This window comes from Gossypium hirsutum, chromosome A10 (assembly GCF_007990345.1).
Source record: "Gossypium hirsutum isolate 1008001.06 chromosome A10, Gossypium_hirsutum_v2.1, whole genome shotgun sequence".
NCBI lineage: Eukaryota > Viridiplantae > Streptophyta > Magnoliopsida > Malvales > Malvaceae > Gossypium > Gossypium hirsutum.
Genome location: NC_053433.1, coordinates 95,640,002 through 95,712,090, shown reverse-complemented (window position 1 = coordinate 95,712,090; position 72,089 = coordinate 95,640,002). Strand labels below are relative to the sequence as shown.

Genomic DNA, 72,089 nt, shown 5'->3' with positions numbered 1-72,089 from the left:
CCCACGCCGGGACGGAGTACAAGGCATTACCTAACCTGATCTCATGCATTCGAATAACCTAAAGTCACCGAGACTTTAAACTTCTTGAATTTCTACTTTAAACTTCTTATTATGGGCCTACGAGCCCCAAATCGACCATTAAAAACTATTTGGAACCATTCAGGGTCCTTAAACCAACCTTAGAAATTTTGCTTATAAAACAGGGCACGCGCCCGTGTGGAAAGGTAACACGCCCGTGTGACCTTTTTGACATGGTCGTACTAATGGCCCATGTGGTTCACACGGCCTAAGTACCCTGGGACACGCCCGTGTCCCTAACCCGTGTAGAATTAATTTCTAATCCACACCTACAAGGGTTTTCACACGGCCATACACACCCCCGTGTCAATGGCCCGTGTCCCTCATACGGCCATACACACGCCCGTGTCAATGGCCCGTGTCCCTCACACGGCCACGACATGCCCGTGTTCTAGCCTGTGTCTAAAAACCTTGACATTCTATTTCTGACGTTAGTAGCCCCAAAATGTCACACGGCCATGGCACACACCCGTATGCTAGGCCGTGTCCCCCACACGGTTGAGACATACGGCCGTGTCTCTGCCCGTGTGGTTACTACCATACATACTGATTTGAAATTTTTACGTGCAGGGGACACACGGCTGGACTACACGCCCATGGGGCTGACCGTGTGTCACGCCCATGTGTCTACCCATGTGGACAATATAAGGCTATTTACCAAGCCTCATTACCATCCTTGAATACCTATTTTCATGCAAAAACCATCCAATACCAAAACAAGCATAATTTCCAAAATCAAATTAGTCACCATAGATGATCATTCAACCATGAAATGCAACTTTTATAAACTCAAAATAAATATTAGCCATTTTTCATGGCTTAGTACTAAGTGTGGGATTTATCCAAGCCAACACATTTGGCCAATTCTCAAAGACTCAAAATAATTAGTTCTAACCCTATACATGTCATATTCAAAAATATAAATCCAACTATACCAATGTTTCGGCTGATATTGTGATCGATATCTCTGACTTCAGGTGATCCTTGATGCTAATTAGGCGGCACTGGAAGAAAAGGGAAAGGAAAGGGAGTAAGCATAAAGCTTAGTAAGTCGCATCTAAATAAGTATACCACAACATTTATTCATAATCAACATGATCATATCACCAAAGTAGGCATAAATGTAACTTACTCACTACCATCCATACAAGTCACATTATATATATATGGAGCTCATATCTCATACGTACCAATTAGGTACCTGTACCATTCACAACACGGTTATACTTTTCTCATTAACTCTAGAACATAACACTCACCGTTGAACCATTCGAAAAGCTATCAGATATTCACTAAGCCTCAAACATAGGGTATAATACCGATGCCATGTCCCAGACATAGTCTTACACTAGCTCATTCATCAAGTCGATGCCATGTCCCAGACATGTTTTACACTAACTATCGAAATTGAGGACGACGCCATGTCCCAGACATGGTCTTACACTAGCTCTCACATGTCCATGCCGATGCCATGTCCCAGATATGGTCTTACACTGACACATCTCATAGCCGATGCATGTCCCAAACATGTCTCACTCTGGCTTACATCTCGAGGCCGATGCATGTCCCAGACATGTCTTACACTAGAACTCGTCTCAATGCCGATGCCATGTCCCAAACATGGTCATACACTGGCTCTCATAATGTGGTCGATGCATGTCCCAAACATGTCTTACACTAGCTCACACAAGTGACCCAAATGTCATGGCCTGAAAATCTGGTTTATTTCCAAAGGTTCCACGGGATTTCCACTATCACAATTTCTATTTATGCATTCTCAATTCACAATCAACCAGTTCATGATATATCAATTCAATGACAATTCAAACACATATAGTAACAATGTAGTTGTACTATTTATATACGACTTACCTCGGGTTACAAAATGTAGACGACTCGTCAATTAATCTACTTGCTTAGCCTTCCCCCAGTCTAGGGTCGAATTTGGTAAATCTTGATCTATATTAGAAAAATACACTCATTTAGTCACTGAATAAAATCAGGTAATCCAAAATTCACGCATTTGGTAAAATGACCATTTTACCCCTAAACCTTGACAAAATGACCATTTTGCCCCAATGCTCAGAAATCAATTTTTATCGAATTTCTTCATATTTCAAGCCTAGAAAAACTCTTTTTACTCTTATAGAAACCTTAAAATCCCACTATTTCACACACTTATTACCTATTTTGCAACTTATGCAAAATAGTCCCTTTAGGTGTTTTCATGTTAACACCTCTCACAAAAGTTGTTTATAACACAACTAGGACTCATATTCTTCCATAAAAACTCAGAAAATATCAAAAATCCATTCATGTAAAAACCCCAAACTCTTAATCATTTTGCAAAAATAGACCCCTCATTTGGAAGCTTATGCTTCAAGGAGTCCAAAAATGTAAAAATCATTAAGAGAAACTATCAAAATCACTTACTTGAGAGGGCTCAAAGTTGCTAAAAATTTTGAATCTCTTAAACCCAACAATGGCTGATATTTTCGGTGTTGTATGGGTGAAGAAAAGAAAAGATGACAACTTTTCTTTATTTTACTCAATTTGTTCATGTCATCAATACCTAACACTTTGACTACTTGATTTTCCTTGTCCCATGGCCAGCTATGCTTACTTTTGAGGGTCTAATTTCCTTTTAAAACCCCTAATTTAGGTTCTCTAGTTATTTAACACCTTCAACTATCAATTTGGGACTTTTACACTTTATGCGATTTAGACCTTTTTCGCAATTGGGCTCACAAACTTCAAAATTAACTTACCAAATTTTCCATGCACTAATATATTAATGCTAGAAAATAAAAATAATAATAAAATAATCTCTTAGACTTCAGATTTGTGGTCCCAAAACCACTGTTCTGACTAGGCCTTAAACCGGGCTATTACAACAAAACACCAAAAATCTCAATTTGGATGAGAGAAACTGATGTGGGAGTGAAAGGGAAATGTGAGAGGAAGTAGAGGACATGAACAAGGATTTTAGGAGTATCTTTCCCAAAAATCAAAAATAAAATAATAATAATAACCAATTTAATAACACACTAACCTATCAAAATTTCCAGAATTGGCAAAAACAAAAACAAAACAATTCCCACTTAGCGTACACAAAGGACTTGAACTTGAGATCTAAGAGAAAACAACTAAAGCTTAACCACTAAACCACTAAACCTATCATTATCTCTCACATGCAAAAGAAAACATAAAAGTCTACCAACAACCAATGACTCACTTGCAAACCTTAATTCTTTCAAGCCAAAATTTGGGGTGTGACAAAATTTCCAAGAATTTTGGAAGAAATAGTGGGATTTCATGACAAGGGACCAAATTGTATAAAAAGTGGTGTGAACTATATATATAAAAGATGAAGAAGTTTATTCGTTACTCCTTTAAAATATCTCAATTAATTAATTTATTAACAATAAAATATTATGAAAAAATCTATTCATCAAAATTTTAATCTAATGGCCATAATTTCTTCTTACTTTTGAATTTAATCTGATGGTCCATATTTTCCCACAACAATGATATTTTCTCATAGTTATCTTATTTAAGAAATGATTGTCTTGTCATTGTATTTTATCTACAATTTCACCCTTTCCATGAGATCTTCTTAGTAAAATTTATAATTTAGTCCTTCTTATTCCTCTATTTATTCAATTAAATCCTTACTTATTAGATTTATTTTACACTTTGGTCCCATCCCCCTTTTGGGTATTTTCACTTTTGGCCCCTCAAATTTTCTATATTTATATTTTGCCCTCATAAATTTTTAAATAATTACATTAAGGCCACAACACTCTTTATATTTTTACGATTTAGTGCCTACCTTACATCATCTCATACTTCTTAATTCAACTTCCATTGGCATCCAACACCTTCCTTTAATCGATCTTATGTCTTAATTTTCTTTACTAAGAAATCCACTACACACGGTTTCAACTTATTGCCACTTTTATGGCCTAGCAACTTTTGGGGTGTTACATGTGACACATCAAATTTTAAAAATAATAAAACTTAACGAATTTAATAGTTATTTTTTTAAGACTAAAATTTTCAAATTCTAAAACTACAAGGACTAAAAATGACCAAATTAAAGTACATATACTAAATCTACAACTAACGCAAAGGACAGGGTCTAATAGCAAATTTTCCTTTTATATTTTGTAGTATATTCAAGAAGGCCAAATTTGTTGTGTTTTTTTTTTCAAAACTCAATCGACCAATGCTTGCTAAAAATGTATGCAATCAAAGTAGTCAATACAGTATCGATGAGTGTATCGTTTTTTCCTTAGTACTGATATGTAATGGTATCGACATATTTTGGTGTACCATTTTAGGTTTATCGGTGTTTTTAAATATTTTTCACATATATATTTATAGTCTCATATGTTATTGTTTTGATAAATTATATATATATTTAAATATTTTTCATAGATCTTTATTGTTTAATTTTTGTAGTTTCTTAATAAATTATATATTATTTTGATAAAACAAATTGTGGGGTGTGCCTTGCATTTATCGGACACGTTGCAAATAACTTAGACAAGAATCCACGAGTGACGAAAGAAGACTAGAAATAGCGCCAATGTCGAGATGAGGAGGTCCCCAACATTGTGATGATGTGATGGACGACGTCGTGACGATGTGAATGGGACGTTGCGACGTCATGATGTGTTCTTTTATTTGGCAGTCGTGTTTTAGACTTCAAGCAGGACTTCTTCTCCCAGTTGGATTATTTCTAATCTAACTCTATTTAAAGGGGTCATTGTATCCCTATTTTGACAAGCCAATCAGTAAGGGCTTTTCTTGAAGGCGACAAGATCTAATCGCATATGACTTTTGGTGAGAGTTTCATGATAATTATGGAGAGTATTTTGTACCCCTTTTGTGAGTGTCCTATGAGATTTAGGATTTTGTTTACTTATTTGCTCTTTGGGATTTTGAGCTTTTATTTAGGGTTTTGGGTAATGTAGAGATTTTACATTTAGGTTTGTTTTCTCCATATTGTACGATTGTTTGTTTACTCAAAAGTGGAAGCCTCATTTGCCCGTGGTTTTCCCTCTTTGAGGGTTTTCCACATAAAAAATATGTGTTTTTTATTCTCTACTTTTACTATTTCGTTGTCTATACGAGTAGATCCCCAACACAAATATATTATTATTATATATACATGCAAATATATCTCAATTTTTATTTTTTATTTCTAATAATTGGGGAGGGGAACGAGATTGCTTGGGATCGAACCCAAACTGTTATGCCTACAATATAATACTCTTAAGATATGTCTCAATTACATCCATATAAATATACTTATATGTAAATAAAAGTTTTAAAATTATTGATTAAGTTCAATAACTAGATTTAATAGCTTTTAACTTTAAATATAATTATAGAAAAATTAAAATGGTTAATATAAAAATTTAAAAATTTGTTTAAAATATCAAAATTTTATACCAACCGATATGGGCTTGTACGCACTGGTACAAGACGATATTAACCAAATGAGCCGAAACACACCGAAATTTTGATCGAAATGGAACATAGACTACTTTGTACCAATTTGATATCGAAACGGTACATACCAGCTGATACAATTGATACCAATATCGTACCGACTATCATGCATGCAATTCAAATTAAAAAAAGGAAAATATTTTTTTACCAAAATACTCTTACTCCCATTGGTGACGCCAAAAAATAAAAATAAAATTACATCCTCATTTTCTATTACAACTTTCGGCCACAACCTTTTTCTTTTATAATTTTCAAAGTTGTCCTAACATTGACTCTTTCAAAACCCACAAATGAGCTCTCCCATCCAAATCCAAAACCCTTTATGTTTTAATATTCTTTTCAATTTTTTTTTAGAATAATAATAAACTCAGATTATTCTTTAAATAAATGATCAGATTAACAAGAAGGTTTAATCAACAAGAGTGACAGGCTAAACACAAAATGTGTTTAAACAACATAGCATATTTAATAATTTACATGACATTCGTATTTATACAATTAATACGAATAAAAAGTTGAAAATATAAAGGAATGGTAATTTCCACTCTATGAATAGATTACCTACGATTTCAACACAAGTCATGAGTATTGAAGCACCAAAGAAGTATAAAGCTCTCAACTAACCCTTTGTTTATTGTAACTTTAGAATATTGAATCAGTTAAAAAGTCATGGTTCAGCCGACCAAAACAAAATTCTTAAATAACCTTGTGGCTTTCTTTCTTTCTTTCTTTTATGACAAAACAGCTTCCGTAAAAGTATCATAGAAAAGTATCATAGAGATTCACATATTAAGAGTCAAATTGTATTTTGTTCATTCTATTGAAAAAATGAGTAACTTAATCCCTGTACATGACTAAAGGCAAATTGGTCCTTTCTATTAAAAATTTTATCCATTTTTATTGTTAAAAACTGGTGTAGATGACAAAATAACTAAACAGTTATACGTGTCATGCCACATGTAATTCATGTTGACGTACAATAATCAATTTTTAATGGTAAAAATGGATGAAATTTTTAAAAGGACTAGTTTGCTCTTTGATCTAAAGTATAGGAACTAATTTGTCCATTTTTAGTGTAGAGAGGATCAAATGCAATCTGACTCCTAATACAAGAACCCCCATGGTACTTTTATCGAAGAGCTTCATCACCACAATGTAGATAATATCGTATACAATACACAAAAAAAAATGCATAACATGATAAAAAATATATATGGCATGAACATATGAATATCCTTACATCAAATTTATAGAAATATAAATACGACCTACAACAAAACAGGCCTATCGCGACACTTTTTTTTTTTACTTTAGATGAATCAAAAAGGTTGGCATAGGTCATCCCGACGCTTCTAAAAACATTGTCTATAATGTAGTTGGCATAAGTTCTGTGACGCTTTTGAAAAAGTGTCGGCATAATTCAACAAAAGCCGACCTTTATTAAAGGGTTGGCAAAAATCTAGTCAATACCGACATTTAAACTCATCTAAGGCAACCTTAAAAAGGTTGGGAAAGACCCGTCTAAGACAACTTTAAAAAGGTTGGGATAGACCATGTCTAAGGCAACCTTTAAAAAAAGTTGAGATAGACTCGTAAGGCAACATTAAAAAAGTTGAGATAAACCTTGTCTAAGGCAACCTTTAAAAAAGGTTGGGATAGACCCTTCTAAGGCAACCTTAAAAAAGTTGGGATAGACACGTCTAAGGTAATTTTTTTTCTATTTTTTATTATTTCAATATTGATATATTTTCATAAACATTTACACTGAATAATGATAGAAATTGTGCTTTAAATACGACTAAAAAATATAAAATTAAAATTAAAATAAAGCTTGAATATTTATTACAAAAATTGATCTAACAATCAAAATACACTAACACATGACTTAGCTAAAAAAGCCACAGACATTGTAAAAAGAATTTACAAAAAAAAAATAATTGTTAAAGCCACAGACATTGTAAAAAGAATTTACAAAAAAAAAGGAAAATAAAATAATTGTTCTAACAGCAAACAAGCCAAAACAAGTTCATTTTTGGTCCAAAATTAAATCTGATGAACCACCTGCACAACCACACCCCATCAAAACCTCCTTCCTCCTTCGTGATATTAAATTTTTTTCAAATGCACATTGGAAGACTACAGTCTTTTGAATCTCCTGAAATCATAAGACTCTCTTAGTTAGAAAGGCAATCAAACATATTTAATAACATATATGGGAAGAAAGTGCTTGGTCAAGAAATAACAAGGAAAAGAAACATCCAAGTGCACAGTAACATCCATTAAGTAGTTCCCCTTACTGTGATTCTGAAATTCCTCCCAGCAAGCATTTGAGAATTAAATACCCATAAATAAGCATTCCAAACAAACAAATTCGTTCAAGAATGAAAACAGAATAGGCTTCCCCCATGCCAGTTTAATTGAGGTACATAGAGAATATAGCAGAGCTAAACAAATTATAAGGGTAAAAAAAGGTCAACATAAAATAAAAGTTTAAGCCTAGTTTGTCACTGTGATTGCAGTTGAAAATTCTAGTGCAAAAGACTATAACTGAACGCAAACACACTGCAATCACAAAAGCTTGATCTTGCTTCCACTACGGAGAGTAAAAGAAATCAAGATATTTACCATAAATTTAATCTTCTTTGACATTGCATACTGTATATTTAATTAAACAAAAACAGCTAAGACATGAGTAATGCCAACAAAGATATAACAATGAGGCGAAATGCTTTAAATTGAAATTAAGCACTTCAACTAGCATCAGATGCTTATCTCAATAATAATGATGGATGTAAATAAGATATTTACCTGCATAGTTGCAATTGTTGATACAAGTTCTTGAGAGTGGTCAGGTAATCTCATTTGAACTTATATTTCGAAGTTCTCCCATCAAAGAGTTGACGCCTGCAATCTTTCAACCAAAAAATAAATTTAAAAAATAGATAAAAGCATGAAATGATCAACGAAATTTGATAAAAATAAAGGGAAAATGGATAAAAACCAAAATTATCATCAAAGGAAGTGAGCTAATTTAATATATCAGTAGTAAGAGTTCCTATGTTAGTGGTAAGTTCCATTGTCATCCTCAACCCAAAGCAAGATGCAATTTGATGTGTCATTTTTTATTACTTACAGAATTTATTGAAAAAACAAGCTACTGAAACTAGCATCAAATCAATTTGATCAATGGCTATAGTTACAGTCTTAACTTATGACCATCCAATTGACTCGAAAGATCAAGCGAGCTCTAAGGCTTATGCTTATAACATGATCAATATTTCACATTGTGGCACTCTATTAACTTCTTAAGACTGGTTACATGCATTTCTAACAATTCAAATTAGTTTCTAGTTCTTTTAGTCAGGTAAGAAAATATTCTGAGTAAAAACAGGACAACAAAAGAAAAGACAAGTGCTGGTTTATTTGTTGATGAAGGTTATATCATATGTACAAAAACAAGTAAAAACTTACCAGTAATCTGATAATGTTAGTTGTATTATGGATGCTTATTCAAACTACATTGGGTTGATGAAAATAATACCACCCATGGTATAACCTCATCATTCAAAAAGATTAGGAAGCAAACTAAGGCCAGAAGACTTAAACCTATACCTTTATACAAACGCAGATTCATGAGATGATCATATTTCTATCCATTTTAAATACAGGGCATAATACCCAATGAAAAAACAAATTTGTAGAGGAAAGAACTAAGAAGTACTCAACCTTCATGTTTCTGTCAAAGAAATAAGACCATGAGATCATTATGTTTCACGTTTCTGTCAAAGAAATGCAGCTCATTAATCACACAAATATCAAAACTAAGAAGCAAAGCAGTTAAGCATACAACAGCAGCATATAAAATAACATAAACATACAAAATTGGAAAGAATTAGGGTTTAAAACTCACTCAGCAGGAAATTCCCTAACGAGGCTATGAGGATAAAGCTGGAGATCGGAAAGGTAGGGGAAGAGTTCGGCGGTGGAAGAAGAATCGAGAGAGGAAAGAATGTCCTTGGCCTATTTAAGAGACGAAAGCTTCACCGCCAAATTAGAGTGGTTGAGCATGACAGTGAGCAGAGAAAGGGATTAGGGCGAGTTTGGATGGGCAGTGCGTTTACCTGCGATTAGTGTAAAAACAGTGGTGGCGGTGAGATTAGATACTGTAGCGTGAGACAAAAAGTAAGCTAAACGCACTGCACCACCCCCAATCGTCCATCCAAACTAAGCCTTGGTCCATAGAATCTGCAACGTTCATGGCTATCAGCTTTCCTCATGAGATTTTTTATTGATTTTTGGGTCAAAATTGTAAGAAAGGGGATAGGAAAAATAGAGAAAAAAAAAAGAAGAGATGAAGTTTCAGGGATTTGATTTTGGCGGGTTTAGGAAGGGTAAAATCTAGAACGACATAGTTCAAAAAGGTTGAGATAAATCACAAATGCAACACAAAAAAAGTTGGGTTGAATAAAATATTTGCCGACACATAAAAAAAAGTTGGGATAGGTTATATTTTCCCAAATTTTTCTAAAAAGTCGGGATATAATTAGATTTTGCCAATACCTAAAAATTTGCTTAAAGATACAAATTTAAATAACCTAAAAAAGGATCGATGTAATCCAAAAAGAGTCATCTTAGGCTTTTCATATGACAACACTTTTATGTAGTTGGGAAAGGTATAACAAATGCCGGCATAGTGTTGGGAAAAATCGACACTTTTTTAAGCGTTGCCTTAGACATGGATATCCCGACCTTTACACAAAGTTGGCCAAAGCGTATATAGACAAGTCTATCCCCACACTTAAGAAAGTGTCAAAAAAAGTGTTGTGGTAGGCCTATTTTGTTGTAATGCGAGAAGAATATAACATGTTTACAAAGTATTTAGAGTTAATGTAACAACCTATTTTTCAGTGGTATCAGAAACGATGGTTTTAGGACCACAACTCCGACCAATGAGTTAGTAAATATTATTTATTATTTACGAGTATATTAAAGTGTCATGCTAAGATTTGGTTTAGTAATTTTGATGTTTGGTTGGTTAATTAGGTAAAAAGGATTAAATCGTAAAAGTCGTACAAGTCAATTAGTAATGTTTTTTTATTAACTAAAGTACTTGGTAAATGAATGTTTAAGGACTATTAGGAAAATTTATCCCTTTTAATAGTAAGTGGATAGTTAAGTGCTTAATTTCTTTAAAATAATGTTAAATTATAATTTATTTTTTTAATGATTAAAATGTAAAAAGAAACAAATGTTATCATCTTTTACTTTTGTTTCTTCCACCACTGAAAATAAACAAGTTGAAGGGGAAAAGCTATTGCATGGTATGAATTTCAAAGCCGTTTTTCGTAAATTTTATGTTTTTGAGATCGTTGTAGCTTAATCTAGCTAACCTAGGGACTATTTTGTAAAACTGTTAAAGGTTTAGAAAACTTTCCATTAATGGTTTTAGATTTTCATGAGTTTAAATGATAGATTTATGAGTTTGGTTGTTAAATAAGACTATTTTGTAAAGAAATTTTAGTTAGTTTTAAGTTTAGGGACTAAGTTGATAAAGTATGGAATTTAGCCATGAATTTTTTTAAAAATTTAGTTACTTAAGAGCTGTTAAAGGAGTATATTGAATTTGGCACTAATTTTTTTGGTTGAATTGTGCAAAACATGTATGTTTCAGTTTCAAGGACTAAATTGAATAAAAGATAAAAAATTAAGGTAATAATGAAAAATATTTTTAAAGGGTCATGTACATGTAATTAGACATTATAGCGTATTTGATGTTGATAATTGAATTAAATTATATTATAAATCAAGAAACAGATCAACAGATAGATAAACGCGGAAAAGAAAAATTGCTAAGTAGTTCTTGGTTTTGTAGTTGCTTTTGATTCGGTTTAGGTAAATTTGTATAGTGTATAAACCGATTTAAATTGTTTCCTTCTGTGATTTAATATGTTTTTGTATGTTTGTGATTGAATTTCCTTATAGAATAATCTTAAACATGGAATGGGTCAGAATGTAAAGATATTATAATTGAGGCTTGTGAAATGAAATGGAAATATTATAGTTGAATTCATGTGAATGTGATAACATTTGAATAAATAAATGATGTGATTATAAATTGAGGCGCGTATGAACTTAGTGAACGGCTAGGATACAAATGACATGTTATTAGGGTTATCATTTTTTCAAGCGTTGGTCTTGGATGTCCTACCAATGGCTAAGATCCTACATTTGTTGGGGATTCTTCACAGCTTGTGTGAGCAGCATCGTATAGTATTATCATCTCGAACGATAGCTCGTGTGAGCATGCCCATTTTCACAACTCGTGTGAGCATTATATTCACAACCCGTGCATTATTGTCCCGCATATCTAATGTTATTTCACTGTGGTTCATCAAGTGGAAAATGGATATATGAAATGGAAAATGTTTATTTGAATTTGATATGATAATATAATTTGCTAAATGTGAATGGTGATATATGAACCATGTTTATTTGAATATAATTCATATTTATGTTTGTGTTGTGAAGGAACTAACCTTGTTGGTTTGTGGTTTGAATAGGCCATCAATGATAACCATGTTACTTAAATTTATAAATTCTATGTTCAATGCATATGTTATATTAGACAAGGGTAAGCTATGTTAAGTTTATGTACAAACTTATTGAGCACTGTGTTGCTTACATTTGCTCTGTTTGATTTCTGGTAGATTATCAGAAATTTTACAATCAGTTGGAATTCAAGTTGGAGCTCACACTATCCGTTTAATGACTCGGTAGATTTTTTTATCATTTTGTGATAGGTTATAAGTGGCATGTAAATAGTTGTAACAACACATTTTTCAGTGAGATCGGAACAGTGGTTTTGGGACCACAAATCCGACCCAAAAATAAGGTTTATTTTTATTTCATTATATGGTCCATATTATAATAGGCATGTTGTGTGAAAATGTTGATACGGAAATTTTATCGATTAAATGTCTAATTACGAGAAGGATTAAATCGTATAAAATGTAAAAGTTGAATTCTAGTAGCTATAAGGATCAAATAGCAATGGGAATCAAAACTAAAGGTCCTTATATGGTAAACTCATCCATGGAATTATAGAAATAGGGCAAGGACGAAATTGGAAATAACAAAATACTTAATTAATTAAAAGATGAAAAGAAAATATATCATCTTATTTTCATCATCTTCAACCTTAAAACACATGGAAACCCTAGGAGAGAGAAAAGAAACTTTCAAGGCCTAATTGGGTAAGTTTTCTTGTCCTTTTTTTGTAATTTTGGTATTTTTGAAACCGGGATAGCTTAATCTCTCTATTTGAGGGATTAATTTGACAAGTTATCAAGGTATGAAAAATGGGTCATGGATGTATATGCTAGAAATTAGAAATTTATGGTAGAAAATGAAATATTATTGATAGATAAACAACTTTTACAAAGTGATCTTTGATGAAAACATGATTTAGGGACTAAAATGAAAAGTTGTAAAATTTAATGAAAAATTCTAAAATGTTATGAATACTTGTGCTGTAAAATTTGTAATGGGGTTTTGGTTAGGCTTGAAATAGGGAGTGATTTGCACAAATTTCATTTTCTGGGCCTAAGGAAAAAATTAGAATTTATGGAAAAATTAGGGGTAAAATGGTAATTTTTCTTAGGACGTAAATTGAGTCCATTTGAATATGAAATATGTGAAATTGATGGTTAAACTCATTTATATAGATCTGGACAACACTAATTCGAGGTTAGATCGAGGAAAAGAAAAGGTTTCGGATTAGTAGATTTCTAACGCGAACAAGTGTCGAGGTAAGTTTGTGTAACTTAATCGAGCATGTAATTATGTTAATTGCATGTTTTGTTTGTATGTAATGTTATTTATATTGATGTGCTTTACTTGTATACCAGGATGGAAAATTTGATACAATGCTTGAAATTGAGAGGGTTAAGTCTCAATTGAATGTTGAATTCCGATGATTATATGCGCTTTCTCGAAACTAATAAGGTCCTGCATTTGTTGCGGACAGGATTTAGCTCGGACGAGTAATCCTATTAACCATGTTATAGAAAGGATTTAGCCCGGACGGGTAATCCTGATATAATACCTCTCGAGCATACGATATGATTAGGGTTTAGCCTGGACTGGTAATCCTAATCGAGCTCCTCTGAGCATACGTTATATAAAGGATTTAACCTGGACTGGTAATCCTGTTATAGGATATGTGGCTCGAAAGAGTGTTTCTTAGTTAAGTGCCTTAATGGGTACCCTTGAATAAGAAATTGACGGATTATTGAATCGTACACTTCTAGCGTACTACTTGAGCCTCCATCGGAATTCAATGATTCAACAGACATATAACTCTAGACATGGCATGAAAATTATGAAATGAAATGATAATGTCTTGGAAGTGTATTGCATGATGAGCTCATCTATGCTTACTTGATGTATATGTAAACCTTGTGACTAACATGTTTGATTGGATGTATGTGTTAGGCAATTTAGCCAAATGGATGGAAAACTTGTTATTGCATGTTAGATTTAATAAACAGGATTGGTAAGTTTAGTTTTCGTTATACAAACTTACTAAACATGTAATGCTTACTCCGTTTATTTTTCCCTTGTTTTATAGTGCTCGAAAGCTCGCGAGGGTTGGAGATCACGAGAGCATCGTCACACTATCAACTAGTTACTTTGGGTATAATTAGTAAAAATTATTTTGGTATAATGACATGTATAGGACAACTTGGCCAATAGTGGTTTGAAATGTTATTTTGTAACCTAGCTATTGGATTGGCTAGTAATGGTTCATTTGGTTATGACTAAGTAGATTATTATGATATATATACACGTGTTATGCTAAGAATATGTGATCAATGTTATGAATGCCTAATTTAAGCTAAGGTAAGGTTGTGATCATGTATGCTGGTAATGATTTGCCTTGTTGAATGAAGAAGCTTGTTTAGTTTGAATGCTTGAATAGCTTATATTGGTTGTGTGCTTCAAGTGCAGGTCTTAGGTGAAGTTTTGAGTGAGAAAGGAAACTAGGAATGGCTTCATTTTTTCCACACGGGAAGACACACGGGCGTGTGTCTAGACCGTGTGTGACACACGGCTTGGTAACATGGGCATGTGGTTAGGCCGTGTGTCTCCTGCACCTAAATTTTGAAAAACAGAATGCTCAGAATTAGGCACACAGGCAGAGACACGGGCGTGTGTCTCAATCGTGTGCCACCTGCACCTATTTTCGAATTCAATTAATTAACCACACGACCTAGCACACAGGCGTGTGGCATGGCCGTGTGTGCAAGTCAGAGAGTTACACGGGGTCGAACACGACCTCTAGCACGGGCATGTTCCAGGGTCACACGGGCGTGTCCTTTGGACCACACGGGCATGTGAGCCCTGCACATTGAAAAATTTTGTAATTTCGCGAAAAATTCTTAAAGGTCCCAATTAAGTCCCGACTCAATTTTAATGATCGTATTGGACTTCGAGGGCCCAAACAAGGGACGTTACAAATGATCTCGGTAAATAAATAGTAATTTACACAATTTGTTTAAAAATGTTCTGAAAGTTTTGGTAACGCTTCGTAACCCTATTCTGACGACAGACATGGGTTAGGGGTGTTACAATAGTTGTTTTGGTTTCATATGTAAATATGCAAGTTGTGGTTTCAAATGGTTATAATAATGATAATATAGTATTTTGGTTAAGTTGGTAATCTTATAGATCTGGATTTTTTTTAATGCTTTGATCATGCTCTATAGGTTAAGTTTTAAAGTAACATGGAAACGTAGATATATGTTGGTGTAATTGATGTGTGTGTTTGATCATGTAGATTACTTGGATAAGGTAGATTTTTAATTTGGTAGAGTTTAGTCTATTTGATCTTTATGGTAAGTTTAATGGAATTACTTGAAAATGTTATATTTGGTACATGGAATGTTGGTTATATGGTAATGTTTAGGTGATTGAAATTATGAATGAATGAATGTTAGATGATAAATGTTTGAATTGTGGTGTCAATTGTGGTATATTAGTTAGACACTTAGGGTTAATGAGATAAGTGTTGTTTTGGGTATGTTTTGATGATTTTTGAACATGTTTGAATGATGGTACAATGTTGCTTGTGGATTAAGTGAGCCTAGGTCACTTTGCTTGTTTGGTAAGGTTCTTTTAGGTACACACGGGCTGATACATGACCTGACACACAGCCGTGTGCTATACACAAGTATATGGCATGGCCATGTGATCTGTGTGATTTAGGTTTCAATAAGTATACACAACATCAATGAGTTACACGGCCCAGCCACACAGCCATGTTAAAGTTTACATAGTTTTACAATTTCGTCCATGACAGCCACAATCAGTTACATGGCTTGAAGACAAGGATTACAAGGTATCAGTTTGTAGCATGATCTAGGGACACAGCTATGTGGTTCTGCTCCACACAACCACAACCTGTCACACGGCCATGTGACCCATGTTTTGTATTTTTACCTCTTTTTTCTAAAATGTTTTAAATGAGTCCTTGCTTTGTTTTAAATTATTTTAGAGCTTCCATAAGCTCGACTTAACCCTGATAATATATTAATAACATGTTTTTTATTATATGCTTGATGATTAACAATTGTTTAGAGAAATTTTACATTTATATAGCATGGTTGTGTTCTGTTATGAGTGATAGCATCTCGTAACCCTGATCTAGCGACGGAGACAGGTGAGGGATGAGGGGTTTTACAGTTAATTTTGAGTGTTTTGTACATGCAACTACCTTGATATAGGTTTTATTCTACTTTTGGTTACTAATGTAATAATATGAGAAAAATTTTATTTAACACATGTTCTAAAGTAGTTAATTATAAAATAAAGAATAATTAGTACAAATTTAAACATACAATTAGAAAGATGTGTAAAAACTGTTGTAAAAAATAAGGCATCTTCAAAATAAGAGAAAAGCTTTCCTTCTCTTTTGCCATAAACAAAAATATGAGAGAATAAAGATTACCAATTGTAATTAGTTTAAAGCTAACCAATGAGTAAGATATATGAAAAATAATAATACTCTTTAAGTAAACGTGACTTTAGAGTTTAAATTCCAAAAACTGCATCTTTAGTATATAAAAAGAAATTGAAAATAGTTTGATGAATATGACATTTTTAAACTCATATTATATAACTTATGCAAAACATTTAAGATATCCTCGGTGTTAATTTTTTTCCTTTCACAATATTCGAATTTGATTAGGGGTGAAATTAAAAATTGTCTTGAGAACATTAATTTAAATTTTAAATTTTTAGAGGGAGCTAAAGCTGAAATTTTTGTCTTTAACTAAATTATTATTTTTTGGAGGGAAAAAATATATTTTTTTCATGTAATTAAAGGGTTAAAGGAGATTAAATTTAATTATTAATTTTTAGAGGGAGTTAAAAGATGAATATACCACTTAGCCAAAGAAGGTTAAGGCTTGCTTAAAGAGATGTCCAACCTTTTTCTCTTGACCCAATTGGTATTTAAATATATACAAATCATTATCTTGTCAACCGTTAACAGAATAAAAGAACTCACAAATAGATCTAATAAATAGAATAGATAAATCATATGGAAAATATATTAACATATAGGCTATACTTAAATTATACTTTCTCTCTCTCAAGTTGATTTCAACGGTTACTCAAATGATGTAATTAATTTTATGAATTAAAAATAATTTATTTGATCGAATCGATCTAATAAAAAATTGATAGACTAACCAATTTAATCATTAGTCTAAATTTAAAAACTTTGATAAAAATCATTAAAAAATCTAAAATGAAAAAAAATGAAATATATATATAAAGTGAAACTTTTTTTTTACCATATGATAAATTTTAATTAGTTATTTTGTTTTTAAAATAAACTTAATGATTTGATTGATGGAGATATCAAACTCAGAAAAAAAAATATCATTTATGACAACAAAAAGTTTTAGATATCAAAATAAAAAAAATATAATTTAAATATAGATTAAGGCTAACATGTATAACAAAAACTCAGCTAAAACTGAGGAGAAAAAATACTAAGATGTCTTGTGTCATCCAGTTGGTCCATGCCTTGGCGTTGTGGATAGGATCAACAGCAGCAGTTTTTCTCTTCTCCATCACCTTCTTTATATAAAACAGCTCAAAATTGAAGGAAATGAGTGTGACTACTGAACGTAGGTTTAAATGCAACCCCCCCATGCTATGAAGGAATGGGCTTCTTCCACTCTCCCATAACTCGAACTCTGAAACAGAATATTCAAGTTTAAAAATTAAATAAAGAAATGCTTTTATTGTGGGCTTTTCTCTGCAACTGCAGCAGACGTATGTTTATAAAGCTCTTATCCACCACACAAGTTTATTATTGCATGTAAACTTAAGACTAGGTCTGGTCCAACAGCATTTTCGGCCACATGTTTTACTTTTGGAACTATATGTTCCCCACCTTGACTTAAATGTTTGGGATTTTCATGCATGCATTCATCACTGCTATTTCAATTTCTCTTGGAAATCTAATTACTATTTTCGGCCATAGTTTTTCAGTCTTAATCTCAGACACGTGGTTTTATTGGAGTGACATGTCCATTTTGGGTTTTCTTTAAACATGTAGCTTAACCACGTTGATGGTAAGCAATTGAACCCAAAGTGAACCTTTTTCCTTCCTTTCTGTTCTGTCCTGTCCTGTCCTGTCCTGTCCTGTCCTGTCCTGTCCTGTCCTGTCCTGTCCTGCGCTGCTCTGTTTTTTTTTTCTTTTTAATGTATCTCAGTCTCACCCTAAACAACAAACTTGTAACCCACATTTCCTCGTATAAAATATTGGTTTCAAAGCCAATCTTGCATGATAGCCGCTAACGCAAGGTTCCTTCTCCGACTCCATATCATTCATAATTTGATCTTCAAATCCAACCTTTCCTTTTCCTAATCACTTATTTGATAATTGTTCACCTCCTCTTATAATTATGAGAATAGAGATTTGATCTCCGCCTATGAAAATAAAGTATATTTTTTAATTAACCGTTTATCTCTTTAAAAAATACTTAAATTAAGAAGATTGTCACTATTACCAACCATAAATACCTTGATTTCTGCCAAAAAAAATATAGTTTTCTTTTTTATTAACAAGCTTTCATTATTTAATTTCAAGCTTACCATGCATTAAATATCAAACTAAAAACTTTAACAAGATGCATTGACCGTAAACATAGCACACAAGGGAACATCCATTTTCATCGTGATCACAATACTAATTTTCAGAAAGGATGACAAAAGCAATTCAGTCACCAACCAAACAATCTTCCTTAAACCCTAATCCCCACAAGCTTTTCTCCCTTCAACACCCCCCCTCCACACGTATATATAAAAGCCATTTTACAAACAAATACCCATATCTCAAAATATTAAAATAAATCCATATCACATACAAAAAAAAAGAAGAAGAAGAAGAAGAAGAAGAAATCACCAAGACGTCCAAATTAGCTCCTCTAAACTATACAACTACACATCCCTAACTTCAAACACGTTGCGGTTTTTAACGACGATGTCGTACATGTGAATCGACTTGAACTTATTAAAATCTTTTGGGAGAGAGATCAAATGGACAGTTGATCGCTTATGGAATTGAAGAAGACTAGGGTCCTCGTAATATCGTTCCCACCCAAGAGACCATAGCTTATGTTCGAGAACTGCATAAGAAGTGATCACTTCATTAGAAGGAGTGTGCACAAGCACTTTGCGTCGAGTGTTCGAACTCTGTCGGCCTCCGTCTAATGACTCAGCCGCTGGATTCTCAACCAAGCGAACCACACCATTCTTGAAAACCCAAACACCAGACATTGTTTTGTTTGATCTAAGAAGAAAATTTGAAAGTAATGGATGGATCGGAAGAGAAGACTATAGTCCTAGGGTATAGCAAAGCTCTTGGGGATGGGATACATGGAGTGATGGGATTGTAGGGCATATAAATAGGGTGACTAGAGGGATTGTATGGAGGATGGTTGGGTAGGCCCAGAGTGGGAGGAGTAAAAGTAGAATACGGATTTAAATTACGGCCTAGTTGGCATTAAATATTTACATACAAAAAATAAAGCACAAAACAAGTTGTTCCATCAATGTGGGCATAAGAGGATTGAAGGGAATCACGTTTCTTTTTGGCAAGTCTTTAAAACAAACCCCACAATGGGAATCTTTGTCTTTGTAAAATGTACTTAGAATTGTGTGAGACTAGTTCTAGAGAAACCTAAACCAAAATGACTTTATATTATGTACATGTATTATTATATTAAACAAGTGTGTAATAATATATAGGTGTATTTTTGTGGGCGTAACTATCGCAAAAACTATACACATGACTACGTATCATCGAGTTAAATGCTGTCGATATTCCATTTGGAATCAAATATCCTTTGGTTTTAATATGCAACATGAATAAATGCTGTCTCACTATTTAAAGTAAATTAGGAATATATCTCTATATCAATATATATGTCTTCCTTATACAACAATGTGTGTTTAATCTCCAATGAATATCCATTTTATCTATTAAATGTACAATATATACATGATTTTTTGAAACATCTCAATGTAATTTTTTTTTACAAGAATAAGAATCGAGTTAACCCTTTTGAATTTCATGTTTATTTTATTATGTATATAAGAAATTGTTTTTAGATAGTTAAGAATCCTATGAAAACACATAAAATTTAGACTATTTGGGTGAAAGTAAATTAAATAATTGCAACTCACATTATTTACTTGGTCTCTTTAAAAAAATTAATCTTTTGCATGCAAACTATGAACATATATTGCTATGTTTTATTTTGTGTGTGTATTTAACAATGTTTATATGAATGGTTTTTGTGTAAAAATGTAAGGAGTGAAGGTGGGACCAAAATGAAAAAAATTCTAAATTTTATGATTGGTTAGGAAAGGGGAGAAGTTCTTTTGCATTGGAACTTCACCATTGTGGGGTTTTCCTAACTTTGGCCTAACTGTTGTTGACTATTGTTGCCTCTAAAATATTTTTTTTATCAATTATTATTCCAAACTTCAATTATAGGATAAAAAAATTGAATATAACGGCTAATGTTTTGAAAAAATAAAACTAAAAGTTAAATGGTGAAAATTTATGATTATAAATCAGTGGAAGTCAAAAAGTTTAATAAAAATAATATTAAATAAGTGTTAAATATCAATGAATTAAATGTGTACATAAAATAATTTTTAAAAAAAATTTAAAATAATTCTTAAGAAGGGTGAGAATCGAGATAATTACACATGTAATTATAAATAATTACATCCAAATTCAATCATTCTTATATTTTTATACAACAATAATAGTATTTTAATTTTAGGACATATATTTTATTTTTTAAATTATATATATTAGGACATATAATTATATATTATTTTAATAGCCTCATTTAAATAATATGAAAATTTTATTGACATGATATAATTTCTCATACATTTTAACCTTACTAAATATTTAACTAAATTATATAGTGTTATTTATACTAATTTAGTTAAATTATATACTATTTATTACAGATGATTATTACTTGGCTAACCATCAATGAATGGTGACAAGAAGTATATATGTTTAATGTTAGAGTGAATGATTAGGCCAACAAATATAGAATGCTAGAATAATTAGATAAAATTACATATTATGTTTATTTTCTTAATTTTATTAGTAATTACAATATTTTCTTCAACTAACATATTATATATGATGAGTTGATCAAGTTCTATTACTTGGTTGGGTAATTTTCAAATTCTTGACAATTTTTATAAAAATTCAAATTTTTTAGAATTTAAAATTATGTAATTGTATAATTATAATTTATACTATTAAACATAACATAAAATTTTATGATATCCTACCCTTTCATCTAATTATGGTATCTCGATAGACCCTAAAAATTTAATTATCTTGAAAAATATTGCCTACTAAGAATAAGTTATCATGTATCAAAATTTTTAGGAAGAAAAAACTAACCCAAATCTTTCTCAACCACAAAGACTGCATACACTTTTAATTAATTTACGTATTTCAAATTTCAGTCATGATAACACAAAAGCTGAAATCCGTAGAATATCTATATTGAAGAAGCCAGCAACAAGCTGAATATATATATATATATATATATATATATATAAAAGCAAAAACCCTAACACATGACGCATGGCCTTGCAAGCCTTTTCCGCACATCATCTTCCTTTTCCCACCTTCACGGTCTCCCAGCAAACGTAGTCATGTATATATCCAGTTTTGATAAATCGAAATAGACAATACTTTGCGAGTTAATGTTTCTTCGCAACTCCATAATCTTCGTTCTCATCCACGACGCTGTTCTAATTCGGACCAAAGCCGACATTGCCATTCACACTTCACATGACCAAGATCTCCTGGTCTTTTTTCCCTGTTCTTTTTTTCTTTCTTTCTTTTTTAAGGTTTTGAATGTAACTTAATTTGTCATCTTCCTCTAAAAATTCCCTCTCAATTGGCTGCTGGACCACCCTTCATCCAATCCACTTGTTTCCTTAGAGAATTTAAGCTTCTTTACTTTTTTCAATTTCCCTACCAATCACCATAGTTTCGGGTGCTCCTTTCCTGACCATTGCTTTCATATTTTTTTTTCTATCAATCCTAAAAAGAAATGCATCCAACTTTCGAAATATTATGATTTCAAATCTTTTATATATTTTTTATAGATTCTCAGTAAATTTCGTCCATTGTGATAATTGAAGTCTGTTGTAGGATTTCTTCTTGTATATAGTAAGAGTAAGATTACCGGCATATATGATCTCAATTTATAGTTATTAGAAATCCTATCATTAGTGTATATGTCTGAAAATCACAAATTTATCATATAAATAAGTGTTTAAAAATAACAAACAATAAATAGTGAAACGTACGGTTTGAAACTAATTAATAATAACACATGAAATATGTACGAAATAAAATTGAAAAAATTAGATTAAAATTATTTATCATGGTGTTACCATCAATCTTGAGTCATGTCGAGTTAACTTGTGACATTGACTCGGTCAAATACATTAATATATATATACAATCGATGGAGGTAATAAAGTGTGCATAAATTGAAATGTATAAGAATCTTATAATAAAACTTTAGCGGAGTGTTAAATTAAGGTAGCATTTGGTATAATTGAAAGTAGATCACTTTCCTAAAAATTTAATTAATTGGAAAATGATTTCAACGTCAATGTGATTTCCATGATAAAAGGTGGGAAACTTACTTTCCACTGTAGATTGAAAAGGTAAAAAAAAATTTATTAAGATAAAATTAACTCTAATTTATATTGGTTTAACGCATTAGTATATTAATAAACGTAAAAAAAAAATAAAGTTATTGCCTCATTCCTCCTTCCTACTACTTGATTTTCTCTTTTACTTTGACGGATTCTTTACAAGTAAGTTATTTTTCTAGCTATAAATTTGATTTAGCACTTATATTTGTATGAAATGTTTATTATTTTTTTGTAGAATATGGGTATAATTGTTCCATTTAAGCTGTGTAAGAATTGTAAGTTAGACCACTTATCGTTTTACATTCCTTTGATTTATTTTTTTGTAGTTTTACTTAGAGCAATACCTAGAGTCAAGTATTTTTTTTTAATATTTCTATAGTTAACCTTTAGCTAAAACAAAATGTAATTTCAAGATTTTATTTTTTTTTAAATTTATCCCAAAACAAGTTTTATATGTACATGATTTTATAAATACATTATTATATTTAAAAAATATATGCAAGACAAATTTGAAACAATTTTACTTTCAATTAAAATTATAAATTAAAAAAATAATTTAAGAATTATCAATTAAATTTTATTATTACATATTTAATCCAAATATTTGTTAAGAATAAAGTTTATTATAAAATATAAATAAATAAATATTATCTTTTATTCAATAAGAGTAAATTTGTAAATTATCATTACATTTTTAAGAAAGTACTTAGTGAACCAAAAATGAAAATTTAATTTTCTTGAATTTTAATCAAATTCCTTCTAATGTATACCAGACATTATAAAATAATTTTCCCAGCAATCACCTTCCTGGCAATCACATTCTATTAGAATCATAATATGAGAAAATACCACGCTACTTAAAGGTTTTATTAATGCAATGGGTTTGAGTTCAAATTCAACCATACCCATATTTTTATTGGTTTTTTTAAATAAAAATATTAAATTATCTCGAATATTATAATTTATTTTAATTATAGTAGTCACTTTTGTAATTTTTTTAATTGAATTGGTAACATATAGATATATATAGTTGTTTTTGTTTGATAGGTACAAAAATTAAATTACAGTTTTACACGTGAAAAATTTAATATTAATGTCTTGTCGCCACTATGAATAGTGTTATATTCTGAGTGTAATGACCAGAATTCGATCCTTTAACATTCAATATAAATATATACTTGTACCATAAATATATTTTTATATACATATAAATATAAATTCTTGATACCTTCATTTGTTTAATATTTCTGGTGTTAAAATAATATGTCATTGTTAAAAGTTTTATATTCTATATATTGATTTTTATGTAAATTTAATTTGATAGGGACCATAAGATATTAATAGCTTGTAATTAATAATATGAATTAAAAAAATTTAATATTAATTTTATTATAGGTTTTTATTATATCTATTTTTTAAATAATGTCTAGAATTACCGATAGTTCCTCTCTAACTCTTAAATAGGAGGATAATACGTTATAGCGTACCCAAACCTACGTCCTGCTGCATTGACAACAATGTCGATGCCTATCGAGTTAAGACTCAATCATCTATGAATTTAAAATTTTACATTTAATGCATTGTTAAATATATATAATATTTGTAAATTAAATAATATTTTGTATTATTAAAACCAAAGCTATTTGTTTTCATTTTAAATCTTTTGACCAGATAGTGTCATTTAATTCTATTACACCGGTATATACAAATATTAAATATAGTCAATGAGGTCTTAGGTTTGAAACTCATCATGTGCAATTATGTGTGGGTTTCAAAGTCCCATAATATGTAGATGACTCATGTGTAGGTTTTAGTAGTTAATCAATTTTGTTTGCATTTTTCTAGGTTTTAGTCCATTTATACTGTAATGATTTGATTTTACTTGTTGGGATATCTTTGTACCCAATTGCACTGTAATATTTCTATTCTACTAATTAAGGATTTGTATTTATACTTTAATTATCATATTAATGTAAACTTTCAAATATATATAATATAAACCCCAAAGTTAAAATTTTCCCTATTTTATTAGTTTCTTGAACTTAAAAAACTATTACAAGTGTTAAGGCTCTTAGATATGACAAGCTTCCATATAATTTTCTAATTAATATTGATGAGCAACTGGATACCACTATTGCATACTTAGTGATCATTGTTTACATACCAAAAGGAAAATTCTTTCATAAAAAGATGGTATCCACCTTAATCCAATATATAATTTATAATATATATAGACTTGTATTTGATTTATTTATTCACTTAATTATTAAAAATAAATTTATTTTTAAAAAAATTTAATAATGTGAAATCATCTAACCCACTAATAATATATATATAGTGTGTGTTGAAAGAAAATTCTATATATATTTATGGACCCTCTTAATACTTGAACTTAACTTATAACTTAAAAAAAAATGAAGATATATAAACTCATTGGGTGCATAAAAGTTTCGGATCGTTGATTTCAATGGGGGGATTGTGTGGAGAATTATTGAAACTTTATATTATTAGTGTTTGGAGAGAAGAATTTTTCGTATAATCTATTGTTAGGAATAAAATTAATAATAAAAAGTTAAATCAAGAATGCTTTGCTTATCTCTTGCTAGGATTATGCTTAACTTTGATTAAAATAAGATGGAATTAGGCCATTTACATTGATTTTGAGAATAAAGTACTAAAGACATTTGGAATGTAGGATCAATTCCTAATTCATATATATATATATGAGAACAAAGTTATATATATCATCATATATATTCCATAATTTATTGAGAATGACAAGATTAAATGTATCATATATTGGCCAAACAAAAAAAAAGGTATTGTATATTAATGATTAACAAGCAGTGAATTTATAAAGTTATAGTGTATATAAATCATTGGAAGAAATGGCACAAAGAAATAAATAAGATTCAGAATTCTCATAGACAACGACCCCAATTAATGTGCATGCATGCAAAGCAATGAAGGGTATCTTTGCAAGTTTTAAGCTTGGAATATTATGAACAAATATATATTATTTTTGTTTTAATTAATATCAAGAAATAATATTCAACAACAATGATTTAACATAAGCCTCACTCTTATGCCAATTTGTTGAAGTTAGCCACTGATTAGTCCCTTCAACGAGGGTTATCAAGTTTTAGTTTCAGCAATTTGGGGTTTTTTATTTGGACAATTAATTCTCTTTTTGTTTAAATATCTCTTTCTTTTCTCAAGGTTTATTATTTAATAAAGTTTTAAATAAACATTCATAGATTATTTCAACAAAGCGCATCTAGTGTAGTGGTATCATAGTACCCTCCCACGGTACTGACCGGGGTTCGATTCCCCGGATGCGCAAACTTAGTTCTTGTGCCCTATAATCCCCTTTTCAGTCTATGACTGTTAAATTTATACCAACACCTTAGTGGACCGGTTTCTAAAAGACTATATAAATATTTTTAAGTTAAGAATGAATTTTAAATTTATCTTTGGCTTAAGGTGCAAAAAGTCGCCAATTTAAAAAAAAAAATTAAGTCTGTATTTTTATTTTTATTTTTTGCACTCTTTTGTGTATTTAAATTTTTAAAATGCATAAAAAAGGCATTCAAATGTCTTAAAAAAAAGCAATTAAGCATTTATTTTTTTTTACATTCAATTGGATACTTAAACTTTCTAAATGCATCAAAAAATCCCTCAAACTTTAAAAAAAAAAACAATTAAGACCTTTCTTTTATTAAAAATTAGAAAAAAATCTATAAAATCTATAAATTTTATTAAATTTTATTAAATTTTATTAAAAATTAGAAAAAAATATAAAAAAGTAAAAAAATATTAAAAAATTGTAAATTTTTATAAAATTGTAAAAAATTATAAAATATAATAAAAATTATAAAATTTTATAAAGTCAAAAGAAAATTATGCAAAATGTAAAGAAATATAAATTTCGTAATAATTTTTATAAAAATTATCGTACCAAAAGAAGCATTTTATAATTTTTCTATAATTCTTATATATTCTTATTTGTTATCATCTTTCATCACATGTCGCGTTGTGTTGCGACACATGATAACTTTAATTGAAAAAATTAGAGGTCATTCATTTTTTATGATTTTTATAATTTTTTTCAATTTTTATTTTTTAATGATATTTATAAAAAAATATAATTTTTAATCAATTTTAAAGTTTTATATTTTTATTAAAATTTATTTTTTTTTCTAAAATTTAATATTTTTCTAATATTTTTCCTAATTTTTAATAAGAGTAGGGGCTTAATTGCTTTTTTGAAAAATTTTGAGGGTCTTTTTTATACATTTTGAAAGTTCAAGTGCCCAATTGAGTGAAAAAAAAGCAAGGGATTAATTGCTTTTTTTGAAGAAGTTTGAGGGCCTTTTGAATGTATTTTGAAAGTTTAAGTGCTCAAGTAAATGAAAAAAAAAAAAGAAAAAAAGAGGAGGGGCTTAATTGTTTTTTTTTTAAAAGTTTAAGGGCTTTTTATACCCTTGAGCCTTTATCTTTTAAGTATATTCACATGAGATGTAATTTACTTCAAATATATTTGTATTAAAATAAGTCATTCTCGTTTAGGAGAACATGTGTTGAAGTCCATTTATCCTCCTATTTAAGATTTAAAGAAGGATTATAAATAGTTTACGGATTAGGAATAGTTCTAGGCATTAAAGTAACATTGCTAACATTAAGCACTGATTTGAGTATAGGGATATATGAACTAGAAAACCTAAATCTTAACATCAAGATCATGCAGAATGTAAAAGCATTCAAAAACAAACCAACAACTCAAAAAAGATTTGATCTAAAACCACGTTAACAAGGATGATGGTAAATATAGTTTAATAGTTATACAACTCAGTGGTTTATATAAGAAAGACAAAATTAAAAAAAATCAAAACACAATCATATGAGATATTTCTAATGCCCAAACAATAAATTTGACTTGAATGTCAAGGGAATCAGACTGAAACTCTGATAATCCAAAAAATCACAGTTTTCAGACTTAAATAATGTTTTTTATATGCTTCAACCCGGAAGAAAAGTATAATACCATGTTAAACAATATTATGAATAAGTTTATGTCATTTCAATTAATATAAAGAAGTAGAAAGTTGTTATAATAAGAAAAACCAGAGTGCAAGACCCAAATTAATCTTCAACTAGGTGCTTAGTTTGATTCTCCATCCTCAAATACTCCCCAATATCAGCCCGATGAAGCACAACAATGGCATTAGGATCCAATTTCCTACAATCTTGAGTACTCTTAGCTACAATCCCAAACCTTAAAGGCAAATCCGACATTGAAAAAATGACAACTCCATCACCAAGCGCAATTGTCACGAGCCACAGATCAAAGCTCGTGATAAATGCACACAAACTATTCCATGGAGGTCAATTAATTAAATAGGGCTCATTTGACTCACTTGAACTGACCTGATTCATGGAACATATGGAGAATACCATCTACTTAAAGCTTGGTGGCCCAGTGGAACACTCCAGGAAAACTAGAGCTATCATGTGTAACATCCCGAATTAGGGCCTAGTCGGAATAGTGGTTTAAGAATCACAAATTTGACGTTAAAATAATTATTTCATGATCATTATGAGGTCTAGGATATGAAAATAAGCATGTGTTAAAGTTTCATGAAGAAATTCTATATGTAAGGTGTCCAATTGGAAATTAGGGACCAAATTGAATAAATTGCAAAACTTGGGTTCTAGAAGCAATTAGTATGAAATTTCTATGGATTATTAATTATAGGTCCTTAAAGAGTAATTTTTCCAATTTTTAAGTTTTCGGACAAAAATGGGCATGCATGGAAAATTTTGAAAGTTTAGTAAGGAAGGGCATTTTGGTCATTTGGTAATAAACTAAATAAAAAGGGAAAAACCAAGCTAAAATCAGCTCATTTTCTTCTCCATGCTACTGAAATTCTAAGGGTCTCCATATCTAGGGTTTTCAACATTTTCAAGCTCAATAGTAAGTGCTCCCTAGCCCTGTTTTTAACGTTCTTTGTATTTTTAAGATCCTCGTAACATGCTCTCTCTATTTCTACCCATATTTCAAGCTAGGTTTCATGTTAAAAAATTTACCCATGCATGAGATGTTTGTGTTTTGATGATTTATAGAGGAATATGAGAGTTTAAAAGATAGTAAACAACTTTTACTAAGTGGTTTTTCTTGGAAATGGCTTAAGGGACCATTTTGTAAAAGTTGTGAAAATGGGTAGAAAAATGTGAAATGAAAGAAAATATGGGCTGCTATAGGCAAGAAAAATATTTGGCTAGGCTTGGGTAACTTAGAAATTTCATGCATTTCATTATACGAGCTTTAGGACTAAATTGTAAAAGTGTGAAAGGTTAGGGGCAAATTGGTCATTTTGCTCGGGGTGAGTTTTAAATCTTAAAATGAAAAATGTGATGTATTAATAGTCAAATTTTATTGATATAGACCCCGAGGAACCAATCCCGGAGGTCGACCGTGGAAAACGAAAGGTTTCGGAATAGCCGAAATATGAAATTGAAGCAATTACCAAGTAAGTTCGTATAACCCAAAGTAAATCCTTAATATACTTAAATATGCATGTTCTTGAATGTATGAAAATTTAGATATTCATTGCATGATAATTCATGTAATGTGCTTGTGTGAATGAAATATGATAAATGTCCCGGTTGAAATAGAAAGGGAAATCCGATGGGTAAATTATGGCTTACATGACATGAGATCCTGCATGTGTTGCAGAAAAAGATTTAGCCCATACGGGTAATTCGATGATCTCAAAATAGAAAGGATCTAGCCCAGACGGGTGTTCCTTGAGTGATCGAGCCTCCCGAAGAATATAGGTGCATTAAGGATTTAGCCCGGTGGGTAATCCGATTGAGGACTGAATTTAGCCTGGACTGGCAATTCAGATCCGAGCTTATGAGAGCAATTTTCATTAAGAGGGATTTAGCCTGGACTGGTAATCACGCCGTAAGAAATAAAGTTCACGGGAGTGCGTACTTAAGATGATCACTTGTATGACTTGACGGTAATTGGGCTATCCATCGAGATTTCTGAGAAATTCAACGGGATTAACATGAGAAATAGAAATGGAAATATTGAATTGATGAGCTCATCTAGGACTAATGATAAGATGCACTGTTATGAAACTAACTTGATGAATGAGTGCATGAGACTAACTTGATGAATGAGTGCATGTGATAGGGAAACTATTTCATGCTTGTTGGAATTAGTGCCTAATATGGTTGTATGCTAATTAACCAGTAACTTTACTTTCCAGTTATCCTGACTTACTAAGCATATAAATGCTTACCCCTTCTCTTTTCCCTATCTTACAGAGCTCGTGGACTTGTGAAGATTGGAAGACGGTTGGAGAATCAACACACTATCGACTTGTTCTGCTTTGGTATATAGATACTTTTATTTTGTTTAATGGCATGTATAGATTTTTGGTTATTTTGTTATATGTGTCATTTGGCTAGCCAATGTAAGAGCCTAAATGGTATACTTATTCTTTTATATATGGCCATGAGATATGGCTCATATAGATGTAGGTTGTAAACCTATTAATAATGCATGTCTATGTTTAAATGTCTCGTGAAATATGATAATGAGGCTTATCATGAGTGGATGATTGAAATGGGACCTAATAATTTGATAGTGGACATAGCGTACAATGGTATATGGATATAATATGGCCTAAGTGTAAAAAGTAAAATGTGTCATGTTAATCCCTAATACGAAAAGGAAATTTTAGCATGTACTAAACCAATTAGATGAGGTTAACATGTAGTGAATTATGTCAAGGTTGTTTAAGAGTATACTTAGGCCATGTTAAATACCATTGAAGTCTCTAAGTGTGTATGGATGTTAGAGGGTGACTAAAGGCTTGGAAAATAGCCCTAAAAAGGTCCACACAGGTAAACACACGGCCATGTGTCTAGGCCGTGTATGACACGCGGTTAGCCCCCATAGGCGTGTTGCTCGACCGCGTGTCCCTTACACTTAAAATTTTAGGTCAGTTTGCATGGTAGTAAACACACAGGTAGAGACACGGTCGTGTGTCTCAACCGTGTGGAGGACACGACCTAGTACACGGGCGTGTGCCTTGGCCGTGTGCCTCAAAATGAATGATGACGTCATAAACAGAATGTCCAGGTTTTTGGACATAGGCAATGATATAGGCATGTCTAGGTCGTATGAAGGACACGGACGTGTGCTTGGTCGTGTGAAAATCCCTGTAAGTTCGAAATGAAAAATAAATCCAAATAATTCAACACGGGTGGGTCACATAGGCGTGTCCCTAAGCACACGGGCATGTACTTTGCCTCCACACGAGCGTGTGAGGCATAACCCTAGTAATTTTTTTTCTAAAATTTTCTATAGTTCTCGCTTTAGTCCCGGATCGCTTTTAATATATGTTTTGGACCTTGTAGGTCCATAATCGGGACACTATGATGTCGTTTAGTCGGTTTTATATTAGAATGAAATTTTATAATATGTATTTTCCGAAAGTGTCCGAGTATATGTCTGGGAACGCCTTGTACTTATCCCGATCTCGGGTACGGGTAAGGGGTGTTACATCATGGTTAATATTTGTAATCCTAAAGGATAAAATTGTATAAAGTTAAATCCCTTAGGACTTTCATCTTGTAAATAGGCTTTAATCTTGACTGTATATATAATTTAAACTGTATCGTTGGATCTGAAGGAGCTCAACTATAAATAGAAGATTTCTCCCTCATTTGTAATCATCTCATTCATAGTTATTGAATATATTAGAGAGCATTTACTTAAACGCCTTATGTGCATTACTTTCTTATGGCTTTTTTGTTCAAGTCGAGCTCCTTTGTCTTTTGAGTTTGCTTTTGCTTTATTTAAGTGACTTGGAGAATTTTTGTTGTGAATTCTCATCTTTTGAGAGTTAGGCTAACTTAGGCAATTTTGAAGCAAAGGATTTGCTTAAGGTTGTATGATTTGCCAGACTAAAGTTCTAGCCCCATGACAAAATGCTCTCAGTTATCTTCCCTAACCTACCTTTCGAAATATGGTTTGTGTAAAGAAACAACATTTTGGCAGTAAGTTTTAGCCACACCTTGTGCTTTGCATTTGCATCCAACTGGTTTAAACATTAGATGGTTAAATGGAAGTTGCCTCCATATCTATGCAGGTTCCAATAGAAGCCAGGTTGGGTCTGGCTATGTTGGTGGCTCATTTCACTAGCAAGTTACTAACGTAGTAGACTTTGTTCTTGTTGAGCCTGAAGTAGTAGTGACCTGGGTCTTTATCGGGTCCTTTATGAGATGGATTTTGGACTATGTTGTTCAAGTTGTTGGAGGTGAATTTGAACAATCTTTGCTTCAAGGTTTGGGCATATGTTGACTAGCTCTTCGTATGGATGGGCAGTGTGATTCATTCCAGTGAGATTAAAAATTGTAATGACAGTGAGATTAGTTATTGTAATAGTGAGATTAAAATCAAAGGTAGGATGTGTTTGGATTCAAACACAACTTTAATGGTGAGATAAGAATATCAAATTACTATTGATAACATTAAATTAAAATGTATATATAATAGAATATTAAAATATTTTACAAATTATATTTAAATCAAATAATTAAATATAATTAAATTGTATTTATGCTATATAAATAAAAATTATAAAAAAATATTTTTATTAAAAATTGAATTATATTAAATAATGTCATATTAAAAGTATGTTATGTGTATTAAATAAAATAAATAATAAAGGAAGAATTGGAGAGGTAAAATAGTAATTATCCCTATTTTTGGACTTCCAAATCAGTTCCCTGGAGCTTTTAACTCTGGTCAATATTTTGGGTTACAGTGAGGTGAGAAATGTTCACTGGTGTGTTGCCAAACACCTCAACTGAAGTTGCATTGCAGTTCAATTTTTTTTACTCTTTAAATCTCACCACACTAAGATTTTAGATGATGGGATACTTAGGTTTCAGGTCGATTTAGTCATTTTTAGTTCATGTATTTCATTCCCGCCTAAGGATAATTGTTAAATTCATTATGTTAAGTTATATTATTTCCCAAATCTGGTGTGGTAAACTTATTATTGTATGTGTAATGCCATGTCATCTTGTTATTTTACCATATTATTCATTAAAAAATCTAGTTAATGGATTAACAAATTTTGTTTGTGTCAATATTGAAATTTCAAAATTTGAAAAGTATAAGGATATAGAATGATGCAACCTGAGAATATGATGGATTAAATTTGAAACTATACACATAATACATGACTAGTAATTGAATTTAACTACTATTATTTGAGTCAGGAGTAAAATTTCAAAATTTGAAAAGTAAGGGACTAAATTTTACCAATTCGAAAAGTAAAAAGACTAAAATTGATCAAATTAAAGTATAAGGATTAAATCCACAATTTCCACAAAGTAAAGGGGACTAAATACATAATTTTCACAAAGTAAAGGGAGTAATAGCCAAATGAATAGCTGTTAAAATGGGTTTTAGATGATGGGATTTTTATGTTGTAGCTCATGCCCACCAGTTGGATCCAGATTAAGCAACAAATCCTTTGGGTTATAATAATGTTTAAACGATTGAATTTTAATGTTCCAGCTCAAGACCAAGATTTGATCTGCAATTTCTTCCCCTCTAGAAAATGTGTTTTAAATGATCTGATCGTATCGCATGAGCCTAGAAGCCCCAAAACCAATAGTTAGATCCACATTGAGCTGTGTTTTTGGTAAGGTTGGGCAGCTAGAGAACGAGGTTGGACTTCAGGCAAGTTTAAACCGGGTTTCTTATGATCCTAGAAGTGAAAGGTTTATTATAAGATTGTCGGAATTCACATTTCGATCCCAGTCGAGAAGTTAAAACAAAAGTTTTAGGAAGAGAGTTATTACAATAATAATAAATAAATGATAGAAAATACCTCCATTTATTTCTAAGTGAGCCGGCTAGCTTCGACTCTAACAACATTCAATTATTTCTACCCTAAACGGGGTCGATGAAGCTCATGGACGTTTGTTGTGCTCAAGGTTATAATTGAGTGATTATCTTCTTGTAGGTTACTGTATTTCTACTATGACCTTCACTAAAAAAAATTTAGGAAAATTTTTTACCAAAATATTTAACCATTTACCAATTTTTCTAACATCCTTAGAAATATTAGTAAATTCTTAAAAATATTAATAAATTGTTAGATATTTTATAACTAGTATATTCGAATAAGATATATCCAAATTTGAAAGGGTCTATCCACATTCGCTCTAAATCTGCATCAGATAGTAATTTCAACATCCGAATTTACATATTATCTTAGTTTGCAAAATTCAAATTAATACCTGAATCCGCAATCCAAATTGTCATCTTTAGTTTCAACATAATCTATGTCTGGTCTTTGATGAGCCACAAGTTTTACCTTATAACCATCAATGAATCCATCAAGTTTGGTTTTGATGGGATGTATCAATTTGCAACTAATCAAATTTGTTGCATGTGGTAATAAATTAATGAAGTCGGTATATAATTTAATATATTTAGTGTAAATAATATTTAAAATAAATAATATTTTTTAAATAACTGAAGTTGGTATGATAATTTAATTTAATAATAAAATACAATACCCAAATAAAAAATAAAAAATATATTATAGTTAATAATATATTTATACCTATTTGCTTTCTAAGTGAATATATAAATTTACTTCAGTCAATATATATATAAATTTACTTTTTTTTAAAAAATTAAAAATAATAATATATAACATATTAAAGGTAAATACTATTTAAAATGAATAATATTTTATAAATAAAATTAGTTGGTATCATATATTAAATTAATAATAAAATAAAATAGCAAGAAAAAATTAATATACTATATATTATACAAAGTAAAAAAATTAATAAATATAAAGTAAAAATAAAAATATATTGTTATTTAATATTAACATGATGTTTTCAAATTATTTAAAACTATTTATATTTATAAATATATTTTCAATAAAATATTTTTTTACAAAAAAAAGACTAATTTAAATTTTAAAATATTATAAAAATATATTTGGAATAAAATTTGAGAAGTTTATATATATTATTTATATAAACATTTTAACTTTTAAAAAAATTAAAACTAATATCTATTTAAAACATCACTATAAAAGAATACAAAACAATCAAATATTATTTTGGTTGATACATATAATCAACCCATGCATCACATGGGTATCCAAATTAGTTATTGGCTACTTTATTAGACTAACATCGTATATATGATAATTTTATTTTAATTTTTGTTATTTGTTTAAAATTTTTTATTGTATTGATAATTTTTATTGTAATTAATATTTTTTAAAATATAAATTATGTAATTGTATAATTATAATTTGCACTACCAAACCTAACATAGAATTATAATGTAATTACACTCTATTAGCCAAATATAAATAGGGAATTACAAATCTTTGTAATTACAAGAGAGTGTTATAATTACACTTTCAACCAATTACTCTGTGTTATCCAAGCAAACCCTAATAAAATTACCAAAATATATATTTTTTTACTACACCATTTAAATGGTATAAGTTCTTTGAATTAATACATCAATTTAGAAAATTAGAATTATATTAAAAGGTAAAGTATAATATAATTTTTTTTAAAAAAAGTAAAACAATAGGCTAAATTTGCTGAAAATATCCAAATAAAAAAATTAAGGAAATGGATCGATTTTGGAGAGAGAAAGTGAAAACGTGCCTTAGTTGATGAGTTTTCTATTGAAAATGCGTCCTACAGGGCATATTTTCAGCCACCTTAGTTGAAAGTGCATTCTATAGGGGTCATTTTCTGGCTTTTTTAACATATCAGCTCATTTGGTTAAATGATTAAATGTTAGTGGTTTTATTTTTAAGTTTTGGGTTTGATTCCTCTCCTACTCACATTTGTATATTTTTTATTTCATATTGTTTCAAGCTTATTCTTTTTTTTACTTTTAATTGATATTTTTAATACATTAGCTCCTCTAGTTAAATGGTTAAATTATAGTGATTTCATCTTTGAATCTTAAATTTGATTTCTCTTCTAAGCACATTTGTATTTGTTATTTCATGTTGTTTCAAGATTTTTTTTTCAAAAAATTTAACTAATATTTTTAATTAATAAATATATTTTTTTATTTTTTTATTTTTAATTAATAACTCTTTTATTTATAAAACTAAATTATTATTGTAAACATCGTTATGTTTAATAAGTATAATTTTAATATGTGTAATATTTATTCTTCAATCCATATCATGACTGTAGTAAATTTTAGTATTATATATTTTTGTATGTGTATTCGAAACACATATAAACATAATGGTATTTGAAATATTATACCCACAATGTGGATGAAAAATAATGATATTTGAAATATTTTACATATAAAATAATAAGTATATTTGAAATAATTATTTCATTTTATAATATTAGAAATCACCATACCTACAGTATAGTGGAGAAGATAAATATTTGACATATAAATATTATATATGGAGAAAAATATATAAAAAAAAGTTGATATTTATATGATATATAAAGGAGTTAGTAATTTCAAATATTTTTAATATAATGATATATATATATATGATATGACTTGAAGAGCCTACCCGATAAGTGGCACGTTCTTCCGTCTAGCAAAGTTTTAGGTTACGATTGTGTTTTTTGATTTGTGTTTATCGCTCTTTGCTTTGCCGACAATAAAGTTTAGTTTTTTTTTATTTTTTAGGAAAATTTTTTGCATAGGTGCGATTACACAAAACTACCTTTGTAAAGAATCCAAGGTTCTTTAATTTCAATCCAAAATACATTAATCTATTATGCGGGTTGAGATGGCATTAGTGGACAATGATTTGGCAAACTTGAGTCTTGATGAGGAAGAAGACGAAGGTTTCAATTCGCAGTAAAGGAAGGACCCCAACAACCACTATATGATTTATGCTTAGTCGGATGTGCTCTTACAGTAAGCGTGGTCAATTTTTTTGCTATGAAAAACACGACGACTAATTTATGGCATCCGTTGGGGGGAATTCAAATCTTTGAACTTGGAGAAAAACGATATATGTTTAGATTTTTCTATGAGGTTGACTTGGAACGGGTGATAAGTGGAACACCTTGGACTTTTTATAACCATCTTCTTATCCTTTATAAATTAAAAAACGGTGAGGACCCGAGTTCTGTTCCATTAGTTTTTTCTGATTATTGGGTGCAAATTCATGACCTTCCACCGAGTTTTTTTTACTGATCATGTGGCGCAATTATTGGGAAATTTTGTTGGCAAATTTTTGGAACATGATACGAAATAGCTTAATCAAGGCTTCAAAAATTTCATACGAATTAGAGTTTAGATTAATATTAGAAATCCGCTGAAGAGGAAAAAGAAGATTTTGATTCCCCATTCAAATCCGGTATTTGTGAGATTTCATTATGAAAAAATATCTTTATTTTGCTTTCTTTGTAGATGTCTAGGACATGGAGACAAATTTTGTCAGAATAGGATTAACCTAGGATTGAAAGAAGTGGAATACGGATGGGATATTTCACTTAGGGCACAACCTAGGAGGGTGAGCATTACTCCAAGCGTTTGGTTACGGGAAGATAATATAGGTAGTACTTTTGGGAGAAGGGCTGGTAAGGAAGATGTTTGTAATAGCTTTGGTTTACAACAAGAATTGGGATTTATTAGTCATACTTTGGGGCTTAACTTAAAAAGAAAAAAGCAACAAGAAAAACGAAAAGGGGTAATATGACAAAGTGATGATGAGAGGGAAGATAAGGTTGAGGATATGGAAGAGATTACTATAGAGAACGAAGAAGGGAAAAAGAGATTTAGGTCAGAAAGTCATATAGTTGTGGATGGACAAGGGGAACGAAGAGGAACCTATTATAAAAATAAGATATCGGTAGTTGCTAATAGGTAAGCCAACCAGATACAATAAAAATCTTAAGTTGGAACGTCCGTGGATTAGGGAGTCCATAGGGCGTTAGAAGACTTCAGCATATGCTGAAAATTTATAATCCTCAAATTGTCTTCTTTATGGAGACAAAGTTAGATAATTCTCAAATGGAAAGAGTTTGACAACGGTGTGGATTTAATTGTGGTATTGGTGTTCTAGCAATGGGAACAAGAAGGGGGTTAAGTCTTGGTTGGAAAAGTGAAGTAGAGATCAATTTAAGAAGTTTCTCCAAACATCACATTAACGTTAATATTGATGATAGTGAAGTAGGGGAAAATTGGAAATTGATCGTTTCTATGGTGCATCAGAAGCTCGTGGAAGAACGAAGGCTTGGGATATTCTAAGGAGGTTAGGGAGAGAACATGAGTCAAATTGGTTGGTTTGTGGTGACTTTAATGAGATTTTATATACTTTTGAAAAGGAAGGGGGCTTACCAAGAGATGAAGTTTGAATGGAAGAATTTTGGATAGTTCTTAATGATTATCGAGTGGAAGACGTGGGTTATGCTGGAAAGTGGTTTACATGGGAACGTGGTGATCTCCCAACAACAAACATAAAAGAACGACTTGACAAAGGGGATACAAATAAAAATGGTTATTCTCTGAATTCACAATGCGGCATTTGCCTCATTATTTCTCAGACCATTTCCCTCTGTTTTTACAAGCCAAAATTGAAGGGATGCTTAAAAGAAGTAAATAATTTAGATTTGAAGCATGATGGACTATGGAAACTTCTTGTGAGACAAAAGTGAAAAGACTTTGGGCAATGTATAATGGAAGGGTGATGGAGAAATTAACATTGGTAGGTAAAGGTTTACAAAAATGGGCTATGGGAATCAGGAAGTTACGAAAAGGATTGACAAAGAAGATACTAACCCGAATTGAAGACCTTGATGGAATCGAAAGGACGACTGAAAACTTGGCTAAATTAATTGATGCTAAAATCCATTTAAATTTGGAAATTGATAAAGAATAAAAATATTGGGAGCAACGAGCTAGGTTGAATTGGTTGAAAGAAGGAGATATGAATACATAATTTTTATACAAATTTGCTTCCCATAGAAAAAGAGGAAACAAGATTGAAGAACTAGAGAACGAACACGACCAACTAATTTCTGACAAAAGAGCAATGAAGGAGGTGGCTAAATGGTATTTTGAAAATTTGTTTTTATCAGAAGGTTTTGGTAATCTTGAATACATATTGTCAGGAACTGATATGCATATCTCAGATTCTAAGTAAAGACTTTACTAGCGACAAATTTTTTTCGGCTCTTAAGAGCATGGGACCAATAAAAGTAACCGGATGTGATGGTTTTCCAACTTTATTTTTCCAATGGTTTTGGCATATTATTTGACAAGAAGTTGGTAATTTCTATCTCGAGATTTTAAATAAGGGAGGACCAGTTGATGGAGTTAATTTAACAGCTATTGTGCTTATACCAAAAGTGGCAAGTCCTACCAACCTTAAGAATTTTCAACCTATTAGCCTATGCACATTTGTGTACAAGATTATTGCTAAGATGGTGGCAAATATGCTTCAACAAGTTCTTGATAAATGTATTGATAAGGCCTAGAGTGCATTTGTTCCAGGTAGACTCATCACTGACAATATTCTCTTGGTTTATGAATTAATGAATTTATTAAAACAAAGAAGAATAAACAATAATGGAAGTCTAGCACTAAAACTGGATATGAGTAAGGCATACAACAGGGTGGAGTGGTTTTTCTTGGAAAAAGTCATACAAAAAATAGGATTTGTAGAATCTTTTGTGTCTTTGATCATGATATGTGTATGAACGGTTAATTATTTAGTTTGTTTGAATGGGGTGATGGGTGAATGTTTCAGACCAATGAGGGGTTTGCGTCAAGGTGACCCCTTAAGTCCATATTTATTCTTAATATGTAATGGAGGTTTGTCATCCTTGATGAGGCTTGCAGCTAGGGAAGGTTCTCTAAAAGGGTAAAGGTTTGTCAGAAAGGTCCATTAATCACACATTTATTGTTTGCAACAACTGCATTCTTTTTGGGGACGCAAAATTTAGGGGAGAAAATAATCTTAAAGAGGTATTACGAGAATATGAAGTATGTTCAGGTCAATGTATTAACTTTGAAAAGTCAATGGCATATTTTAGCACAAATGTCTTTAAGCAAATTCGAGAACAAGTTGCTAGCATATTAGGAATTCAAACCTCTAGAAACCTAGAAAAATATCTAGGTTTACCCAATATGGTTGGAAAGGATAAAAAAATCTTTCCAAATACTAAAGGGCAGGATGATTAGTAAGGTTAGAGGGTGGAGCACTAGATTCTTGTCGGTAGGGGAAAAAGAAGTCTTCATAAAAGTAGTATTGCAAGCTATTCCAATCTACTCTATGGCATTTTTTTATTACCAAAATCACTGTGCAAAGAATTGGAAAATATTATGAGCTGATTTTGGTGGCAAAAAAGTCTTGAAAAACGTGGAATCCACTGGTGCGAATGGAATTAGCTTGGTGAGTTGAAAGAGGATGGGGAAATGGGATTTCGATGCCTTTCAAAATTTAATGTGGCAATGCTAGCTAAATAGAGTTAGTGCTTAATTTATTACCCAAATTCATAATTTGCCAAATCTTTAAAAACCAAATATTATCCAAACTCAGATTTTATGCATGCACGGTTAGGGAACTTACCATCATATACTTGGAGAAGCCTATGGTCGACAAAATGACTTCTTAACAAGAGGATGGGCTGGCGAGTTGGCTCGGGAACATAGATACAAATTTGGAATGACACATGGGTTCCGGGCTCAGATGACTACAAGATTCAATTTCTATGTATTACCCAAAATCTTGTGTTAGTCTCTGATTTAATTGAACAAGACTCAAATCAATGGAAGAAGGAATTAATTCAGCGAACCTTCCACCAAGATGACGCAGCAAGGATTCTTTGTATCCCACTCCCGCTTGAGAAAGAACTGGACAAATTTATATAGTGAGGTGAGGTTTCAGGAGTTTACACAGTACAAAGTGGATACAAAAAATTAATACAAACGAAAAGATCAACAAATTTACAGCAAAACCAAATTCTTTACAAACCTATGTACAAAGAATTATGGAAGGTGAACTTGTTGCCTAAAAAAAGAATTCTAGTATGAAAGACCTTAAATAATTTCCTACCTACTCTTTCTAATCTGTTTCAACACAAAATACAAGATTCGACGACTTGCCCAATATGCAAAAATAGTGATGAAATAAGACAACATGTGTTTCGGGACTAATTTTTTGTAGCAGGTGTGTGGACAAGGCTAGGAATTGGATGGCCCCTGGAACAAAATCAGGTACAATATAAGGACTGGATGCATTACTTATTTGAAAGAAAATCAAACAATTAGATAAAAAGTATTATGTGTACTGTATGAGGTTTAAGGTCAGCCAAATATAAGTTGCTTCATGAAAATAAGGCACAAACAGAAGAGAGATTTGTACAATTTATTCTAGACTACATGTAGAAAATTGAAGGGGTAAATAGAAAGGTACCTGTCAACATAATAGCTAATAAGAATTGGAGGCCACCAGACTGCTTGAATGTCAAAATCAATTTTGACGTTGCATTTAAAAGGCAGAATAGTAGATCGTGTACAAGGATTGTTATTAGAAATTCCTTCGATCAAGTCTTAAAAATGAAAATATATAGAAACAAACACATACAAACAGTATTCGTAGCAAAAGCTCTTTCATGCGTCTAGGCGATTTGATTTGGGGCAGAATCTGGATTCTTACTATAACAGCTCGATTTTAACTAAATCGAAATAGTGGTTTTAGAACCACAAATCTGAAGACGTAAAATTATTTTAATATTATTTTTGGTGTTTACAGTATGTTAATTGATATGTGTGAAAGTTTCGTGTGAAAATTTTACTGTTTGTGTGCTCAATTTGACAAAAGAACTTAATCGCGTAAAATGTAAAATGACTTGCTATTTGTTAAAGTGCTATATTACTATGTTCTTTTTAATGTGGAGGCCTTAAAATGAAATTAGGCCATTAAATAATAGCATGGACGGTAGTGGAAAACCATTATAAAGCTTTTATATTATTTCATTAAGGTTAATAAGGTAATTAGTTAATAAATGATGTTATAATAAAACAAAAAAATTAAAATGGCCATGCATTCATCATTCTTGGCTGAAACTTAAGAAGAAAAGAAAGATTTGAAAGCTGTGAATATTTGGCACCTTCGGAAGCTTGAATTAGGTATGTGTTTTGCTCGGTTTTTGATAATTTTTACGTTTTTCAAATCGTTGCTCCGAATACTAGCTAGCCCATGCTTGGATTTTTGAATTGGTTGTGGATTTTGTGATTTTCCATTGTTGATAGCTTGAGATTTTTGTGGATGATGAAAAATAAATCTTTGTTGATAGATTATTATGTTTAATTATGTGGTTTTTGATAAAAATGTGTATTAAGGATTAAATTGTGAAACTTGTAAATTGAGGGATCAAAATGTGAAATAAATGAAAGATATGGACTTATATGAATTAATGGAATATTCGGCCAAACATGTGTATAAGGAAATTATGTATATTTTGTGTTTTGTGAAATAAGTACTAAAATGTCAAAGTATGAAATTAAAAGGGCCAAAGTGTAAAAAGGCCTAATTATGTATTTGTGGATTAAATTGATTAAATGTGTGATTAAATAAGATAAATTTGAATTTATTTAGATCAAGAAAAGAGGAAATCGGGCTTGGATCGGGAAAAGTCGAAGGTTGTCGAATAGTCGTTCTGGTTTGTTCGTGTCCATACGAGGTAAGTTCATAAGTAAATAAATGTGTTTAAATTTCATATGAATACATTTCATATTATTGAATTGAATCTTATGATTATATATATGTATTGCCGAATTGATATAAACATGGATTAACTTGTGTCCAACTTTAATCGATCAAAATTATGACGTCCGAAAGCCCCGTACGAACCATAGGAATAGTATAGGATACATATGTCATGACATAGGATTCTGATATGTTTTATCGTGTAAGACCACATCTAGAACGTTGGCATTGATTTGAGATTTATGTATAAGACCATGTCTGGGACATCAGTATTGTATATGATTTTGTGTAAGACCCTGTCTGGGACAGTGGCATCGATATTTGATTACATGTAAGACCACGTCTGGGACGTTGGCATTGTACTAGCTTTCCAAGTTATCTTAGTATCTTTATTGATTTCGAATTGTTCAGCGGCCAATGACATGGCAAAAATCAAATATGAGTTCAAGTTAAATAAGTCAGGTATGTTTTAAGTTTATATGAAATTAGAAAGAAAAAGGTAAGTGTTGTTGCGTAATATGATCATGTGAACTATTTGTGATATGTTACTATATATATATGTATATGATATTGGAGGTATTCAGCCTAATTGAATTAAGTATAAATGTTATTTTGATAATTTATTTGCTTATGACTTACTAAGCTATCCAAGCTTGCTTTGTGTGTTCATTTGGTATTTTATAGATTTTGGAAGCTAGTTATGAGCTCGAGGATCATTAAGGATCATCATCACACTATCGACTATCATTCGGTACTTTTGAAGTTTGAAACTTTGAACATATGACTTGTATAGGCTAGTTTTAATGTGTTTGTATTTTGAATTTATGTATGTATAGCCATGCGAAAATGGCTTGAGTTTGTTGTTACTGTTGGTGCGAATTTGGTTATGCTTAAACTCATTTTGAGAAGTATATTTCATGGTATATCTTGTGTGATGCTTGGTTTATAATATCGAGAGTGATATCAAAGTGGTTGATGGATGTGTCTTTGGGAGTGGTGTATATCCTGTCATGGTATAAACTCATTTTGGCAAGTGTGTTTAATGGCATGTAAGTATAGTGTTTTGGTTATATGGCTTGATTGAGTAATGATAAGAATAGCCTATGATTAGCTTAATTTCGGTAAGTTTAATGCATGGTATGTTTTGTCTTTGTGAATGCTTTTATAATTCGGCTTAGTAATGGGGTAAAATGATAATTATATATTCGATTGTGTTTTGGTTATTTTGATTCGATTTGTAATGGCAATGTAGGTGCATATATTATGCTTGAATGGTTGGCTAATTAAGTACAGTTAGTGAAGGCAAATAATGAATATGTTATATGATTGGTTTGGTTGATATGCTTTGTTTAAGGTTCAGTAATGAAAGGTCAAGATGTTAGGTTTAATATTTGATTAGAAATTGTGCCATATTTGTGGTTAAATAATTTGGTATATAATAAATAGGTACTTTGGCATGATTTGCTTCGATACTAGTGTTTAAAATTGTTTATAATCATAATTGTATGTGGCTAAATGAATATGGTTGTTTATGTGTATTATATACGCATGCCTATTATGCCATGTGGATGTTTAAATCTAGACAAACATGTATAACATGTGAATTGGTTTAGTCATGACTTAATTAATGGAATAGGTTAATATAGATTCGGTAAATATACATAAAAAAGGCGGTTGCATTTAGGGTAAAATGCGTATATTATAATGACATCAAAGGTAGGTACGACCATATTGTAATGTTGTTAATGTCGCATATATGTGATTGGATATTAAGTTGTATACATATTGGTTCGATTGGTTTCATTATGTACATATATAGAAGTTATGAAATGAATTGTTTGATACTTAGCTAATGAAATTATGTACTAGCATATTTTCTGTATATGAAAAGTGAGGATATATGCTTGAATATGTTTTATTTATGAAAATGCCATTAATGTAATGGATATAGGGAATCGAATATTGAAAGTGTTAAATATGTGAACATTGCTTTGATGTATACAAGTTTGGTTAGAATTTGCTAAGTATGGAACATGTTCAATTGAGTTTTGATGTATGTCCTAATTGAATTAGTTGAAATTTTTGAAATGTGCTTATTTGTGATACATGATTAGTAGGGTATGATTGATTTGATTTGGAATTATGTTTCATGCATTCAAATTTAAAATAATTGAATTGTGGATATTCAAGTTTGATAATGTTGTAAATGTATCGTTATTCTTTAGTGCATGAAGAGTGATAAATGACTGTGCTGAACTGTGTTTTGTACGGTAATGCCTTGTAACCCTAATCTGACGACGAATATGGGTTAGGGGTGTTACACATACGAGTTGAAGTCGAGGGTGATGCGTTAGTTATCATTAGAAAATTACAAAGTGGGGAGGAAGATGGATTTAAAATTAGAGCGTATATTGTTGATGCTAAATTATTATGCAGTAACTTAGTTACTTGTGATTTTCGACATGCAAGGAGACAAAAAAAATAAAGTATTTCATCTTTTAGCAAAAGAAGGTTTAAAGGAAAGTGAAAATACATATATTAGTTTTGGCCTCTCCAGTACAGTTGTAAGGGCCGTTGAAATCGATAGGCAAGGCGCTGGTCAACCATATTGAAGATTCTCTGGTGAAATTTTTAGAAGGAAAAGGAGGATGGTTCTTTTGTTTTGAAAGACTTAGGGATTGGGTTCTGGAATTTTAAAGATATAGAAGTAAAAAAATGGAAAAGTATTTCAAGACCTATGTTGATCCAATAGAGGAACGACCATAATAGTGAGAAAAATCACTTATCATGGAAATACTTTTACCAAGGACAGAGAAGTTAAGAATCATGATGGTTTGCTTGAAAAAGCGTTGCAAAGAAGAAAAGAGATCGTCTGAAATGGTGGTTGGCTATGATGATTGTTTTTTAGGGTTTATTTTGAAATGAATTTCTCTAGTTGTTTAGGGCTTGTTTTTCTAGTTAGGATGGGTTTGGGCTTTTTAGCCTGGGCCATGACTTTGGTTATGTTGTTTTTGTTTTGTTTTTCTTTTTTGATTTCTTTGAATATAATTGCAGCCCGGTCTTTATAAAAAATTGTAAAATAATTTTTAATGATTTTTTATGAGAAAATATAAGATTAATACAAAAATTACCATGTGTCAACTTTTGATTGATTGAATGAGTTTTTTTAAAATAAAATAACTGTGAGGTACATAATAGTTACATAATAATTTAAATACCTAATTTGATGAAAAAGAGGGTAAGTAAGTAACTCAAAAAATCAATATAATTTGAAAACTTTTTATTGAATTAAGCCCATAAATACATGTAAGAAAATCTGATATTGTATGTAGTATTAATATGTCAGTAACAATGATAAGCAAAATAATGCAGTAATAGTAACACAATAGAATACCTTTAATCGGAAAAAGTTGAAAATTAGAAGAAGAATTTTATTGAGGCTTGTATAAACAGTCTCCTTAAGATAGATTCGTCCTCTTCTCGATGCTTTGAGTAACGTTAAACATTTGTCTCCCAGGATACAACAACAAACAATCATAGTAGTAGCACAACAACAGTGATCAATCACACACAATCTTGTTTTTCTTAATTATCAGGAGAAATGAATTTAGAAAGAAGTTTTGATATTGATAGTTTTTGATAAATGTTTTTGACATCTCTTAACTTGGCTTTATATAGAGAGGAGGAAATAAATAAAGAGATTTTTTGAAAAATTAATAGACATGGGTGAATAGAGACAATGAATGAAAAAAATTCAAGATTAAACCAAGAGATACTTTTTTCAAAAGATACAACTGTATGGAAAAATACAATATTAAACGAAGAGATACAATTATCATTCATCACTCAATAATTATTTTCCAACAATATTCAATTATCATTCTTCACTCAATAATTATTTTTCAACAATCCCCTACATGAATGAAATTGATGGATCAACGAGACTCAAATACTCAAAGAGGTGATAAATTCTACATTCGATATTTGCATAGGATAGGTAGGCATTAACCCTTGAACCTTCCCTTGTGAAAGTATATTTACTTTACTAGTTAACCAGTAGACGCGATGTCCTTGAACTGTTTTGCTATTTGTGTAAACGATGATATTCTTCATGCAAATACCTCACTGGCAAGATTTTTTGTTCTAATGGGAATGTTCATATGGCCGTGAACATCCTCCTGGTTCTACAAGAGCTTAGAGAATTATGCCCCAATAGTCTCCTTAAAGCGACCCTACTTCACTCTCACATAGGTGACTTATGTTGTCCATTTCACCAAAACAGACAATGGTCATTAAAAGCATTGCTTAACCTTTTGCGCATTTTAATCATTGTTTTCATCATAGGAATCGACTCAGGACAAGAACCCCCATAGTGACCTCACAAGGTTTATGCTAGTAGGTTGTCCCATTAAACCTAGATCTTGGGATCTCTAGTCAACTAGGTTGGGTTTTCCTTCACATAGTGCGTTAAATGTTCATGGGCTTTAGTCCAGTTCCTTTTGATGTTTTATCAAATTGGTCTCGGTTTAACCCTTTGGTTAGCAAATCTGCAGTGTTATATTTTGATCTTACAAAATCAATAGAGATAACTTCAATTGAGATCAATTGTCTAAAAATATTCTATCGAAGATGAATGTGTCTCGACTTACCATTATACATTACGTTCTGTGCTCTACCAATTATTGCTTGGTTATCACAATATATGCATATTGTGGGCACAGGCTTTGGATATTTAGGAATATCCTCTAAAACGTTTCATAGCCATTCTGCCTCTTCTTCAGATTTGTCTAGAGCTACAAAATCAGATTTCATTGTGGATCTGGTTAGAATCATTTGCCTTGAGGATTTCCATGACACAATTCATCCTCCCAATGTGAAAATATAACCACTTGTGCCTTTGGCATCTTGAATATCAAATATCCAATTGGCATCGGAGAATCCTTCTAACACAGCAGCATCTTTAGAATAATGTAATCCGTAGTTTCGAGTATATCTGAGATATCTTAGTACCCGCACAATCGTTTTCCCGTGGTTCTCTCTTGGATTGCTTGCGAATCTGCTTAAACTACTTACAGTGAAAGCAATATCAAGTCTAGTGCAACTCATAAGGTACATTAAACTGTCTATGACTCTTGCATATTCCACTTGGTTAATACTTTCACCTTTTTTTTTTGGACAGATGTTGATTTATATCTATCGGAGTTCTTACTACACCAAAATCATCCTTGCCGAATTTCTCAAGAATCTTGTCTGTGTAGTGTGATTGAGTCAATATGAGACCTTCACATGACCTTTTGATTTGGATGCCCAATATCATTCAGCAAGCCCCATATCTTTCATATCAAATCTTGAATTTAACAAGTTTTTGGTACTTTTTATATAACAGCCCGATTTTGGGTCTAGTTGGAACAGTGGTTTCGGGACCACGAATCAGACGTAAAAAGATTTATTTTTATTATATTTTTATGGTATACAGTTTCATGGAATTGTTTCGTGAAAATTTCGCTTGAAAATTTTATCGATTAGGCACTTAATTTAGTAAAAAAAACTAAATTGCAATAAGTGCAAAATGTGTGTTCTAGAAGCTAGAGGTGTTTAATTGCTATGAAATTTTAAATTGAAGGTCTTTAGATGGTAATTAGACCAGTTGTTAAGTTGGTGGACAAAATGGACATGAAGTAAGAGAATTTTTATGTTTTAAGTTAGGGGCATTTTGGTCATTTAGTTAATAAATGAATTAATAAGCAAAATAAAGCCAAAATCTTGTCCATCTTCTTCTCCGATAGTCGAATATCTCTAAATAAGGCATAGCTAGGGTTTGTTCATCTTCCAAGCTCGATTGTAAGTATGTTCTTGCCCTATTTTTAATGCTCTTCACGTTTTTGAAGTCGCTGTAACCCGATCTATCTATTTCTACCACTAATTTAAGAAATAATCAAAGTATAAATTTCTAACCATGATAGATAATTGTGTATTTTGATGCCTAATGGTAGAAAATGTATGTTAGATGCAAGATAAACAACTTTTGCTATGTGATTTTTGATGGAAATGTTGAAAATGACCTATTTGTATAAGTTACAAAAATGTGTAGTAAAAGTGTGGTTAAATGAAAATTGAGGGCTGGTATAAGTATGAAAATGGTTCGCTAGGCTTGGATTTTGAAGAAATTGGATACATTTCTTTTTACGAGCCTAGGGACTAAATTGTAAAAATGTGAAACATTAGGGGCAAAAATGTAATTTTACCATAATATGATTTTTAGACTGAATTGAACAATGTGAATATTAAATTAGTTAAATTTTTCATTATAGATCAAGAAAAATGATGTTCGGACCTAGATTGGGGGAAAAACAAAATGTTTGACAATTAGGTCCAATTCTACTATTTTTGTACCGAGGTAAGTTCGTATGTAAATAATGCATTTTTATATTTATGTATTAAGTGCTTTAATATTGTATGAATTGTGATTGACTCTTTCGACGTATTCTACAAAGTTTCGACAAGCAAGAATTCCCGGTTGAGCCTTAGGAATAGAATAGGATACGAGTGACATGTCACTAGGAACCCTTATGTATATGCGATTATGTAATCTGGGTGTTGGTCTCGTATGTCCTACCAGTGGCTGGGTAGTCCGGCATGTGTTGCGAATACCTGACAGCTTGTGTGAGCAACGCTGTGTAGCTACGTTCTGACTGACAGCTTGTGTGAGCAGACCCGTGAATAGCTCAAAAACGAGCCAATATTTATTATGAGATATGAGGTAGCTTTTGCTACATAAATGGCACTAATGTGCAAGTTTTCCAAGTATCTGTTAATATTCTGAGTGTTCAACGAGAAGATCAAAGTTGTGAAAGGATATGGTTATGTTGCGAGTTGGTACAGGTATGTACGTAAAACTCATAAGTAATGAGCTTGACATTTGATGAACTCTTGGTAGGATTATGATTGAGTAAGTTATGACTATGAGATTTTAATAATGTTCATGTTAATCTTCATCATGTTAATTGTGTGGTTATGATGCTTATTACTTGCATAGGAACTTACTAAGCTATATAGCTTACTCCCCTTCCTTTCCCTTATCTTATAGTGTCACCAAGGTAGCTCGAGATTCGGAGATCGTCAGAGGTCCACTCACACTATCAACAATTATTTTGGTACTAATGAATTCAACATTTTGAGTTATGACATATATAGGGGACTTGGTGATTTTGTTATGTGTCATAATTGTGTTGGCCAAATGTGTTGGCTTATATTGGTTAGAAGTTCATTTTGTATAAGGCCAATGGAAATGAACTAATATTGGCTATAAGAATATTTATATAATGATGCCTTTCATGAATGATGTGTTGATATCTTGATTGTGGATGTTGGTTGTATGTATATGGTTGGATTGGTGCTATATTATGTTGTATAGGTGTGACCACTAAAGGGGGGCAAAATGGCTTGGTAAACAACTTTATTTTTGTCCACACGGGATTGTGTCTAGGCCGTGTGCGACACACGGCTTGCCCCATGTGCATATGTTTAGGCTGTGTGTCGTATGCACCCTAATTTTTGCAAAACAGAATGCCCAATTTTGAGTACACGGGCAGAGACATGGTCGTGTGTCTTAGCTGTGTGAGGACCACTGCCTTGGACACGGGCGTGTGCCCTGAGCGTGTGAAGTTTTCACCTATTTAATGAAAAATCATGAATTTTAAATCGACCACACAGCCTAGCACACGAGCGTGTGACTCGGCCCTGTGTCTACAATTTATTCTTGGGTGACAAATAGAGAGTTACACTGGTTCGGGACATAGGGGTGTGTGACTACACGGCCTGCCCACATGGGCGTGTCCCATATCCACACGAGCGTGTGACCCTTGTTTAATGAAAAAAATTCTAAGTTTTTGTAAAATTGTCTAAATTTCTCGATTTAGTCCCAAAGCATGTTCTGGGCCTCATAGGCTCATATTAGGGACTTTATGATTAGATGAGAATGGTTTTAATTTGGATACAAATGTATAACTTAAAATTGTATGTTTGTTCATATGATAAGTCTGGTAATGCCTCGTACTTTGTTCCGGGGTGAAATACGGGTAAGGGGTGTTACATTTTACCATTTCATTGTTACTTCCAACAATAAGTATGTTATCAACATATAAACATAGAATTACATATCCATCAATAGTGGTTTTGACATACACACATTTGTCACACTCATTAATTTTAAATCCATTTGATATCATGACACTGTCAATCTTTTCATAACACTGCTTTGGTGCTTGCTTACAGCCCTAATGTGACCCTAGTCAGGAAGTGGTTTCGGGACCACAAAACCGAGTCATAAAAATAATTAACCATCATATTTGATGCTTATTATATGTATATATGCATGTGTGAAAATTTCATATTTGAATTTTGTTAATTGTAAGTGAATTTTAGTAAATAGGACTTATGTGAGAAAATTTAGAAATGTGCTAGGCAAATGTAAAGTGGCCTATTAATGCATGTTATAAAAATGATGGGTTTGCATGTCAAATTACCCAAAATTTGAGCTAGTGGCCGGCCATGCTATGGGTCATAACATATTATAAACATGTTGTGTTAATGTTTTATGTTAGAAATAATTAAATAAAAGAGAAGAAAGAGGCTGGTGTTCATCTTCTTCTCCTACCTCTCTCAAGCCGAAACAAAGAGGAAAAATAAGGGAAAACTTACCTAGAGCAATTCGGCATTCATCTTTAGCTATTAGGAGGTAAGCTTTGAATTTGTTGATTTGGCTTTATATTATGCTAAGTTAATTTGTGAATGCACTCTTGGTAATGTCAAGAAAGTTGAGATTTCCTATGGTGATTTGAGCAAGATGCCGAATGATTAAGTGTTGGAATTAGGGGCTATTTTCATGTTGTAGGGAACAATGGGGGAATGACTAGAATGGGGTAAAGATTTTTGGATGAGTAGCTTAGAGACACCTTGTACATTCGGTCAAAAATTGAGTCTATTTAGAATGTTAACTTCTTCCTCTATGATTATTTTTCCTTGCATGTTAAATGGTTCTTGATAAGGCCGAATAAGTTATGAAAGTTTTTATAAATGTATGAAGTTCAAGGTGCAAAAATTTTAGTCTTGATGTTATGAATAATTCGGTTGAAATAAGGAGAATGGGAGTTGTCATTTAGGTTAAGATCAAAGAAATTAATCTTGTTAAAACTTTAAACTAATAATGCCCATATGTGTGATAGCCGAACATAGACTTTGTTTAAAGTCTTGGTCAAAGGCCGGTTAAGTGTTTTGAATGGATAAGCTAGGTGTTTGATCTTTTTTTTTTGGTTCGGCATAGTACATGATATTTTGCTAGTGAGGTTTTGAATAATTTAATTAATGTTAGATATATGAAAAAAAAATTCTTATGTTCGGTTTTGGATGATATATATGTATGTACAAATAACCTATTTAGCTATGGATATCTAAGGTGTTAAATAATAAAACTCTTGATGACTTGGGTTATATAGCATTTGGCCAAAGACTATATGGGCTTGCTAATTCGGTTTAAGTGAAGAAACTATGATAGAGAGATATGACTAAATTGTGGACTTTGACAATTTAAATGATGCATTTGACTTGTGTACCGACTTAGGATGATATGTGTTTCTATATGAAGTTAGATGGTGTTGATGAAATTAGATAATGCATGATGTTTAAATAGTATTGAACAAGGTCATTGTACTTAAATTGTATGACATACATGTATTGAATGGAATTGCCCAAGTGAAAAATAATTAAATAAATTTATTTGTTTAAATTTAAGCTCAAGAGCAAAGGGAACTAAATCTGATAAAGGAAAGGAAAAAGTGGTCGAATAGCTGTTGAAATCGTTCGACAACAACCGAGGTAAGTTTTCGAGTAATGGAACTTAGATTATGATTCGATTAGATCATGTTATAAGCAAATCAAAATCATGCTATTTGTATATAGCTATTGAGCCGAAAATGATAATGCTTGATAAGTGACTTGTGTTTGAATTGAAATATAGATGTGTCATGATTTATTCATATGTGCATGAATATTCGGATGATAACCGGGCTAAGTCCCGAAGGCATTTGTGCGAGTTACTATAACCGGGCTAAGTCCCGAAGGCATTTGTGCGAGTTACTATATCCGGGCTAAGTCCCGAAGGCATTTGTGTGAGTTACTATATCCGGGCTAAGTCCCGAAGGCATTTGTGCGAGTTACTATAACCGGGCTAAATCCCGAAGGCATTTGAGCGAGTAGCTATATCCGGCTAATTCCCGAAGGTACTTGGTTTGGGAATGAGCAATCTTGCTGTAATAATTTCAATTAATACGCTCGTAAAACCCCAACGATGAGGTATGTTTTGTATATGCATTGGAATAATTGATTCCTTTTAAATAGTATTCGCTCAATCGATTAACAAGCTTCCAGCCTTTAGTCAAGTTGATTCCTTATGTATGAATATAAGGGTTGGAAATGTGAAGTAGGTATGATTGTGAGAATATGTGTATATGAAATTATTCGTTTAGTCATATGAATGCTATACTTTAGTTGTGCATGATTTCATTACTCAAAACTTACTAAGCATTAAATGCTTATTCCGTTTCTTTGATTCTTTGTTTTATAGATTTTGGTTCGTCAGCTATCGGATTCGGGAATGTCAAAGTCGAAGTCATCCACACTATCAAAGCCCTTTTGGTACTGTTTTAGTTGAACTCTGAAAATGACATGTATAGGACTACCCTCTTGTTGTTGGTCATGTACCTTTCGGTAATGTATATATTTGGATAGCCATGCGAAAATGGCTTATATATATTTTGAGCATAGCGTTATAATCATCTTGTATGTTGTTCATGGAGTGTTATGGAAATGTTGGTAACGATTAGCCATTGGAATGGTTAATCACGATCATTTTGGTGCTATGTATGACAAAATTTTAGTTGATCCATGGAAAACCATGAAATAGGTAAAGTTTACCTTAAAAATAGATGCTAACAGCAGCAGTGATGTGGATTTGAAAAATCACTAAAAATAGTACGAATGGAATTAAATAGTGAATAAATTATGTAATCGAACCTTGATGAATCTATTTTCATATGAAAGTAACAAAACGATCATATGAGCCGTATTTTATGAGATGTTTAAGTTTTCGTGAAACAGGGGCAGAGAGATTTCTGGATCCCCTTTTCCGACTTTGGAAATTCACTATAAATTAACCAAAGATAATTAGAAGTCATTCCCTATATGTACATATTCCTTTTCGAGTATAGTTTCTTTAGAAACAAACAGCATAAGTATTGAAGCCCTGTACAGGGAGATATCTAAGTCGTAATGCATGAAGGTCAGAATAGTCGAACCCTGAAACATGGGAGACTTTAACTAATAAACTGTACTAATTGGATCGACCAAAAATTATAGAAAAAAAAATTGTAGATGGAAATATGAGTCTAGTTTCAGGAAAAATTTACGGAATTGATTTTTGAGTTTTGGAACTCGAGATATGATTTTTTAAGGTGATAGTGACGCAGTTAGCAAGCTTGTCTGGAAATTTTAAAAATGGACTGTGCAAATAAATGAATTAAGTCTGTTAGCACCTCGTGTTCGACTCCGGCAATGGTCTCGGGTACGGGTGTTACATTTTAGATTCCGCAAAGCAGTAATAGCAAGTATCATCCTTATAAAAGTTATTCTTGATACAGGAGAAAATGTATCAAAGTAATCAATGCTTTCCTTTTGTCTATAACCTATTATAACCAATCTGGCCTTGTACTTATCAATTGTTCCATCTACTTTCATTTTTCGTATAAAAATCCATTTAGAATTTAGTGGTTTAATTCCCTGGGGTAGATCCACTAATTCCTACGTATGATTTTTCATGGTGGAATCAATTTCACTCTTGATAGCATCTTTCCAAAAAATGCTTTCAGATTAGCATATAACTTCACTATAAGTTTGAGGTCCATTTTCTAGCATATAGGTTAGAAAATTTTGATCCAAAAGACTTTTTCACCCTTGCCCTTTTACTTCTTCTTGGTTTTGCCTTGATTTCAACTTCTTGTTGGAAGTCTTGACTATTAATAGTTTCTGAAGATCGTCTTGTTGAACTTGACCCATCTTCCCTAGTCTTACAAAGGAATATATTTTCAAATAATGAGGTATTTTTAGATTCCACTATCGTATTCTTTTAAATTTCAGGATTCTTTAATTTATGTACAAAAAATCAGTATGCATTGCTGTGGCATGCATAACCAATGAAAATACAATCTACCGTCTTAGGACCTATTTTCATTTGCTTCGACAAAAGAACCATTACCTTTGCAAGACACCCCGACACTTTCAAGTAGTTGTAGGAAGGTTTACCTTTCCTTAACTTATATGGTGTCTTGTTCTTTTTCTTATGGGACACCTTATTTAAAAGGTAATTCGCTGATAAAACAACTTTCCCCCACATGTTTTGTGACAACCCAGAACTTCGTAGGATTGCATTCATCATTTCCTTTAGGGTTCTATTTTTACGCTCTGTTACTCAATTGGATTGAGGAGAGTATGGTGGTGTCACTTTATGAATAATACTATGTTGTGCACAAAATTTACCAAATGGTTCAACATATTCACCACCACGGTTACTTCTTATCCTCTTAATTCTTTTATTAAGTTGGGTTTCAATTTCTTGCTTATAGAGAACAAATTTCTCTATAGCTTCATCTTTGCTTTTAAGCAAATATACATAGCAATATTGTGTGCTATCATCAATTAAGGTAATAAAATATTTATTCCCTCCTCTAGTTTGAATAAACTTTTGTCACAAATATCACTATGTATTAGATCAAGTGATTCACTATTTCTTTCAACAGATTGAAATGAAGACCTTGTTAGTTTTGCCTCAACACACGTTTCACATTTATGATTATAATTAATGTGAAATGAAAGAATGTGCTCTAAGTTAATTAATCTACGTAAAGAATTAGAATTAACATGTCTGAGCCGACCATGCCATAAATCAAATGACTCAAACATATAAACAGAAGAAGAAGCATTATTCTTATTCATAGTATTAGCTTTTATAGAGATAACATTGAGTTTCCACATATCATTTAATACATATCCTTTTCCCACAAATGTTCCCCCTTTTGACAAAACTAACTTTTAGGATTCAAATACCATCGTAAAGCCATGCATACTTAGGAGGGTCCCAGAGACAAGATTATTGTGTATGTCAGGCACATTTTGAAGTTTTAGCAATTTTCCAGAAGTCAACTTCAAAATCACAGTGTCTTTCCCCTTAATCTTGGAAGTTGTAGCGTTGCCCATATAGAGTTTCTCCCCTTTATCACAAGGAACCAACTCAACAAAGGAGTTGTTGTTAAAGCAAATATAACATGTGGCACTAGTATCAAGCCACTATTCTCTTCGATTGGAATCAACCAAGTTGACTTCAAAAATCACAACGCAGAGGTCAAGATCAGATACTTCCTTAGAAATATTTTCCACAGTGTTGGCCTTGTTTGTTCTAGCCCTATTTGGAAGCCTACAATCGGATTACTTGTGTCTCATCTTATTGCAATTAAAGCATTTTCCTTGGAATTTTGGTTTCTTAAAAACACCGCCTTTTGGTCCTGGGTTATACCCAGTATGTGAATGTTTTCTTTTCTTAGATTCCTTCTTAACTTCCACTACGTTTGCCTTGGCAAAGTTAGGATTGGTTGCTTTGTTTATCCTTTTAGCCGCACCTCGATTGTCTTCTTCAATTCGAAGTTTGACAATTAGATCTGCCATCGTCATTTCTTTTCTCTTGTGCTTAAAAATAGTTCTTAAAGTCATTCCAAGTAGGGGGAAGTTTTTCAATAATGGCCACCACCTGAAAGGATTCACTTATCTCCATCCCTTTTGCGAGAATACCGTGAATGATCTATTGGAATTCTTGTACCTAATTTACAATAGTTTTAGAATCAACCATTACAAAGTTTAAAAACTTTGCAACTAAGAATATTTTAGCACTAGCATCTTCAGTTTTGTATTTATTGTAACATCCCTAGCCCGTATCCGTCACCAAATTAGGGTTATGAGGCATTACAGATCATATTACAATTCATACAAACACGCATTATAATACAGTTCGAGATTTATAAACACATCAATTTTTATAATAAAATCAAATATCAAAACTTAAAAAAAATTATATCATTCACAACATAGCATAAATAAAATATAATCCAAAATATATCAAAACAATTATAACATCCCGATTTTGGGCCTAGTCGGAACAGTGGTTTCGGAACCACAAATCCGATGAGGAAAATTTTATTTTTATTATATTTTTATGGTTTAAAATTTCACGGAATGATTTTGTGAAAATTTCGTTTGAAAATTTTGACGTTTGGGCACTCAATTTAGTCAAAAGGACTAAATCGTAAAAAGTGCAAAAGTTGAGTTCTACATGCTAGAGGTGTCCAATTGTTATGAAATTTTAAATCGGAGGTCCTTATATGGTAATTAGACCATTGGTTAAGTTGGTGGACAAAAATGGACATGGTTAGGCATGTTTCCAAAGTTTTTCATTAAGAGCATTTTGGTCATTTAGTTATTAAAATGAATTAAAAACAAAATTAAAAGTCAATTTTTGTCCATCTTCAACCTCTTGGCCGAACCATGCATGGAGAAACCATGGCTAGGGGTTTTAAAGCTTCCAAGCTCGATTGTAAGTCCGTTCTAGCCCGATTTTTAATGATTTTTACGTTTTTGCAATCCCCGTAACAAGATCTATCTATTTCTACCATTAATTTGAGGTAGAGTTCATGTTTAAAAATTGAATCATGTACGACGTGCATGAATTTTGATGTCTAATGGTAGAAAATGAGTGTTGGGTGTTAAATAAACAACTTTTACTAATCGATTTTCGATGAAAACGTCCGAAAGGACCATTTTGTAAAAGTTGTAAAAGTGGTATAAATGATGTTTTGATGAGAATTTTAGTTTTCTATAGTTATGAAAATGGTTCGGCTAGGCCTATAGAGTGAGAAAATTGAATAAAAATCACTTTATGAGGCTAGGGGAAAAGTGTAATTTTGACAAAGTTTAGGGGTAAAAACACAATTTTTTCAAAATATGGTTTTTGGATCACATTAAATAATGTGACTAATAATTAGACTAAATGTGATATTATAGATCAAGGAAAATGAGGATTGGACCTAGATCGGGTGAAAAATGGAAATTCGACAGTTAGGTTCCTTTTTGTTATTTTGGTCCCGAGGTAAGTTCGTATGGTAATAATAATGCAATATCATGCTTGAATTGTAATTATATATTATTATGGCATAAAATCTTTGATTTAATATATTAGAAGAATTTATGGATGATGAATATGATGTGGAAAATGTGATGAATGTTAAATTACTATTACATGAGTTGTGTGAATTGCTACACGGTTGTACCCGACGAGATTTTGACAAGTAAGTTCATGTGATTAAATAAGCATAATAGTCATGTTATTGTTGTTACACTTGAAATCTATTTTTCTATGGTTGTATTGATTTATATGTTAATGATATTGTGTACGGGAACGTGATGTACCCATGAAGTAATCGATAGCTTAAATGTCGATAACATGTGATTGGATGATTGAATATAATGGAAATTTGATGAAACATGATATTTCTTTGAAACGAGTAAGTTTTTCTGTAAATAATATATCCATTCTTTTTTTATGTTATTATCTTTTGTTATCATATGAGATGTAGCTGCCTATAGAATGATCATTTGATGTAAATTACGAATCGAAATTGACTAAGAATGAATTAGTAAAATTGTGAAAAGTGAAGAATTTCCCGGTTGGACCTTCGGAATAGAAACGATACAAATGATTCATTGTGAGAACACATGTGTAGTACTATGTGTAGGCTACTATGTGTTTAAGACGGTTTTAGGTCACGTGTGTAGTACTAAATGCAGGCTACTACATGTACCAAATTGTTTGGTCGCATGTGTAGTACTAAGTGCAAGCTACTATGCATACCCGATAGCTTCGATCACGTGTGTAGTACTAAGTGCAAGCTACTACGTGTATCAGATGGTTAGGTCACGTGTGTAGTACTAAGTGCAGGCTACTATGTGTACCAGATTGTTAGGTCACATGTGTAGTACTAAGTGCAGGCTACTATGCGTACCCGATAGCTTCGATCATGTGTGTAGTACTAAGTCCAGGCTAATACGTGTATCAGATGGTTAGGTCACATGTGTAGTACTAAGTACAGGCTACTACGTGTACCAGATTGTTAGGTTGCATGTGTAGGGCTAAGTGCAGGCTACTATGCATACCAGAGAGCTTCGGTTACAAGGGTGGTAATATGTACTGGCCACTGGGTATCTGTTATTTTCCGATGACTTCAACGGGAAATTTACTAAGTGAAAATATATATGACCATGACTATGTGATGAATAAGTGAAATTTCATGTGTGTAAACTTATGAGCAACTTGCTCGATATGTAATCGAACTTTGGTAAGATTGATATGGAGTAAGTGTTACAATGAAAGTTACTACAAAGAAAACATGAAAAAGTGAAATTTAGTAATAAAACAGTTTTGGACAGCAGCAGTTGTGGGACTTTGAAAAATCACCAAAAATGGTGGAAATTGAATTAGAAGTTGAATTAGATATGAAATAAAATCTTATTGAATCTATTTTCATATAAAGGAAACGATGTAAGCAAAATAATTTCATGTTATGAGATATTTGAATTTTTGTGAGACAGAGTCAGACTGATTTCAAAATCCCCTGTTCTGATTTTGGAAAATCATTAAAAATTTTACAAAAATAATTATGGGTTATAATTTATATGCATAAAATCCTTAATAAGTATATTTTTGAAAGAAACAAATGGGAACATTATCCAAATCTTATACGAAGAGATAATTAATTTTTAGTGCAGAGGGTTCAGAACTGTCGGATAGTGAAACAGGGGTGAATTTAAAGAATAAACTGTACTTATTGGATAGACAAAAAATTCTGAAAATTTTATGGTAAGAAGATATATGAGTCTAGTTTTAGATAAAATTAACAGATCTTAATTTAGAATTCTGTAGCTCTGGATATAAATAATTTAATCACTGCAACTCGAGAAAACAACTTGACTGGACTTTGAATAAATAGAAAGAATTTAAAAATAACATGTTAATACATTGCTTATTATTTTTTCATGCGAGCTTACTAAGCATAAAGCTTACTCCCTCCTTTCCATTCCTTAGTGCTCTCAGGTCGGCTCGGGGTTGGAGATCATCGGAGGCAGCATCACACTATCAAGCCAATACCTTTGGAGTATTTATACATAAGTTAGAAATATCAAGTGAGTGGCATGTATAGGGACCTAGTTTTATAACATGTGTTATTATAATTTGGCCAAACGTATTGGCCTAAATTGAGCTATTAATTATGACTTGTGAATCTAGCTATTCATGTTGTGTCTAATAATTGTGATGTGACTATGCCTGTTTGCCACGCATGGTTGGTAATATGTCATGTGTGTTGAATGCATGTTTTATGACCAATCGAGGTGGTCATGACCATGACTTAAATGTGTAATATGGAAATAAAATGATAATGCATTGAACATGGACATTTGATGGATAGTTGGGTAGCCATGGCACAATGGTATAAAGTGAGAAATTGTAATAATGTTAAACTGAATATGGAATTGGTGTAGAATGTTAAACTGAATATGGAATTGGTGTAGAATGTCTTAGTCGAGCATATTGTTTTATGCATTTGAAATGTGGATACTCTATAAAGAAATGACTTGCTAGAAGGTGTATGCTTGATGATAAGTTAGAATTAAATGGACATGAAGATAATTATGGTATAAAAGTATAAAGATAATTATGGTATAAAAGTATAAGTGGTAAGGTATTTGGCAAAGCCAAATGAATAAGATATGGTGTGTCTAGACTTGGTTTAATGTGAGAGTGTGTAACAAATGAATGTTGATAGGTAAATGAAATGTCTACATCATAATTGAGGATGTTGAATGCTTTTGGATCCATGTTTGTGTGTGTGCATGTAAAGGGTGACAAAAAGGCTTGGAAAATAGCCTAAGTGTTAACCACACAGGCAGAGACACGACCGTGTGTCTCAGCCGTGTGGAGGACACGGCCTTAGCACATGGGCGTGTGACTTGGCCGTGTGACTTGGCCGTGTGACCCTAAATGTTTGTTGACCTCATAAACAGAGAGTTACACGGGCTGAGGACACGGGCGTGTGAGACCACCCAGCCTACCCACACGGGTGTGTGACTCTCCAAACATGAAAATTTTCTAAGTGTTGTAAAAATGTTCGTGAGTTCTCAGTTTAGTCCCAAATCGCTTTTAATGCATGTTTAGAGCCTCGAAGGCTCGTGTATGAGACATTTTGTATGTGATCAAATGATTCTGATATGATTGAAATTTTATGGCCCGGTTTTACATGTATATGCATGTTTAAGTCCGGTAATGCCTCGTATCCTATCCCGGCGTTGAACGCGGGTAAGGGGTCTTACAACAACTTATACATATACTTAACATATAAGACATCAATAACTTCATTATTGAATATTAAACATATTTTTATATAATACATGCACATACACAAGTTAACATCAATTGAAATAAATTTCCTTACTAATATTTTTTTTTCATATATGCGACATTAATATATTAATCTATATGAAACTCATATATTTTTGCATATTAACATAAATTAAAAACCAGCATTCAGTCATAAATAAACTCATCTCATTTCTTTGTCTACTCGGTTAACATAGGTGAATTGTACATATTTGTAAACTCACAAGTAGCTAACAATTTATATTGTCATACCTATATATATAACATCCATATCATAAACACCTTCATACAAATGTAAAGCATATAAAAATTCAACTAATATAATAAGGCCGAATATCATGTACACATATCTTAATATAATCCATAAGTGAACACCAAATTTATATCATGCATATGCCCTAATTTTTACCTAACAAATACATGACTTACCTTAGTTTAATTAACTTCCATTATGAACCATATGACCGAATACATAGCATCTTCACAAACATCATATATTTTAGTTACACTTTCAATATAGGTTCAAAACAAGACCAAACTTATATATAACATGGCCGATTCATTCATGCCATATCCGAATTCAACAACCAACCACAAAATACAAACACATAACATAAATTATAGTCAACCATGACACATTGCATAATAACCAAAAGAACTTAAGTCATAATCCAACAAACTGAATTTAAGCATGGAAGTTAAGCCATTTTCGCATGGCCTTTATACATACACTTTTCAAAATAAACCAACTCCAAAGATAGCCTATACATGTCATAGATTTGATAGTTCACTTATAAAGGTACCGAAAACAGTCAATAGTGTGATAGGCTTAGTTAACGATCCCCGAGCTCGTAACTTGAATTCCAAAAATCTATAAAACAGAGTAAACATGAACACACAGAGTAAGCTATCATAGCTTAGTAATTCATAAGCAAATTAACAATTCAATAATATAATCAACTCATATGAACTAAACGAATTACATTAACATTTCCATGCTTGACCTCAAACCTACAAATTCCATAATTAATACATTTTCATAGACAATTGCCCACCTTGGCTGAATACTCATATAGTCATTTTAACATATTATTAATCAACTTCCAAACCAAATAGTCATAATAAACCATATATACATTTACTCATATACGCAAGCTCAAGAATCATAGTATAACATCATATATATATTACCTATATGACCGAATATACCAAATCATATACGCACATATTTAAGAAACATTTCAATGATACACAAGTTATTCATTCACAAGCCGAATACACATACCACACACACATATATTCTTCATTTGCATCATACATGATTTAAAACAAATATTAAAAGTACTTACTTACCTTATCTCAAGTAGATATCAAGTTGATTCATACCTGGCCATTTAGTTCGTTTTAGACATTCGAACACAACTTATCTTTGCCCGATGAACCATTCAGAATTGGATAGGACACTCAGATAATCACACATATCATACAATGCCAACGTCCCAAACATGGTCTTACATGTAGTCACATATCGATGCCACTGTCCCAGACAGGGTCTTACTCGCACACATATATCAGAATCACATATTGATGCCATGGTCTTACTTGCACACATATATTGGAATCCTATGTCATGAAATATGTATCCTAACTATTCCTAATGTTCATACGAGGCTTTCGGATGTCGTAACTCGGTCGAAACGAATGCATGAACATGGTTACCATGCTTATACACATTTGGCAATAGCATATATAAATTCATATATTTCATTTCATCATATATACTTTGCATTTAATTAAAATTAAGTACGTCTATTTTCTTATAAACTTACATCGGACAATATAAAACGGAACAGGACAGCTAGTCGACAACTTTTGTTTTCCCCTGATCCAAATCTGATTTCTTTGGTTCTTGATCTAAACATATTCAATTTAAGCTTATTCAAACATATTTTCATTCAATTTAAGTCCAAAAACACATAAATGGGAAAATTACCATTTTATCCCTGACATTTACATTTTTTTACAATTTAGTCCCTATTGCACAAAACAAAAAATATGCAAAATTTCACTATACCCATGTTAGGCCAAATCTTACCCATATTTATACAAGTCCATATATTTCATTTATTTCACATTTTAGTCCCTCAAATTATTATTTTTGCAATTTAGTCCAATTACTCAAAATCATCAATAACTTCAATACAAAACATGTTAATTTAAAACATATTTTTCATAGTTCATCATCAAACAACAAAAATCACAAGCTCACAACAATGACATAACTCAAAATATTCACCAAAATAAAAAATTCAAGCATGGGTTTACTAGTACTCGAAGCAACAATCTCAAAAACGTAGAAATTATCAAAAACCGAGCTAAACACATACCTTGATTGAGCTTTGAAATGGATGAACCCTAGAAATCTTTTCTCTTTTCTTTTGTTTAAGTTTCAGTGGATGAAGATGATAATATAAACCATATTATAAATTTTATGTTTTATGATATATAATAACTTAACATTTAATTTATCTTTTTAACCTTAATGAATTTATAACAAAACCATATAATATAAGCCTAATGCCATCCATTTAATATGTCAATGGACTAATTGCAACATAAACCCTCCACATTAAAAGAACAACCACCATTCAGCCTGTAGAAGCCCAAATTGCCCGGGCCCGATTATATCAAAACCCAACCAAACCTCTAAACCCACTAAAACCCTTAACCCATGACCCATTTACATCTACCCAAACCCATTACAAAACCCAAATATTAAACCCAATTCAAAAGCCCATTAAGTCCCCCAAAAAAAAACCTAACCCCCCCAAAAAAAAAGAAAAACCTAACCCCCCAAAAAAAACCAAAAAACCCTAGCCACCTAGCCACTTTCCCACTTGCCCCATTTTTCCTCCCATTTTTGATATCCGTTGTCTACCACCACCACCTACAAAATAGAAAAAGAAATAATAGAAAATCATGTAAAAGATGGCTATAAAAAGCCTTCAAAAATCATGTAAGGGGGGAATTTTGATCAATACAAAGAATTTATCTTCAAAAAATACCTAAAGGTGATTTTATCTTCTTTATTATTTTACTCTTATTTTTATTTTTATTTTTTATTTTTTATTTTTTTCCTTTTTTCGAATCTATTAATCTATATATACATCATAAAAAAATATAATAAAAATATATATACAAAACAAATATAAAAAAAATTACATTTGGTGGCCGGCGCCGGCGACGGACGGAGGCCGACGGTCGGCCGTTGACCGGCCCCTGGCCGGATTCCCCTTCCCCCTCCCTTCTCTCTTCCCTCTCTCTTCTTTTTCATTTATTTTTCGTATTTACCTTAGATTTCATATTATTTTGCTATTTAATTTAGCTTTAAATATTAATCATGTTATATATGTAATATTGTTATCACTATTATTTTTATATATTGTTATTATTATATTATATTTAGCTATATATATATTTTCTTTATGTTCCGTTTCTTACTATTATATGCATATATATCTATTATTATATTTATTATTAATATTGTTAGCATTAGTACTTTTACTTAATGTGTATGTAGATATACATGTACATATTAATAGTTTTTTATCATATGTGTATATTGTATATATTATATTTATATTATATATATATTCTTAATGTTATTAGTTGTATACTTCTTGTATATTTCCATGTATATATTTTATATTGTCTCATGTACATACTCCGAAATACTATTATATATATACGTATTTTTAATACCATATTGAGTATATATTATTGTATTTATTTTTATTCCGATTATACTTATTATTAATGTTAGTACATATATTTCACCATAAGTGTATATATACCTTTTTGAGTATAGAATATTATTTTCGTATATTTAATAATTATTCTAAAAAAGGGTTATAATATGTACATATTTATGAAGTATTATTAATAGTATTATTTTTAAACATCATTGTTATTTCTAATATATATATTATGTACACTTTTTATTTCTATTTTATTTTTTATTTATCAATATTAATTATTATTATTCTAATATTTTGATATTTTAATATTTTATATTATTCACATCACTATTCGCATTTTTTACAATAATATTCTTAGATTTTTTTTACTATCATTTTAGAAACTTTTTACATTTTAATTTTAAGAATAAGGCAATGTACCGATTTTAACATTAAGTCATTGATTTCATCGCTATGTTGGGTGAAGTTAGTCGGCTCGTGTTAAAAACGGGATATCCTTCTAAAAAACCAAAAACTTACAACTTCTCATTTCCTTCAATCGGATCACACTTAAATGTCAAATTGAATTCATATTTTTGAAAATTAAGACAACACGTGTTTAATAAGATACCAATTTTGGGCGTCGCGAGGGTGCTAATACCTTCCTCGCGCGTAACCGACTCCCGAACCCAACTTTACTTTGGCTTTTGACGTAGACCTAAATTTGGCCTTCATTTTTGTGCAAGAATAAGTTTTCTTTTCTAAAAAAGGATGATTTATTAGGTGTCCGGTCATACCTAGAAAAAAAGATCGGTGGCGACTCCTTTTTTTTAATAAAATCAAAAGTCGATTTTTAAATTTTCAAATAATCGCCTCAATTAGCGACCGAAAGAGAATTTTTTACGTCGCTACACAGCCCTTTTACTATAAACCATCAAATTTTCATTTTACGCGATTAAGTCTTTTTATTTAATCGGACACCTAAACGACAAAATTAAATCACGAAAATTTCACAGATATAAATTCACACAAAATAAACACAGAAAATAATTTTTAAATATTTTTTGACCCGGATTCATGGTCCCAAAACCACTGTTCCGACTAGGGTCTAAATCGGGCTGTTACATTTATGGTCCAACGATTCCCATAATTCTTTAGCCGTTTTCTTGATACTATATACTTCATACAGTTCATTAGATAAACTGTTCAAAATGTAGTTACGACATAGGAAATCAGAGTTGTTCCATGCTTCAACAATGTTGAAGGTAGTAATAGCATCTTTCTCATTCGCTCTAAAAATAGGAGGACCATCTTTCAAAAATTGTCATATTCAACATGGTCAAATAGAACAACAATTTCTATTGCCATGTTTTAAAATTCTCTCTAGTAAATTTTGCAGGCTTTTCATTGTGACTCATAGTCACAGGTAACCTTTGGCTTGTAGCTTGAGCCTGACCAGCGATAATAGCCCCAGCCTTTGAATTATATGAGTTGTTTGATGTATGAGACAGTTCTTTAATCAGAATAAAGAACCAGAATCTATAAATAAATTAAAATTTGTAACAGAAGCATAAACCAATCTTAAATAAGTTATGATGGTAATCTGTACACCTTAGATTAAAACTACAACAATTAATCTGTCTTAAGATTGTAAGAAAATCTGATATCGTATGTAGTATTAATATTTCAGTAACAATGATAATGTAAAATAATGCAGTAGCAGTAACACAACAGAATACTTGTAATCGGAAAAAGTTAAAAATTAGAAAAAGAATTTTGTTGAGGCCTGTATAAACAATTTTTCGTTCTCTCCTCGGTGCTTTGAGTAACATCGAATGTCTGTCTCTCAGGATACAACAACAAATGATCACAGTAGTAGCACAACAACAGTGATCAATCGAACACAATCTTGCCTTTCTCTATTACCAGGAGAAATGAATTTAGAAGGAAGTTTTGATATTGATAATTTTTGATGATATATTTTTGAAATCTCTTTACTTGGCTTTATATAGAGGACAGGAAATGAATGAAGAGATTTGTTGAAAAATTAATAGACATGGATGAATAGAGACAATGAATGAAAAAAAATAATATTAAATTAAAAGATACATTTTTTCAAAAGATACAACTGTATGAAAAAATACAATATTAAACCAAGAGATACAATTATCATTCATCACTCAATAATTATTTTTCAACAATATTCAATTATCATTCTTCACTCAATAATTATTTTCCAACAATAAAAAAAAAACAAAACTTTGATGCTAAGCCTTGCACTTTGCACTTAAACGTTGACCCCAAAGATAAAACTAACTGCCATAACCTAAAGTGAGGTGAAATCAAATCAAACCCTAATTTAATGTTTCTAAAATTTTGAAGTTCTAATAATTTGCAATGCAACTATCTATACTATTACTTAGTATATAATTACCAAATAATCAATTATTTTATAAAATAATAAACATAATTTTAGTAAAAATAAAAATATATTATGAGAATTGTTTTGTCTTAATTTGATGGATATGAACATTGTTATCAATACAGGGGACGTGAGTTTAAGTGTGCTGAAGCGTATTATCCTTCTATTTATGGGTTAGGGAGGGATTATGGTTAGTTCTAGACATTATGTTAAAAAAATAAATATAATCAAAATCTATAATAAAATTATTAAAAAATACACATAATAGAATTAAAATAAAAAACTATAACTTTTAGTATTTTAATTTTAACATTTTAACTAACATCTCTTCCTTTGTTTTCTTTTTTATAGAGAAAAGGGATTTATTACACTTCATATATACAATATCTATTCTGTTTTTACATTATATAAAATGTAATAAGAAACAAAGATTTGTATCACTGAACATTAATTAATAAAAAAATTAAGGAATGATGTACCATCAAATAATTAATTTTAAGGGGGCTTTGTTGAAATAAATTAATAAAAAGGCAGATGCTACAAAACAAAACCAGGTCTACCACTACAACTCTTAAACAATTTTTAAAAATAAAAATAGGGTTTTTTTTTAAAAAAACAGCATTTTGGACCTACCAACAAAAGTTAAATAAAGTGATAAAATATATTATATTTTTAAAAATGATAAAAAGAAAATTAGACCAAATATACTGTATTAGGTTTTTTTATTGATGCCAATAATAATAAAACACGTCAAAACATTAATTAGGGTATAATCATAAGAAGGTTAGGTTTAGTTTAAATAGTAGGTTTTTTTTCATGAAATTTACTAATTATATCTTAGTATCTTGAAGTCATCAAAAAATAAAGATAATAAATCGTGATGTTACTAAAAGTAAGTAAATAAAAAAAATACTTGAAATTAATATTTAAAATTTTATTAAAAATTTTATTGTACGCATATATGTGTGAAAATCACAAATATAAAATATAAAGGTGTCTTTAAAAATAATATATAATAAATAATAAAAATTTATAACTTAAACCTTATAAATGATAATATATTAAATATGTACGATATTAAAATTAAAAGAAATAAATTACATTATTTATGAGTTTATATCAAGTTAAGTTGTGACATTAACTCAATCAAATATATTATCAAAATATACAATTAGTGAATCTGATAAAGTGCATAATAAAATTAAAAAATATCTAAATATCAAAATAAATTTTTAATTGAGTAGTAAATTAAATATTTTGCTAATGCAATTATTGATTTGTGTTCTATATCATAATTTTTTATTAGTTTTTATATAAAAGGAATAAAGTAGAATATAATATATTTTATTTTAATTAAAAAAAGATATTTTAATAAATTTTTTAATTGAGTTGATGAAAATATTCAAAATATTGTTTGATAAATTAAAAATTAAATGCTGAAATTAGGCATAATATATGGCTACAAAAATAAAAAGAAAATGTCTGTTGTTCTTTCGAGTTTCGACTTCTGAATATTTGTGTATTTTCCTCTGTTCTCTAAGCTTATTTTTTTTCACTTCAAAGTCGCCGCTCTCTCAATCCAATAAGGCGGCAAAAGAGGAAAAAATGTCTTATTCCTTTTTCTTAAAGAATGGCGGCCTTTCACCGCACCATCTGCCCCTTCCTTATTCCCAGTTTCCTTTACCTTTCTCTGTTTTGTGTTCTTGCTTGATCCCTCTTACGTCCACCTTCAGTAACCCTATTTTTCTAAAGCGTTTTCGCCTTTTGAAATTTGGGTTTTTTCCAGCTTGATAGCCTAACCCTAGAGAGCAAGAGATTTTTTTTTTGAACTAAAAGCATAGCTCTTGCAATGGAAGAGACAGGGCAGATAAAAAGGGCGTTGCTTGATGCCTCCGCCGGTGCTATTTCTGGTGGTATATCCCGGACAGTTACGTCTCCTCTTGATGTTATTAAGATCAGATTTCAGGTAAAAATATGGATTTTTTATTTTTCTTCTTTTTTGGAGTTTATTTTAATGTTAGGGGATTCTGGAATGACTATAATTAGTATTTTTTTATGAAATTAATTATGGCTTTTGGATTTGCTATGAGTATGATGAAAATTGAAAGGTGAAATGTGGAAGGGTAGATCGGGTGGATAGAGAAGTGGTAGGTGTAAATGTGAAAGATGATAATGATGGATTCTCAAGTTGGAAATAAAATGAATTTTAAAAGTGAGATTGACAAGAGGGAAAAAAAAGAAGAAGATAGTTTTTATTATTATCCATTATGCACAAATTAGAAATATTTTAAGTTGGACCAAATGATAAAAAGGGAGAAAATTAGAGAAATTTGAGTTAAGTATTTGCACTTGATATTTATTAGATTTTTCATATTCTTTGAAACCTTATATTTTATCTTAGCTTATAAAAGGTATAATGGTAAAATAATATTCTTACATTTTACCTCGATGAAAATCTTTCCCGTTATGGTAGAAGCAAAATGTATATTTTCTATCTTTTTTCTCTTCAATCCTTTCAATTTTTTCTCTCTTCAGTTTTTTATCCACTCAACCAAGCAAAATCACCTTAGCGAGAAAGTTATGAGGACTAGTAGAGTGTTAATTGAATCCACTGAGTGCAATTTGTAATGTTGCATCTTGGAAATATATACTTGATAAGAATTAAGTAATAGTTGTGGGAACTGGGAAGTGATCATAATATGTAACTGAATCATCCTTTTAATATTCACTGTAGGTTAAGCTTCTTATTTGGTATACAAATTCTTTTTGTTGGGTGTCAAACAACAAAACCATGTATTTTCCCACTATTTAATGCAGGCTTTCGGATCATATTGCATAGTTAACTTAGGAACATATCCTATTCGGTTGTCCTCTTCATAATCCTTCCTTCATCGACATGTTTTGACTAGATCATCTACTTGTCTTCTTTCCATGTTTGAATCTTCAAAAATGTGCTTTCTTCATTTTATATCCACACTGCATATTATCTCCTTCTTTCCCTATACGGACTTGTTTATCTTTTTACATTCCTACTTTCATTGAAGAATTTCATTTCAGCTACACTCATTTATTTTGGCATGTTAATGTGTTGTTGCCAACATAAAGAAAGTTGTTATTTTTCTCTGTGTATAGGTGCAATTAGAACCAACATCTTCATGGGCTTTGCTTCGTGGAGATCTTTCGGGATCATCAAAGTACACTGGAATGTCTCAAGCAACAAAGGATATATTGAGGGAAGAAGGTTTACCGGTATGAGCGCCATTTTCTTTTCGACTGTATGTTTATTTCCTCTTCTATTTTACTAGTTATGATTGAATGATTTCAAAAAGAGCTCATTCATTTGTGCAGTTGGTTGCATTTTTAGTTAACCTTTTCTTTCCTATAAGCTAATTTACCTAAAATTCTGTAGATTTGCTTTCTTTTGTGTTTTTTTAATTCAATATATTGTTCTTACGACAGGGATTTTGGCGTGGTAATGTCCCAGCTTTACTTATGGTTATGCCATATACAGCCATACAATTTGCCGTGTTACATAAATTGAAAACATTTGCTTCTGGTTCTTCCAAGACAGGTACTTTACAGCAGATATTGCCTTCCGCTATGCTGATGAAAAGATAGAAATTGTAAGTTACGTCACATGTTGAAAGTAATCAGGGACATACAGCTAGTTAATATAGAAGCATACAGAATTATTTGTGGGTTTATGTCCTCCTATGTTGTATATGGTAGATTGGAGTGTTTGTCTTTATTGCATCAGATGGCAGCCTCATATTATTTCTTATGATATGCTTTGTTATGGCCTTGTTTTATGGTGGTGCAGTGGATCACCTTAGTATAAGCCCCTACCTGTCTTACATCAGTGGGGGGTTAGCAGGTTGTGCAGCTACTGTTGGATCTTATCCTTTTGATCTTCTTCGGACTATATTGGCTTCGCAAGGTGAACCTAAGGTATTACACTTGACTGATGCTATAATGTTCTTTTCTGCTTTGACAGCAGTTCATTCAATTGTGAAAAGGAAGTTTATGAGGTCATAACCTCTTTTGAAAAGAAATTTAACTGTATCTTTGTACTTATAAAGTGATTTGTAAAAATTTCTTGGATGCTAACTTCTGATGCACCCAATGAGTTTCCTGCAAAAGCTTTGATTTCTTCAAGTTAGTTGATTTCTTTGACACATCCTGATTACATGTTAGGTATACCCCACTATGAGATCAGCACTCTTTGATATAATTAGTACTCGTGGATTTAGAGGACTGTATGCTGGGTTGTCACCAACATTGGTTGAGATCGTTCCTTATGCTGGCTTGCAGTTCGGCACATATGATACATTTAAGCGTTGGGCTATGGTAAGATTTTTGTCCATGTATACCTTGAAATGATCTGTTTCCTGAAAAATGCTCAGTATCAGTCATATATGGATTTCTTTTCTTGTCCAAGTGTTTTACATTTAAGATAAGAAACATGGGATTTAGATGTTATTTGTTAAAATGGTTTATCTGATTGTCTAACATGGTGTTGTGGTTTTCCAATAGAATGATGCATAGAATAGATAATACATTTTCAGTATGTTGTTTCTTATAAACTATCTGCATCAGAATTTGGAATGTTGATTTAAGCTCAGTTGGTACTTGACTAAATTTAGTGCTTGTTAGATAAACCAAAA

At 31.3% G+C, this 72,089-nt stretch overlaps 2 protein-coding genes, 1 non-coding gene and 1 pseudogene across 3 annotated transcripts in view; 2 read left to right on the top strand and 2 right to left on the bottom strand.

Annotated features, from left to right (window-relative positions):
- Positions 1-18,787: 18,787 nt before the first annotated feature.
- Positions 18,788-19,565, bottom strand: LOC107896677 (flowering-promoting factor 1-like protein 3). The gene has a single exon (XM_016821904.2). It carries the CDS (start codon positions 19,450-19,452, stop codon positions 19,114-19,116), a length of 339 nt encoding a protein of 112 aa, XP_016677393.1. The 5' UTR covers positions 19,453-19,565; the 3' UTR covers positions 18,788-19,113.
- Positions 19,566-26,164: 6,599 nt separating this feature from the next.
- On the top strand, positions 26,165-26,235 carry TRNAG-CCC (transfer RNA glycine (anticodon CCC)). Its single transcript has one exon. It is a non-coding gene; the product is annotated as a tRNA-Gly (tRNA).
- Positions 26,236-28,035: 1,800 nt separating this feature from the next.
- On the bottom strand, positions 28,036-55,985 carry LOC107895512 (60S ribosome subunit biogenesis protein NIP7 homolog; annotated as a pseudogene).
- Positions 55,986-68,903: 12,918 nt separating this feature from the next.
- The window catches only part of LOC107896678 (mitochondrial thiamine diphosphate carrier 2), a 4,045-nt gene continuing 859 nt past the window's right edge, over positions 68,904-72,089 (top strand). Inside the window, exons 1-5 of the mRNA XM_016821906.2 lie at positions 68,904-69,391; positions 70,558-70,674; positions 70,885-70,996; positions 71,246-71,373; positions 71,620-71,772. Of these exons, the coding sequence (XP_016677395.1) occupies positions 69,275-69,391; positions 70,558-70,674; positions 70,885-70,996; positions 71,246-71,373; positions 71,620-71,772 (627 nt within the window). The 5' untranslated portion in view covers positions 68,904-69,274. The remainder of the gene's footprint in view (positions 69,392-70,557; positions 70,675-70,884; positions 70,997-71,245; positions 71,374-71,619; positions 71,773-72,089) is intronic.

Bases quoted from the DNA above. Each gene is read 5' to 3' on its own strand.
- LOC107896677 (XM_016821904.2), bottom strand. From the start codon at position 19,452: ATGTCTGGTGTTTGGGTTTTCAAGAATGGTGTGGTTCGCTTGGTTGAG.